At 47.1% G+C, this 60,948-nt stretch overlaps 3 protein-coding genes across 7 annotated transcripts; 2 read left to right on the forward strand and 1 right to left on the reverse strand.

Moving 5' to 3' along the window:
- Positions 1-21,902: 21,902 nt before the first annotated feature.
- On the reverse strand, positions 21,903-34,804 carry LOC134352696 (zinc finger protein 497-like). 5 transcript variants are annotated; one of them, XM_063060089.1, is made up of 3 exons: positions 34,590-34,804; positions 32,267-32,353; positions 21,903-23,468 (listed from the first exon to the last, which is right to left on the reverse strand). In XM_063060089.1, the coding sequence occupies exon 3, from the start codon at positions 23,322-23,324 to the stop codon at positions 22,047-22,049; it is 1,278 nt and encodes a 425-aa protein (XP_062916159.1). In that variant the 5' UTR covers positions 23,325-23,468; positions 32,267-32,353; positions 34,590-34,804; the 3' UTR covers positions 21,903-22,046. The 5 variants fall into 5 exon arrangements, with proteins under 5 accessions (XP_062916159.1, XP_062916160.1, XP_062916161.1 ...); XM_063060090.1 differs by lacking the exon at positions 34,590-34,804 and adding an exon at positions 34,070-34,564; XM_063060091.1 differs by lacking the exon at positions 32,267-32,353.
- Positions 34,805-36,816: 2,012 nt separating this feature from the next.
- On the forward strand, positions 36,817-59,937 carry LOC134352423 (uncharacterized). The gene is made up of 5 exons (XM_063059729.1): positions 36,817-36,978; positions 47,431-47,811; positions 51,401-51,502; positions 55,704-55,776; positions 58,835-59,937. Exons 1-5 carry the CDS (start codon positions 36,817-36,819, stop codon positions 59,233-59,235), a joined length of 1,119 nt encoding a protein of 372 aa, XP_062915799.1. The 3' UTR covers positions 59,236-59,937.
- LOC134352705 (zinc finger protein 135-like) lies at positions 56,063-58,481 on the forward strand. Its single transcript, XM_063060103.1, has one exon. The coding sequence runs from the start codon at positions 56,101-56,103 to the stop codon at positions 57,349-57,351; it is 1,251 nt and encodes a 416-aa protein (XP_062916173.1). The 5' UTR covers positions 56,063-56,100; the 3' UTR covers positions 57,352-58,481.
- Positions 59,938-60,948: the final 1,011 nt, after the last annotated feature.

Genomic DNA, 60,948 nt, shown 5'->3' on the forward strand with positions numbered 1-60,948 from the left:
GAATGATAGGAGAGAGATATTTGTAATCCAGAGTGAAACGTAGGGAAGAGGTAATTACGAAGTATTCCACAGATGGTAAAACAAGATAACAGTCGCTGTAGATCTTGTCCATCGTGTCGTACCAAATCCACATACCGAAAGTGATGTCACAGGGATATCGCCTTCGAGGGATTACCACAATATAATTCAATGTTTTTGCTTCTTTTATATATATATATATATATAGATGATTGTAAGACGTATTGCTCCAGGAGTTGGATCCTAATGATTTTTTTTCTTTTGTAGTTAGTGTTTTTTTTCTTTTTTTAGTCAGTTAGGATATCCCAAGCAAAATCCACTCCTTTGGATTATACGAAGTGAGTGTCCCACATTCATTGTGCACCGTGCGCCAATAGTTAACCCCATCTTTTGGTTTTAAAAGAGTTTCAAACCATCGCAGTGACCAGCTGAAGTTTCAGCAGCCGGTCGTCTTCTCTCTCTCTCGACTGTGACTGTCTGTGTCCTTGTTTTAAAGTTAAACAAGTTGCGAGTCAGTCAGTGAACAACATCACAGTCCCGCCTCATTTAGGCGCTCTTAAAGTGACAGTCCACAGTAAACGAAACCTGTGGGTTCGTAACAAATGGCATGCGACTTCCCGGCCACCCTCCTATCTGGGACCTTGTCAAACACCTTGCTGAAGTCCATTCAGACAATATCCACTGCCTTGCCTTCATCCCACTTTCCCAGTAACTTCCTGGAAAACTCTACAAGATTGGTTAGACATGACCTACCATGCTCAAAGCCATTCTGACTATCCCTAATCAGTCCGTGTCTATCTAAAAACTCATACATCCAGTCCCTTAGAATACCTCCCAATAACTTTCTCACTACAGGTGTCAGGCTCGTCAGCCTACAATTTCCTAGTTTATTTTTAGACCCTTTCTCGAACAGTGGGACAACATGATCTATCCCCCAGTCCTCTGGTACCTCACCTGTCGCTAAGGATGATTTGAATAGCTCTACTAGGGCCCAGCAAATTCTGCACTTGCCTCCCACAGGGAACACCTCATCGAGCCCTGGAGATTTATCCGCCCTAATTTGCCTCAAGACAGCAGACACCTCCTCCTATGTAATCTGTATAGTGTCCATGAAGTTGAAGCCTTAGTTCTAGAGACTCTGTGTCCATCTCCCGAGTAAATACAGATGCAAAAAAAGTCCATTTAAGATCTCCCCCATCAGTCTTGGCTCCACATATGGATTACCACTCTGATCTTCAGAGGACCAGATTTGTCCCTTGCAATCCTTTTGCTCTCAATATATCTGTAAAAGCCCTTAGGATGGTCCTTCCCTTGTCTGTTAGGGCAGCCTCGTGCCTTCTTTTAGCCCCCTAGATTTCTGTTTCCTTGCATTTCTTATACTCCCCAAGTACCTCACTTGTTCCTACCCGTTACGCACCTCCTTTTTTCTCATAACCGGGACCTCAGTATTTCTCAAAAACCTAGTTCAGTAAATCTGTTATCATTACCTTTTATTCTGACAGGCAGGTACAAGCTTTGTCCTCTCGAAATTTCACTTCTGAAGGCCTCCCACTTACCAAGTACACCTTGGCCAGAAAACAGCCTCTCCCAATCCACACCTGCCAGATCCTTTCTGATACGACCAAAACTGGCCTTTCTCCAATTCAGAATCTCAGCCTGAGGACCAGGCCTATCTTTTTCCAAGAATTGCCTTGAAACTAACGGCCATGTGGTCAATGGATGCAAAGTGGTCTAACAGATGAAAGCCGGAGTGGGACAGATGCCACTTGCCGCTGTGGTTGCACCGGTTTGCCGGCAGGAATGAAAAGTGGGTGAAAGCATCACCGCACCGTCATCAAGTGAAGGTCGTCTCCTCGGCGTGAACTTGCCGGTGCACCCGCAGGTTGTAATTGCGGGCGAAGGCCTTGCCGCAGACGGGGCAGGCGAAGGGCCTCTCCCCGGTGTGGGTCCGCCGGTGCGCCTGCAGGTGCCAGGACTGAGTGAAGGCCTTGCCGCAGTCGGGTCAGGAGAACGGCCGCTGCATCTGCAGGTTCGAAGCGTCGGGGAAGATCTCTCCACAGTCAAATCCCTTCTCCCCAGGGTGCAGCCGCAGGTGCACCTGTAGGCTGCTGTAGCGGACGAAGTCCTTTCCGCAGAAGACGCAGGAGAAGGGCCTCTCGCCAGCGTGGGTGGCGTAGTGGCTCTTCAGGTTCCCGGGGCTCTTGAAGGCCTTGCCGCAGTCGGGGCAGGGGAAGGGCCGCTCCTCGGTGTGGACCTGCCGGTGCTGGAAAAGGTTGGAGGCTGTCAAGAACCTCTTGCCGCAGTCGGGGCAGGCGAAGGGCCGCTCGCCGGTGTGGGTGCGCAGGTGGGCCTGCAGGGTGGAGGGGTGCAGGGAGGCCTTGCCGCACTCGGGGCAGGTGAGGGCCCTTTTCCCGTTGTGGATCCACTGGTGCCACGACAGGCTCTGGTCGCTCTTGAAGGCCTTCCCACAGACGCCGCAGGTGAAGGGCCGTGTCTCGGTATGCATCAGACAGTGGCAGCGAATCATGGACGGTTTGGCAAACACCTTCCTGCACAATGTGCAGGGCAATGGGCCCTTCAGGGCAGCTCTACTCCACTGCACACCCTCACCTCCCACGGAGGCATGTCTGTCCACAAGGGCGTTGCTGGGATTCCCTCCCATCAGGCCGTGGCTGCTGTCTGTTGTACCCCGGTGCTCTGGAGTCATTCTGCAAGATCTTGGTGAAAATTGTTTCACCTTAACTTTCTCTGTCCTGGTGTCCACTACGCTGGTGTAGAAAGGGACACACAAAGCAGGTCTTTCTGATACCTTAAAGCATAAACAGAAGCCTTCTCAATATAGGTTACTGGCAATAAATTTTAAAACCTTTCTCTGTAACTGTAGCACATACTTCTGCTTTACCACTTCAAGCCTGTCTGGATAGATTACATACAAAATCCTTTTTACATATTTCAGTGCAACTGACAAAAATAAGTCGACACCTGCCAAAGTTCGCATTCAATTCCACTTTTCTTAGATGGTTCTGAGTCCCAAACCCAGGTGCTTCAATCCCCAACTTCCTTACAGCAGCTCAGCAAATTAATATGTCTCTCTTCTGCTCAAAAGCAAGTCAGGTCGTAATATTCAAAAGTTGGGGGGGGGGGGGCTGGAAACATGATAATTTAAAATCAAGGTATTCTGGAAAAGTCGAAACTTGGTTTCACAAACACAAGAAAATTTGCGGATGCTGGAAATCCAAAGCAACACACACAAAATTGCTGGACTAACTCAGCAGGATCTGTGGAACAGTTTGAAGCGACACACGCAAAATGCTGGAGGAACTGTCCTGATGAAGGGTCTCGGCTCGAAACGTGGACAGTTTACTCTTTTCCATAGATGCAACCCGTCCAACCGAGTTCCTCCAGAATGTTGTGTGTGTTGCGAAGAACCAAGTTTCCAAAGCTTCCGAAGGCGGATGTCGGATAGTTAACCCAAGATGCCCCGCGCGCCAGAAACCGCTCTATTGATCAACCGCACCCCGTGATGTCCGACGAACCCACCGCACTGCGCCTGCTCGGAAGTCCGGGTCCCGCTCCGCCGCAGATTCCGCGCCCTGGCGCCTGAGCGGAGCACACAGCCGCGGGGCGGGGGTCGCCAGCGGGGACCGGTCGAGCTCAGCGGGGTCCATGGGGGAAACACCGGCGATTCGGGCCGCGCACTCGGGGAAACAGGGTCCGCCGCTCCCCGATTGGCGATCCGGGACCCCACGTGACCACAGCACCCGCCCCACTTTGTGACGTTGCGACAACGCTCCTTGATTTACAGGCACATTCACCAATCCGGGCGCTTGTAGGACTCAGCCCTCCCTCCGTCATCCAGCCAGCTTTTAATAAAAATAATAGAGATATTAGAAGTTTGTTTCAAAAATACATTATTTCAATTCCTACGGCTGTTAGTTTCTGGAATAGTCGCTTGGGGAATCTGAGGTGGAGGAGTATTTGGGGCTTATTTAATAACTTTTTATTGAGGAATAAAATTAAAGAAATTTATTTTAAAATTATACATAGATATCATCTAACCAATGTTTATTTGACAAGATTTAATTCTGATATTGAAACTGTTCTTTTTTGTGGTTTATATCCAGAGAGTTTATTTAATCTGTTTTGGGATTGTGAATATGTTAAAACTTATTAGGTTGATGTTTGTTAATTTATAGATCAATATATTAATGTGGATTTTACTTTTTGTTTTGAAAATGTTTTATTTGGGTTTACTAATAATACCAAATCTCACAGGGATCATTTCTTTATCATAAGCCTTTTGTTAATTTACAGCAAATTTTATATCCATAAATGCAAATATAGCAATAGGAAACCTTCATTTACATTTTTTTACGTCAGACTTCAAACTATACATTAATAGTCTGAAAACTTCTCATAACCAGAAAGCTGTAAAGATGGTACAAATTTGTCAACGTTTCGGGTTATTTCTGTAAATGTTTTGTCTTGTGACTCCCTTTAGATACAGTTTCTTCTGTCCAGCAATATTTAGAGTGGATTTTCCTTTTTGTTTGTATATTTAAAGTTAATAGTTATGTATTTGTTGTTGTGTGTTTTCCTGGCTTTGTTAGCATATGCTCAGTAATTTTTGTTTTTGTTTGTGTTCAATAAAAATTAAAATGTAAAAAAAAGCGTAACCCAAATCGGTCGACGGAGGTGGCAGACCCGGTGCTAGACGCCTATCAATGGGCCCAATTATCGAATTAGTACTGAAATTCATTTATTATTGTCATGCGTACCGAGTTACAGTACAAAGCCTGGAATGCATGCATTGCCTATGTACAAAGCTATGCGAGAGTTAAACACCTTCTCAAGACGGAAGCTTTCTTCAGGGTTTTTAAATGAGATCCTACTTGTCGAACCGTGGAAAGTTAAATTAAAATACGTATTGAATTCGCTGTTGTTCGCATGATTTGATTTTTTTTTCTCCTTCTCTTGCACGTCTGCCAACCGCCTTTAAACTTTACAAGATATCGGCAAAATATAGTCACAGCACTGGACACAGAACTAGACAGCAGTTATATATTTAATAGAGGTAGGAAATTCTATCTCCTAAGATCCAACATATCAGGCATTCAGCCCAGAAAAGCCGATGGAACTCTGTTCCTACTGATATCAACCCAGACGATCATGCCACAAGCGGGCCCCAAGGTAATCAGCTCACCCTCTCCTCATGGCTAACTACCCTGGCATTTCTTGCTGACACCACGCCCCCCCCCCAACCAGGAATCTCATCACAACCGGTATCTTTGAAGTGGGAGCAGTTAACTATGTAGAAAGAATATCTTCAAGACCAGTCTCTGAGACTGTCCTTTTTAAACCAAAGACTTAATGAAATGATCATTTAGTTTCAGTAGTTAAGTCTGACAACCTATGGGTGCCAGGCAAGGAGACCTCTGGCCTCTAGAGGCCCAATTCTTTTAGTATAGACATCACTTCCTGTACATAAGCTTTTATATTAATATAATTTCATTTACTGGTTAGTTTTGACTTGATTTGAAGCGCACGGTGGGAAGACGTTCATCTCCGTCCATTTTTTATTTGCCCTTGAAATAGCAATATCTGACAGTCTTAAGTTATTTTGGTAATGTTGATAAACATTGAGGAGATATATTTTGAAGAAAATATCATGTTTATCATTTATCTCTATTAAGATACCACTGTACCACGAGTTTACCCTTGCTTACACAGCAGAGTTATGGAGTGTGGCGTGTGTCTATTACCTTGGTTAACACCAGTTGTTAGAATAGTCGATAGTATATTCAGGTGGGCAACAATTCTGTATTGAAGTACATTTATTATCAAAGAACGTATAAATTGTACAAACTTGAGATTTGCTTGCTCACATGTAGCCGCAAAGCAAGAAACCTGAAAGAACCCAATTCAAGAGAAAAAAATTAAAATCTAAACTGAATTTACCCTTCCCCCCCAAAAAAAATCTCAAACAATATCAAAAAGTCTTAATGCTTTTCAGAAAGTCAAATCACACTCATACACATTACGATGGCAGGTATATCCTCATAAATGTTCCATGTTAGACTGTGTCTGTGCCAAAGATCTTAATTCAGCAACCAGATGTTTCCTTTGTGCCTGATAGGAAATGCATTCAAACAAGATATGTTGACAACTGCACTCCCTACAAATGCTGGTATTAATCCTGAACAAGGAATTATTTGAGCAACACACAGCAAAGTTGCTGGTGAACGCAGCAGGCCAGGCAGTGTCTCTAGGAAGAGGGAAGACGTTTTGGGCCGAGACCCTTCGTCAGGACTAACTGAAGGAAGAGCTAGTAAGAGATTTGAAAGTGGGAGGGGGAGGGGAGATCCGAGATGATAGGAGAAGACAGGAGGGGGAGGGATGGAGCCAAGAGCTGGACAGGTGATAGGCAAAGGGGATATGAGAGGATCATGGGACAGGAGGCCCAGGGAGAAGGAAAAGGGAGAGTGGGGGGAAACCCAGAGGATGGGCAAGGGGTATAGTCAGAGGGACAGAGGGAGAAAAAGGAGAGTGAAAGAAAAAATGTGTGTCTAAAAATAAATAACGGATGGGGTACCAGGGGGAGGTGGGGCACTAGTGGAAGTTAGAGAAGTCGATGTTCATGCCATCAGGTTGGAGGCTACCCAGACGGAATATAAGGTGTTGTTCCTCCAACCTGAGTGTGGCTTCATCTTTACAGTAGAGAAGGCCGTGGATAGACATGTCAGAATGGGAATGGGACGTGGAATTAAAATGTGTGGCCACTGGGAGATCCTGCTTTCTCTGGTGGACAGAGCGTAGGTGTCCGCCAGAGATAGAATTAATTATTTGACCTAGTATGTTCAATACGTCAATTTGTAAGTATAATTTCTTCCCCCTGTTTCACCCATCGTCCAGCTGAGTTCCCACCTTCCTGTGAATTTCATCTAAATGCCATCCTCCCTTTTCCTCATCAAGTCCAGTCAAGTCACTTTTTATTGTCATTTCGACCATAACTGCTGGTACAGTACACAGTAAAAATGAGACGATTTTCAGGACCATGGTGCTACACGAAACAATACAAAAACTACACTGAACTACGTAAAACAACACAAAACTACACTAGACTACAGACCTACCCAGGACTGCATAAAGTGCACAAAACAGTGCAGGCATTACAATAAATAATAAACAAGACAATAGGCACAGTAGAGGGCAGCAGGTCGGTGTCAGTCCGGGCTCTGGGTATTGAAGAGTCTGATGGCTTGGGGGAAGAAACTGTTACATAGTCTGGTCGTGAGAGCCCGAACGCTTAGGTGTCTTTTGCCAGATTACAGAAGGGAGAAGAGTTTGTATGAGGGGTGCGTGAGGTCCTTCATAATGCTGTTTGCTTTACGGATGCAGCGTGTGGTGTAAATGTCTGTAATGGTGGGAAGAGAGACCCCGATGATCTTCTCAGCTGACCTCACTATCTGCTGCAGGGTCTTGCGATCTGAGACGGTGCAATTTTCGAACCAGGCAGTGATGCAGCTGCTCAGGACGCTCTCAATACAACCTCTGTAGAATGTGGTGAGGATGAGGGTTGAGAGATGGACTTTTCTCAGCCTTCGCAGAAAGTAGAGACGCTGCTGGGCTTTCTTTGCTATGGAGCTGGTGTTGAGGGACCAGGTGAGATTCTCCGCCAGGTGAACAGCAAGAAATTTGGTGCTCTTAACGATCTCTACGGAGGAGCCGTCGATGTTCAGCGGAGAGTGGTCGCTCCGTGTCCTCCTGGAGTCAACAACCATCTCTTTTGTTTAGTTCACATTCAGAGACAGGTTGTTGGCTCCGCACCGGTCCGTTAGCCGCTGCACCTCCTCTCTGTATGCTGACTCATCCCAGCTTTGTTGCCGCCGTGATTGAACAGACTCTTAATTCTGGCTTTCACCTCCCACTCAGGCAAAGGCACCAATACATTTATATGATTGATTTTAAGTGGTTGCCTGGCTGAGGTGGTGGCCGTCTCGTTTTCTTCAACCGCAGCATCGACGGGGACCCATAAGTTGAAAGTTCACAGTTTGGTTGTCATTCAACCACACACGAATACAGCCAAACGGAAACAGCGTTACTCCGGGGCCAAGGTGCAAAACACAGAGCCAACAGTCACACACGGCACAAGGCACGTACAAGATATCAGCCAACTACAGTCACACAAAAATGAAAAGGACAAGACCCCGTGTCTATGTGTGTGGGAATGGTCGGCAGTCGAACACAGCACAGCCTGTCTTCTGCTGAATGAACACTGGGGGGCAGCATCGGCGCCAGCTTGGAATCCGTTCCGCACATCTCGGGCACTCCGGTGGGGCGCACTGACTCCGACCGCGGCCGCTGTCCGAACCCTCGCTACAACCGAGACCTATACACTTGGATATAGAAGCCTGGAGCCCGCAGCCCCGACAGGTGATGTCCATTCTCAAGAAGATGCACACATTATAGTACAATAGTCTCTGCTTTATTATTTTGTACATCATTATTCTGTTTATTATCAGTTAAGTCTGCACACTGCTAACTGTGTTTTTAAATGCTGTTGCTGTAATGAAAGAATTTCCCTCTCGGGATCAATAAAGTACTTTATTATTAGATTATAAACACACGCAGTCCTCTTTTATTGTCATTTAGTAATGCATGCATTAAGAAATGATACATTATTTCCTCCGGTGTGATATCACAAAACACAGGACAGACCAAGACTGAAAAAACTGACAAAAGCACATAATTATAACATATAGTTACAACAGTGCACAATACCATAACTTGATGAAGAAGTCCATGAGCACAGTAAAAAGTTCAAAGTCTCTCAAATGTCCCACATCTCACGCAGACGGGAGAAGGAAGAAAAATTCTCCCTGCCATGCCGACCACAGTCTGACTCTGAGTCGTCCGAAAACTTCGAGCCTCCAATCAGCTCTCCGACACCGAGTACTGAGCACCATCTCTGTTCCAACGATTCGACCTCAATCTCGGTGGCCAACAGCAGGCAAAGCCGGGGATTTTGAGGCCTACCCTCCAAAAGATTCCCGACCACGCAGTAAAGACAGCAGCGAACGAGCGTTACAGAAATTTCTCCAGATGTTCCTCTGTGCTTTTGCGTCCCTCTTCATCAAATCAGAATTGTCCACGGCCCCTATTTAACAGATACGATATCATTTTTCACCGGAGGGCTGCGCACGCACAGCGCGCTGCTCTCTCTCCTCCCGCCTAATAAATATTATTATTATTATTAAGAATGTCTGGCCTGCAATTTGAAGTACCTGTTTTAACTGACAACAAATCAGAGCACAGAAGTAACACAACCTTCAACCCATTCCAAGGCTAAAATGATAACAACCATCTCAGAGGTGAATATTGATATCTTGACTGATAAGCTTTTCTTAATAGTCACCTGAAACTTTGGAACAGAGACAGGAATGTCTGAACGAGCTGTCACTCGATCTTTTAAATCATCTGTGTAGATATGAAAGAAGCCATGATATCTGCCTTCAAAGGATTCAAGGGTTCGTTTATTATCAAAGTATACAAATCTGAAATTCTTCTTCTCCAGATAGCCATGGAACCAAGAAAAAAAAGAACATCAACACAACAATTGATCCCCAAAATTTCCCTCCTTCCCACACAAGACAAACAAACAAACAAAAATGGAACAGGCACATCAACCCCCAAATCACCCGCCCCCCTGCTGCACACACAAAAAAGAGAAAGATTGGGTCAAAGTAGTCTTGAGACTGAAAAAGAAGTTCCTATACACATCCAAGATGCAGAAAACTTTGATAACATCCTCCGGGCGAAGCCGCAGGCCACACAGTCTTCCCTCTCCGACAGCAGAGGATCCCACCAGCGGTCAAAAGGCAGGTGGCTGGTGCCCACCTTCCACATTTGCCTCGACGTTTCAATCTCCCTCATTGCCTTAATCAGCGAAATGGAGTCGAAGATTGGCTCGTGCTCGCTGCCTCCCAGAATCCCCTCGGAGACGGCAAAGTGCTGCCACTCCCAAACGATCGCCAAAGTGCAAGTCACATGCTCCAACAATTCCAGAAACACGTTCCAGATGATAAACAGACGTAAAACACCTAAAAGCAGCAAAATAAATAGTTTTGTGGTCTACCCAGAAGATGTCAACCGTGGGAGCAGGTGTCATCTTGACCGGAAGAACAAGATGCATATGTTGCTGGGCCACCTGTGAAAATCAATCTTCTTCTTGATCTTGAAAGCCTAAGTCTTCCGCAGATGAAAGGAAAAACCATGAAGGAGTGACGGAAAGGGGCCGTACCGTGTTAAAGAGTTTCAACCCCTACCATGTTAAAGAATTTCAACCCGTACAGTGTTAAAGAATTTCAACCCCTACCGTGTTAAAGAATTTCAACCCGTACAGTGTTAAAGAATTTTAACCCCTACCGTGTTAAAGAATTTCAACCCCTACCGTGTTAAAGAATTTTAACCCCTACCGTGTTAAAGAATTTCAACCCCTACCGTGTTAAAGAATTTCAACTCATATCGTATTAAAGAATTTCAACCCACACCATATTAAAGAATTTCAAAACCAATAATGCTTCAAATCCAATAACCATATAAACATACAATACCAAATATCATCTTTCCCCGGTGATGTCTGACCAGCACCATTCATAGTCCTTTTTAAGTCAGACAACATAAGTTTGACATCCAAGTAAGAACTGAAACATAAACAACAGGAATTCTGCAGATGCTGGAAATTCAAGCAACACACATAAAAGTTGCTGGTGAACGCAGCAGGCCAGGCAGCATCTCTTACTAACTCTTCCTTCAGTTAGTCCTGATGAAGGGTCTCGGCCTGAAACGTCGACTGCACCTCTTCCTAGAGATGCTGCCTGGCCTGCTGCGTTCACCAGCAACTTTGATGTGTGTTGCAAGAACTGAAACATTCTTTTTCTCAGCATTGCTTGCCAACCTTGTTTCTATATAAGAACTCTCTTCTTTACTTAAATTGCCCAAACTATATACACTGACATATGCTTTTGCTAATAATTCTGCTTTTTCAGAGTCAGTAACTGCAACTTTCTTCCCACCACACAAAACTGGTAACGCGTCAAGTTTTCTAACTCCCCCCATTTTCTGTGTCAAACCCCAAACTTCCCCGACCTGGATCTCTTTCCCAATTCTATCTCAGTATGTTCTCCAATATATTTTCTTTGCCCTACTCACGAACTTTCTGATCACAAGCAAGAGAAAATCTCCCCATGCTGAAATTCTGAGCAATACACAGTGTTACGTACCCCGTAACTGGGTTGCCAAACCAGCAGAAATGGACCACTTTAGTTGGAGTCTGGTTAACAGAAACTAATAAAGTTTTATTAAAGAAATAAGTAACACAGTACTCTAATCGTACGGATATAAATGCAACAGGTTAGCAATGATAAAACACACATGTACACAGAACTAGGGTAATAGGAATCAAGCAAGCTCTATCGCAGTCTAGGGGTAAAATGATCAGTCTCAAGTGACTCAGAGTTCAGTTCAGCTTAGTACAGTTCGCAGTAATCGCTGTTGTGCCATTGGAGAGAGAGAGATAATATGCAAATCTGATTCAGACAGTCCTTTGATGTTCTTCGCAGTTAGCTTTCGGGCAAACCCTTTTAATGTCTTCTGAGGTCACCGACTGTGACCCCTCCATTCCGGATACGACCGTTCTACCGCAGTGAACCCGGCACCCAGGCAAGGGCGGACACACACACCAGGTTCCCACAGATCGTACCCTTTTCACCCTGTGCGTCTATGGTCGGTTCCCGCGACCAGACCTCCAAACTCCCACCAACTTGTGGGGGCACACCACTCTTCCAGGGTCTCGTTATCTCCTGATCTCGTGGTGTGTGTCGTGCCTTAGCGAACCTGTTCTTTTTATCCCCCTGCTGGGGTATTGCCTGTCCATCAAACTTCAAACAGTTCAGGTTCAAAGCAACCGGTCTGTCAATATTCTGAAATGTGTTTCTTTCTCGTTAATCTCTCTCTTCTCTCTTATTAGCATTTTGAATGTTTCTCCATTGTCTCCCTTATCTCTCTCATCAGCATCAATCTTCTGATAACTTGGTTTGTCATCACAACAGAAACTGCTGGAGGAACTCAGCAGGCCAGGCAGCATCAGTGGAAAAGTCCTGCTGAAGGTTCTCGGCCTGAAACGTCGACTGTTTATTCCTTTACTGCTTTCTGTAGATGCTGCCTGGCCGGCTGAGTTCCTCCAGCATTTCGTGTGTGTTGTTCACCACATTTCTCACTGTAGCTTCAGCTCTTTTATATAGTGTGAAAGATGACTAGGAGTGACCCTGCCTAACTTCGCTAAAAGTTTAATTCTTCTCCTTCACAGCTCTTTTTCCTTCATCCATCTACCAGGGATAATCTCTCCCTTCGTCACCTCCCAACAATCTGGGAATTGATTCCTTAGCTAGTGAGCTGAGTGCAGAGCACAAAGTATTATTACTCAACTTGATATCCCCCAAAACCAAATCTACTTTCACGTAAATCATCGAATATGTCCCAATTTGCCTTTTCAACATTTCATCTAGGGATCTGAGACACAAGTATTCCCATTGTAGAGATAATGGGGGGAATGATTGCTCCCCACTGTTGTATCATTATACACCTCCCAGTTACACACCCTTGCAATATCCCCAGATACCAATGTGAGGTCTATTGCAGAAACAGTGTTAGTGAGTTGCTTTATTCTTTCCTTCTACCACCATTCCAGCTCACCATACTCTTTTCTTCCAGAAAGTCTTCCTGCACCACCCCATCACTACATCGTCTCAGCACTACGAGCATTATAAATCCCGAACCATATGACTCTACTTTCCCCACTTCTGCCCACACTTTCCAAATCTATCAGGGGTACACATATGTTTTGGTCTTGTTCTATATTGGAACAGTTCTGGAAGTCAGTTTTTTCAACAATTTCTAAAGCACTTTTAAAATTAATCTACAACCTCATAAATTAACTGTGCTTTTTGGAATAGTTCCTCAAAATATTCATGGTATTTCTGTGTCTGACCAACATGTTGTTGCATTTGTTACATTGATAGCCAGGAGGGCTATTTTGTTGAAGTGGAAGGATACATCAGCTCCCACTTTGTCACAATGGTTCTCTCAAGTGATGCTATGTCTTAGTTTGGAGAAAATTAGAAGTCGAACCTTTATTTGATTTTGAGAAAAGATGGGGCTCATTTGCTCGTTATTATCATTTGAGCTAATTTAATATAATTTTTCCACGATCTAATTGTAAATTTTTTAGTATATTTTCTGTTCTTGCTGGCGGTTTGATGTTTATTTTTAGAAGCTTTTTGTATGACGCATGGCTTTGGGGTTGTACAGCTAATGGGTTCTCTTTTTTCCTCACTTTTCTGCTTAGCAGGTTTTTTTTGTTATCACAAAATTTTTTTCAATCTTTAAGATAATGTCTTTTTTGAGACATTGTAAGTGTTGTTACTTCAATGTACTCATGTTATTTTTTTCTGTATAACATAACAATAAAAAGATTTGAAACGAAACAAATATATCAGGTGTTAACCCTTCCCCAGGGTTATAAAAATGTATGATCTGTACTTCACTATTTTCTCCAAAATTCCCACCACGAATGACTCATGAATGACTCTGATTTCCATAACTCTATGTGCTGTCCGGTTTTTGACAAAGGTAGCCACTCCACCCCCGTCACCCCATTTTCCGATCGTGTTTTGCATCAACGTAACCTTGTATTTGTCTACCGAAGCAACAGACCCACAGCAGAAGCATCTCGTTGGCTCCTCACTCAATCCTGGAGCATCTGGGACAGCAAAGATGCAGACATCAGGATGCTCTTTACCAACTACAGCTCGGCATTCAATACCATCATCTAATCAATAAGCTTCAAAAACCTTGGCCTCAGTACCTCTTCATGCAATTGGATCCTGGATTTCCTCACTGGCAGACCCCGGTCAGTTGCAATTGGCAACAACACCTCCACCACGATCTCCATCGGCACAGGTCCACCACCGGGCTGTGGGCTTAGCCACCTGCTCGACTCGCTTTATAACCATGACTGTGAGGCCAAGCACAGCTCCAGGGCCGTATCCAAGTTTGCTGATGACACCGCCGCTAGGCTGAACCAGTATATAAGAGGGAGATCGGAAATCCGGCCGAGTGGAGCCACAACGACAACCTCCCACTCAACGTCAGCAAGACCAAGGAGCTGATTACTGACTTTGGGAGAGGGAAACCGGAGGTTCAGGAGCCAGTTCTCGTCGGAGGATCAGAGGTGGAGAAGATCCACAACTTCTCCAATAATTCCTTGGTGTTATTACTTCGGAGGACCTGTCCTGGACCGAGAATGTAAGTGCAATTATGAAGAAAGCACTGCAGTGCCTCTACTGTCTTAGGAATTTGCGGAGATTTGACATGACATATAGAACTTTGACAAACCTCTATAGTTGTGTAGTGGAGAGTATATTGACTGGCTGCTTCACAGCCTGGTATGGAAACACCAATGCCCTTGGACAGAAGATCGTGCAATGGGTAGATGATACAGCCCAGTCCATCACGGATAAACCCTTCTGCAGTATTGCGATGCTGAGGATGGTCTACGAGCCTGCGGTGGCCAGTGTGATCATGTTTGCTGTTGTGTGCTGGGGCAGCAGGCTGAGGGTAGCAGACACCAACAGAATCAACAAACTCATTCGTAAGGCCAGTGATGTTGTGGGGATGGAACTGGACTCTCTCACGGTGGTGTCTGAAAAGAGGATGCTGTCCAAGTTGCATGCCATCTTGGACAATATCCCATCCACTACATAATGTACTGGGTGGGCACAGGAGTACATTCAGCCAGAGACTCATTCCTCTGAGATGCAACACTGAGCGTTGTAGGAAGTCATTCCTGCCTGTGGCCATCAAACTTTACAACTCCTCCCTTGGAGGGTCAGACACCCTGAGCCTATAGGCTGGTCCTGGACTTATTTCCATCTGGCATAATTTACGTATTACTATTTAATTATCTATGGTTTTATATTGCTATATTTATACTCCATTCTTGGTTGGTGCAACTGTAACGAAACCCAACTTCCCTCGGGATCAATAAAGTATGTCTATCTATCTATCTATCTATCATTAAGCTCATCTACATAGAGTGCTGTTGCAGGAAAGCAGCATCCATCATCAGGGACCCCCACCACCCAGGACATGCTCTCTTTTCACAGCTACAATCAGGAAGAAAGTACAGGAGCCTCAGGTCCCACACCAGCAGGTTCAGGAACAGTTATTATCCCTCAACCAACAGGTTCTTCAACCAAAGGGGTTAACTTCACTCAATTTCACTTGCCCCATCATTGAAATGTTCCCACAACCTACGGACTCACTTTCAAGGACTCTTCATCTCATGATCTTGATATTTATTGCTCATTTTTAATTTATTATTATTTCTTTCTTTTTGTATTTGCACAGTTTGCTCACTGGTTAACCACCCAAGTCGATATGATCTTTCATTGGTTCTATTAGAGTTATTATTCTATGCATTTATTCAGTATGCCCACAAGAAAAAGAACCTCACAGTTACATATGGAGACATATATATCCATATATATTTTGATAATAAACTTAACTTTGAACTTTAAACTCAGACAAGATTTCAATCAGGTTTCCTGTACACACAAAACATCCAGTTAATTGGGTAAATGTTCAACAAGTTTCTTAAATTCATGACCATTAGCTAACAAACTTCTAGTTTTCCATTGTAAGATTAGAAAAGTCATTAACAACCCTCACTTTGAAGTCTCAACATTATTTACTTCTCCCTGTGAGACATCCATAATAACTTCCAGAGTTAAGTCTTTTTTAGCTCTAGATATTTTTCTGCTGCTTTTAATACAATTCTATTGTTTCCATCCTGTTTTCAGTTGCTGTAGAGTTCACAGCACCTGCCATGAAAGTGACAAACTTTGTCAACAACCAGAGAATCCTTTATCATACAGTCATCCACTTTATAGACTGTCTTCAAGCTATTCATATTCTGGATACAAACAGGTCTCATTGACTTTCTGCAGGGCGTCTGCATATGGTATGCCCATTCTCAGCCGAACACGTTGCATTTCCACAGCTTTCTTACATACAGGACACTCCGCATGAGCAGAGGTAGGTTCTCCTCCTAATGCCTTCTCCACAATGGCCATAAACAGGTTCCCCACCTCATCTACCCACAGCTGCTACACGGCCAAACTTCTGGCACTGAAAACTTCTCAGAGGGGGCAAGTGGACTCAAATAACTCATATAACTGCTCCACAATCTCCTTCAGCGCAGGTGCACCACAAGACTCAGACCCCTGCCTCTACTCGCTTTACACTTGGCACAGCTCCAGTTTGCAGTAGGACAATCAAAGGTGGTGACGAATCAGCATATGGGAGGGGGACTGAAAATCTGGCTGAGTGGTGTCACAACAACCCCTCACTCGATGTCAGCAAGACCGAGGAGGTGGCTATTGATTTCAGATGGAGGAAACCTGGGATCCATGAGCTAATCCTCATGGGGAGGGGGTTGGAATCAGAGGTGGAGAGGGTCAGCCAACTTTAAATCCCTCAGTGTTATCATTTCAGTGGATCTCTGTCCTGGGTTCCGCACGTAAATGCCATTACACAGAAAGCACGCCAGTGCCTCCACTCAGAGGTTTACAGAGATTCTGCATGTCATCCAAAACTTCGACAAACTTCTAGAGTTGTGTGCTTTAGAGCACATTGACTGGTTAAATCACGGCCTGGTATGGAAACACCAATGCCCTTAGATGGAAAATCCTACGAAAAGTAGTGGACGCGGTCCTGTCTGTCACGGGTAAAGCCCTCCCCACCATTGAGCAAATCTGGATGGAACACAGTCGTAGGACAGCAGCATCTGTCATCAGGGACCCCCACCACCCAGGTCATGCTCTCTTCTCGCTGCTGCCACCAGGATGCAGGTACAGGAGCCTCAGGACTCAGACCACCAGGTTTAGGAAGATATTCCCCCTCAACCGTCTGATTCTTGAAGCAGATGGAATAACTTCACTCAACTTTACTTGCCCCATCACTGAACTATCCCCACAACCTCTGGACTCACTTTCAAGGACTCCATCTCACGTTCTCGATATTTATTGCTTATTTATTTATTATTATTATTATTATTTTATCTTTCTTTTTGCATTTGCAAAGTTGACTGTTTTTGTTTTGCACATTGATTGTTGTCCATCCTGTTGGGTGCGGTCTTTCATTGATTCTACTGAGCTTCTTGTATTTACTGTGAATGCCCACAAGAAAATGAACCTCAGGGTTGTACATAGTGACACACGTGTACTTTGATAATAAATTTACTTTGAACCCTATCCCATAACTTCTTTCCGTCAAATTTAATCAACGCCGATAAGCTCTGTTCTTTCTCCACAATGAAACACATTCAAACATTCAGCATTCACAGCTCCTCCTCTGACTGAATTATTTTTAACTTGGTCCATGGATACATCTGAAGGCACTCCAGAGAGTACTCCCCAAAGCCACTGTTGTTCCATATAATTTCTTGGTGTTACTTTCCTCCCTCCCAAGGCTTCTAACCCCAAACCTTTATCACTTTGCTAACTATCTTTGCAAAATACTCAATCAAATTTATCATCACCGGCATGTGCCGTGAAATTTGTTAACATAGCAGCAGCAGTTCAAAGCAATGCATAACACAGAAGAAAAAAAACAAAATAATACTAATAATAAATAAGTAAATCAATTACAGTATACGTATATTGAATATATTAAAAATTGTGCAAAACACAGAAATACTCTATATTAAAAAAGTGAGGTAGTGTCCAAGGGTTCAATATCCATTTAGGAATCAGATGGCCGAGGGGAAGAAGCTGTTCCTGAATCACCGAGTGTGTGCCTTCAGGTTTCTGTACCTCCTACCTGATGGTAACAGTGAGAAAAGGGCATGCCCTGGGTGCTGGAGGTCCTTAATAATGAACGCTGCCTTTCTGAGACATCACTCCCTGAAGACGTCCTGGGTACTTTGTAGGTTAGTACCCAAGATGGAGCCTACTAAATTTATAACCTTCTGCAGCTTCTTTCAGTCCTGTGCAGTAGCCCCTCCAAACCAGACAGTGATGCAGCCTGTCAGAATGCTCTCCACGGTGCAACTATAGAAGTTTTTGAGTGTACTTGTTCACATACCAAATCTCTTCAAACTCCGAATGAAGTATAGTCACTGCCTTGCCTTCTTATAACTGCATTGATATGTTGGGACCAGGTTAGATCCTCAGAGATCTTGACACCCAGGAACTTGAAACTGCTCACTCTCTCCACTTTTGATCCCTTTATGAGGATTGGTATGTGTTACTTCATCTTACCCCTCTTGAAGTCCACAATCAGCTCTTTCGTCTTACTGACGTTGAGTGCCAGGTTGTTGCTGTGATACCACTCCACTAGTTGGCATATCTTGCTCCTGTATGTCCTCTCATTTCCATCTGAGATTCTACCAATAATGGTTGTATCATCAGAAATTTATAGATGGTATTTGAGCTGTGCCTAGCCACACAGTCATGTGTATGCAGAGAGTAGAGCAGTGGGCTAAGCACACACCCCTGAGGTGCGCCAGTGTTGATAGTCGGTGAAGAGGATATTTTATCACCAATCCGCACAGACTGTGGTCCTCTGGTCAGGAAGTCGAGGATCTAATTACAGAGGGAGATACAGAGGCCCAGGTTCTGCAACTTCTCAATCAGGATTGTGGGAATGATGGTATTAAATGCTGAGCTAAGAGCATGCTATCTCTTCAAAGTTTTTGCACTCACAATATTTCCCAATTTTTTTTCCCTGAAACTCTTCGTCTAATTGGATTGATATCATAAACAGGTCCTCATTCAAAACTCAACAAAATCTTAAACTCTTCCTTCCTTCTTTTATTTTGGGCCTGTTTACCGTTTTCACCACCGGACAATAAGCCACTACAACCCTCAATTCACGGCTTCTATTTCCATTTCCCAGAAACCTGCCATACAACTTTACCACCCTTTCCTGTTCACAGCCTCCATCGCTCCAGTTAGAGTAACTCCTAACAGCAGGCTCGGGCCTTTGTTCCAACCCCAACTCTCCAACAAACTCCGCCGGATCTCGACCGTGTATGTAGTTTCGGGACCTGCTCCATGTCCCACTCACCCCCAACCCAACCGGGAAGCGGGTGCCGCCGTTGCCCGTTGGCCGGAGTGAGCCCCCGCGATCGCAGCACCTGCCCGGCCCTGTGACATCGCAGCTCCCTACAAAGGATTGTGAGGATATCGGGACCTCTTCCACCCATTGGAGATATCGGTCAAGAGCGCTGTGTACGCAGGGACTTCAGCATGATTAGAGATCCCTCCCATCCATCCAACGATCTCTTTGACCCTCTACCATCAGGCAGGAGGTGCTGTGGCATTAGGACGGGGACTGTTAGGACGGGAGACAGGGGACAAGACTACTGATCTCCCTGCCACCACCCGGGTCTCATCACGGTTGAAGTGCCCCTGCTTACTTTTTAAACTTGCATTGTCTGTGGATGCGGAAGCAGTCGAGGGTGCCGAGATTTACTCAGATGCTGCCTGGATTAGAGAGCACGTCCTATGAACTTGGGCTTTTCTCTTAACAGAAGGAAAAGGTGCTGGCTGTGTGATAAACTATATATGTTGTAACTGGGTTAACAGTCTGGAAACGCCCCTCTGCTGACTGCCCCTGTGGCTCCTCCCGCAGACCCCTGAATAAAGGTGATTGCGCCTTGCCCCTGCCCCTCAGTCTGGGGGCAGACACTCAGCATGGAAGTCGTATTGTACAGCGAATAAAAGCCTTTCAGTATTTACCCTACTTCAGTCTTTTGGAGTTATTGAAGGTGCTTCAAGCTCCACTCTCTCTGTGCCTCTTATCATCTTACACACGTTGACAGACACGCTTGAAATGATAAGACCCGTAGATGGGCCGGTCGGCCGGCGCATTTTCCCTGGGGTGGAACTGGCCAACACGAAAAGGCATCATTTCTAGGTGGTTGGAGTTCAGGGGAATGTCAGAAGTGGTGTTTTTTTTTTAAAATGACACAGCTTGGTGGGCACGCGGACTGCAGGTACATTGGGGAGATTGAAGGCACTCTTAGATAGGCACATGGATGATTGAAAAATGAAGGGCCATGTGGGAGGGAAGGGTTAGTTTGATCTTAGAAGTTGGACGACGTTGTGGGCCGAAGGTCTGTCCTGTTCGATGCACTGATGTTTCGAATGAACAGACTGCATATCTGAAATAACACTGATTTTAATTTTTACCATGGCATTCAAATACAGCTCAAAATTTCATCACTTCCCATATCTACAGTAACAAATGGACACAGCAGATACAGTCCTGGTCGAATCCAGCTTCAACCTCCACAACCACAACCCCTCTCCCAGAGTATCCCAGCCTGGAACATCCCGGCTAAGGAGGACGTGTCCCAAAACTCTGTCTGAAGACCTCACCTCATGGTGGGGTGTGGAGATTCACCATGATGCTGCCTGGATTAATGGCCGTGAGGAATAAGGGGAGGTTGGCCAGGGCCAAGGGGAGAACTGATAAAAGTTTTATGAGAAGCATTGATGGCTCAGGGTGAAACGTCTGGAGTTAAGGTGAGAGGGGGCAAGTTCAAAGGTGTGTGGGGGATTTTTTTTATGTACATATGCACAGAGTGGCGGGCGCCTGGGACGTGATGTGGGGGGGGGGGTGGTGGATTCAGATATGACAGAGGAGTAGAAGAGGTCTGTAAATAGACACTTGGACGTACATTGCCTTGAAAGGTATTCAGCCCCCAACCCTTTGTTCACATAAATGTGTATTACAACCAGGGATTTTGATCAATTTAACTGATAATTTTTTTATCTGTGAATCCCCACAGTGGAGCCCAAAACATGGGGAAAATTGTAAAGCATGAAAAACTACAAATTCAAAACCTGAAAGGTCAGCAGTTCAAAAGTATTCAGTGTTCGGCTGAACCACCTCCTGCAGCTGTTACCGCCGGCAGTCTTTCTGGACGAGTCTCTGTTGGTTTTGCACAACGGAATGGAGCGAGACTTGCCCATTCCTCCTTCCAAAACTGCCCAGGTTGTGCCAGGGTTATTCGTGGAGCAACATCGGGCATGAACTTCATCTCCAGTTGCAGCCACGGACTTCTGCGTGACTGTTGGATCTGTTAGGAGTGCCAGTTTTCTCAGTTTAGAGGGGCGGCCTGACCTACGCATACCTTTTTGTCCACATTTTCACGATGGACTGCACTGAGCTCTGAGGTACGTTCAGCGCCTTTGAGACGGCCTTTGTAGCCTTCCCCAGATGTGCGCTTCTCTGTTATCATTTCCCTGACTTGCCTTGAATGCTCTTTTGTCTTCATTTTGGTTTGCTCTGTTGAAAAACTACCACGCTGTTACATCTTTAAGAGAGAGGGGTACTTATTCTTGTGAATTCATTGAAAACAGCCGATCTTCCAATTTTCCACATCAACAAATTGGATGAGTTGGTAAGGTAATACACGGTATTGCACCTCAGAAAACTAGCGCAGTAAGTACAAATGGGATGAATACTCTTTCAGCCTCAGAATTTTTGGTTTTTAAGTTTCAGTAAATAGCTGGCAGGTTCTGGACGAAGTTTTGGAGATCAGCTCAAAAATCCTGCTTCAATACATTTTAAGTTTAGAAAATGAGACAGTAAAATGTGAAAATGGCTGTGGGGGGATGAATACTTTTCCAAGACACAGCACAGGAGATAATGTAGACAGACGGGTTTGGACGTGGAAGTGTCCCGCGACAGCCGCGTCTCACGCTCCTCACAAAGTCCACGTCTGGGCGACTGGCACGGGCAACCGACTTGCAAATGCATCACGCCCTCTTCCACTCCACCCCTGCCCTCGGGCAAAGGGCTTCTCCCCGGTAGCCCAGGAGCTGACGAGGGCCGTGCCACGTCGAGGCAGCGGAAAACGGGTACGAGGAGCGGGCGAAGGCCTTGCCACGCCAGCGTCAGGCGAAGCTGGCCTCCTCGGCGTGAACCCGCCGGTGCGTCCGCAGGTTGTAGGAGCGGGCGAAGGCCTTGCCGCAGTCGGAGCAGACGTAGCGCCTCTCCCCCGTGTGAGAGCGGCGGTGGGCCTGCAGGTGCGAGGACTGGGTGAAGCTCTTGCCGCAGACGGGGCAGGCGAAGGGCCGCTCGCCGGTGTGGATCCTGCGGTGGGCCAGCAGGTGCGAGGAGTGGGTGAAGGCCTTGCCGCACTCGAGGCAGGAGAAAGGCCGCTCGCCGGTGTGGGTGCGCCGGTGCACCACCAGCTGGGAGGGGAAGATGAAGGCCTTGTCACACTCGGGGCAGGAGAAAGGCCGTTCCCTGGTGTGGGTACGCCGGTGGGCCTGCAGGTTGGAAGTGTGGGGGAAGATCTTGCCACACTCGGGGCAGGCGATCCTCTTCTGCTTCATGTGCAGGCGCCGGTGGGCCTGCAGGTTGGAGTACCGGGCGAAGGCCTTGCCGCAGACGGCGCAGGAGAAGGGCCTCTCCCCGGCATGGATGACCAGGTGCTGCTTCAGGTACAGGGTGCACTTGAAGGCCTTGCCGCAGACAGGGCAGTGGAAGGGCCGCTCCTCGGTGTGGACCTGCCGGTGCTGCAACAAGATGGAAGCCCTGCTGAAGCTCTTCCCGCAGTCGGGGCAGGCGTAGGGCCTCTCCGCCGTGTGGGTCCGCCGGTGGGCCTGCAGCTGCGAGGACCGGGCGAACCTCTTCCGGCAGACGGGGCAGGAGAAGGGCTTCTCCCCGGTGTGGACCCTGCGGTGCTCCAGCAGGTAGTAGGCCCTGAAGAAGGCCTTGCCGCAGTCGGGGCAGGAGAAGGGCCGCTCGGCGGTGTGGGTGCGCCGGTGCATCTGCAGGTGGGAGGAGTGGCGGAAGGCCTTGTCGCAGTCGGGGCAGGGGAAGGGCCGCTCGCCGGTGTGGGTGCGCCGGTGGGCCTGCATGTGCGAGGAGTGGGTGAAGGCCTTACCGCACTCGGGGCAGGTGACGCTCTTGCCCCCGGTGTGGATGCGCTGGTGCCGCGAGCAGTCCTGGTTGCTCTTGAAGGCCTTGCCGCAGACGCCGCAGATGAAGGGCCGGGCCTCGGTGTGGGACAGCCAGTGGCGCCGCAGCCTGGACTGGTAGGCGAACACCTTCCCGCACAGCGTGCAGGGCAACGGGCCTTTGCGGGCCGGTCTGCTCCTCGGCAAGCCCTCGCCTCCCGCCGGGGAGTGCCAGTTCGCAAAGGAGTCAGCGGGATTTCCTGCCATTGCGCGCTGGCCGCAGTCGGTTGGGTCCTGGCGCTCCCGAGCCACTCCGCGAGACCTCGGCGTGACTGTTTGGCTTCAACCTTCCCTGCACGACACTGGTGTGGAGACGGACAAACAAGGCGAGTCTTACACAGCACCCGAAACCTGAAAGGGCAAGACACAAGGCGTCTCAGTACAGGTTCACAGCAGTAAATTTTACAGCTTTTCTCTGTAACTGCAACAAATAATTCTGTTTTAGTACTTTATTACACTAATTCAGGATCAGACTTAACATCACCAGCACGTCGTGAAATTTGTTACCTTCGCAGCAGCAGTACAATCCGACACATAATAGACAAAAAAACTGAATTACATTCAGTTTATATATATCTATATACATCTATTATATATACATCTATTATATACATCATTATATACATCTATTAAATAGTTAGGTTAAAATATGTAGTGCAGAAACAGAAATTTAAAAAAAACATGATGTAGTGTTCACGGGTTGAATGTCCATTTAGGAATCGGATGGCAGAGGGGAAGAAGCTGTTCCTGAATCGTTGAGTGTGTGCCTTCAGGCTCCTGTACCTCCTCCCTGATGGTAACAGTGAGAAAGGGGCATGCCCTGGGTGCTGGGGTCCTTAATAACGAATGCCACCTATCTGAGACATCGCTCCTTGAAGATGTCTTGGATACTACGGAGGCCAGCGCTCATGATGGTTTTTTTTGGGGGGGGGGGGCTTCAATCCTGTGTAGTAGCCCCCGCCCCACCAAAACCAGACGGTGATGCAGCCTGTCAGAATCCGCTCCATGGGACATGTGTAGAATTGAGTGTTTCAGGCGACAAAACAAATCCCCTCAAACTCCTTCTTTTTTGTAATTTATTTGTTACTGAATTTCATCCTCAAACATTTCCATAACATGTATTTCAGATACTGTACATATAATCATATTTGTCACAAATCTCCACATAATATTTATCTGAGGTATACACTTATAGAAAGGAGAGGAAAGAAAGAACAATCGAAAGAAGAAAACTATGTACAGAGTAGGGAGTGATCTTTTTTTTACAATATATTCATTGACTTGTGAGAATAAAATCAGGCCTATGAGGTGTTATGTAGTTAAACCATTTTTCCCAGTATGAATCAAATTGTTCCAACAGATGCTGTTATCTTCTCCATTTTGTAAATGTCCATTGTAATTTCCATCCATACATTTAAAGTTGGGCTCTCCTGTGATAACCATTTCCTGGTAAGGGTCTTTTTACCAGCCCTTAAATATTCATGAATTATTTTTCTCTTTTCAACCATTCTTGAGGTATATACCCAAAATATATAAGCTCTCTAAGGGTATTTCACATTTAAAGATGTCTTGTAGGGCATTATATATCCCACTCCAATAGTCTGTGATAAGGGGGCATTCCCAGAAAATATGATAATGGTTTGCATTCCAATTTCCACAATTTCTCCAGCAAACAGGGAGGTTACTATCATAATGGGATTTCTGAGAGGGTGTAATAAAATATCTTATCAAGTTTTTCCACCTGAACTCCCTCCATTTCTGTGAACTGGTACATTTCCATTGATCCCTCCATATTATTGTCCAGTCTTCCTCAGATATTATTATTCCACCTTCCTTCTCCCAAATTGTTTTAATGTATGAAGTCGAATGTGTTTTAAAATTTGACAAACCCTTATACACTCTTGAAATTATTCTACTACCGTTGTCTGAATTATATGCTTTTCTAAACAGCTCTATCAGATATGTACTTGCCTTGGTTACATTTTTAACTGTCCTATTAACATACTGTCACATCCGTAAATACCGGTAAAAGTCTTGTTTCTACTAATAAGTGTTTCTCTTTGAGCATTTCAAAACTGAACAGTGTTCCTTCTTTCATTATATTGCAAATAGCTGTTATTCCTTTAGCTGTCCAGTCCTTAAATCTAGCATCCGGTTTATTCAGCGTAAAATCCGAGTCTTATGCACACCATTTAAGAATTGCAATGTCTCTCTCTAGTTTATATTCTTTTATAATAGTTTTCCATATTTTAAGAGTCCACTTCACCCATGGGTTGTCAATATTATTTATGTAACTTTGTAGGTTGTTATCAGCCAAAATTGCCTGTATGGGGATGGAAAGTATCCTCTCCTCAATGTTTTCCCATTAAGCGTCATATGATGGATTGCACCAGCATATCACAGCTCTCAACTGTGCTGCAAAATAATAATCTCTAAGAGAAGGTAGGCCCCATCCCCCCTTTTCCTTGGCTAATTGCAAAGTTTTGAGATGAACCCTAAGCCTTTTACCTTGCCATATATATCTTGATAGCATCTTGTTCCATTCATTGAATTGATTTTGGTTACTCTCTATTGGTAGGGTCTGAAAGAGATATAGTAGTCTGGGCAGTATATTCATTTTAATAGATTCAGTCTTTGAACTGAGACCAAGAAAAGGAATTAGGTTCCATCTTGTTATATCTTCCTTAATTTTTTATATATAGGCTGATAATTGCATTCTGATAATTTTGCCAAATCTTTTGGCATAGTGATGCCCAAATATTTGACCAACTCTGTTTGCCATGCCCAAGGATATCTACTTTCAATTTCTCTTGGTGGGCTATAGTTATATGAAAGTAGTTGGGCTTTATCTGTGTTGATCTTGTATCCTGAAAATTGGCCATATTGTTCAAAGGATTGCATCAATTTAGGTAAAGAGTATGTTGGTTGCCCTAGATAAATCAAAATGTCATCTGCGTAACAGGCCAATTTACGCTCTGTCCCTTTAATAGTAATTCCCCTGATATTTTCATTTTGTCTGGTGTATTGAGCTAATGGTTCCAGATATAATGCGAAGAGTAGCGATGACCATGCACAACCCTGTCTCCTGCCCCTTTCTAGGGTAAAACTATTAGATCCATTGATTTTAATCCTGGCAGTGGGATTGTCGTATAGTGCCTGTATAGTTTTAATAATTGTGTCACGTAGACCAAATCTATGTAAAACTCTGTAAAGAAAATTCCAATTAACCGAATCAAATGCCTTTTCAGCGTCCACACTCATTACTATTGCCTCAATTTCATTTTTTTAATATATGATCCATAATGTGAAGTGTCCTTCATATATTGTCTTGTGTTTGGCGTTGTTGTATAAAACCTGTCTGATCATTATGTATCAGTGTGGGTAGAAACTCTTCTAATTGTTTGGCCGTGATGGAGGTAAATATTCTATAATCCACATTAAGAACAGATATTGGTCTAAATGACCCACATTCCATTTTGTCCTTGCCTGCTTTCGGTATAGCTGAGATTATCGCCTCCTTCCAGCTGGGTGGCATTTGCATCTTTCTTAGGGCCCAGTTCAGTGTGGGGAGTAAAACAGGAATTAACTCACTTCTGAACTCTTTATACCACTCTGCCATATATCCATCTGATCCTGGTGACTTGCTTAATTTAAGCCTACTAATTGCAGTTTTTAGTTCAGCTTCAGTTATGTCAGCAGTCATCGTTCTATTTTGTTCTTTGCTTAAAGTGGGTAACTCTAAAGAATTCAGGAAGGTGTCAGTTTGGGTTATGCTTTCCCCTGGAACTTTGGAATATAGAGTTTTGTAAAACATTTCAAAAGCTTCCTGAATTTCACTTAGCTTATTTTTTTCATCACTTTTGTTCTTGGATCCCTAATTCTATGAATTGTATTTTCTGCTGTCTTTTTTTCTCCATTTCCACCCCAGTATTTTCATAGATTTAGATCCACTTTCATAGCATTTGTTTCAGAAACATTAAATTTTTTCTAATTTCTTGTGTAGCCAAACTCAATTTGTGTTGTTTTTTCTAATTCCTTCAGCTTATATTGTAATTCCTCTAATGTTTTATTCTTTATTTTTTTCTTATATGAAGATATCGCTATAATTTTCACTCTTAAAACGGCCTTCAGAGTATCCCATAGAATGGGACGTGAAACCTCTCCATTATCATTGAATTCTTGGTAAAGACCAATTTCTTTTTTAAGTTGTTCCTTAACTTAGGGATCATTGAGTAGACTTGAATTTAGTTTCCAAATAGTATTCTTCGTTTGTAGGTCAAAATCAACAGATAAATATATAGGGGCATGGCCCAATTCCACAGGTGATTGATTACCTTGTCTCTATCTTTTCCAAATGTTATGAAATAGTCTATTCTTGTATATATGGACTGGGGTGCAGAATAATGAGTGTAATCCCTTCTGTGGGGAAAAGGTCCCTCCATATATCAACTAGACCAACATCCTCAAAAAGAGTGTTAACTTTCTTACATAAGAACTTAGCTTCATAAGTTTTTCTATTGGATGAGTCTAACTTTGGTTGTAATTGCAAATTTAAGTCTCTCTCACATATCAAGAGACCTTCTGTTTCCGTGACCATAATATTAGTAATTTTCTGGAAGAAACTAATATCACTTCCTGGGGTACGCATATATTCAATAAAGTAACTGGATTTCCATCTAAACTCCCCCTTACCAGAATATATCTGCCCTCCTTATTTCCCATTTCGAATACTTTTGCAAAATTTAGCTTGCTTGAGATGAGGATAGCAACTCCTCTTCTATGTCCTGATTTATATGAGGAGAAAAACAAATTTATCACTTAAGTGAGTTTCCTGTAAATATACGACATGGGCTTGTTCTTTTTTCATTTTTGATAGAATTTTACTGCGCTTGACTGGATTCAACAGCCCATTGACATTAAAAGAAATGAATTTTACTTTGTCCTTAGCCATGTGTATTTATCTGTTAGTATATCATTGAGATTTGCAGAATATAACTTAATCGATCTACTCCCTGACCAAATAAGAGCCAGGAAATGTGAATATTAAAAAAAAAGGTAACGAAGGTGTGATTCCAAGGCTGGGGTCTCTAGATGACCCTGGGTTGACCTGGAAGAAACGTCTAGCCGTGGGCGATAGCCCATCCTACCTGTGGGTTGAGGGCCCCTGCTGCAGTATCTATAAAAGTAAGTAAAAAAATCTATGTCCATTACACAGAAATGATTTCCCTGTGTATTCCTCCCATGTATATATTCTCATTTAGGTGGGGAAAAAAGAATGAATGAATGAGTTTAAAAAAATTGAGTAATTTAAAATCCACATTACAATATGTATTTCTCGAGACAGGTATATCACCGTCTATTTTTGCTTCCGTTTAGTTTATCAGCACTTTTAAAGTTAGCCAAACTTTTTGCTTCTTCTGGAGGAGGTGAGGGCTGCCCTTGGAGAACTGACAGTCTCTTTCTAATATCCTTCTCTCATCCTGTTCCCGTCCCCTGTTTTCTCGGTTCCCAAGCGGATCGGGATAACTGCTCAGCCAGACTTTCCCTTGGTTTGACCACGCTAATGGACAGTCCTCTGTTGTTCATGTCTGTAGTCGCCTCTCCCACTGTCTGATATAGTCGTATCCCTTCTTGGTAAAATACCCTCAGTTTAGCAGGGTACGGGGTTTGGAATTTAATCTTTACTTGCTTTAATATTCGTTTTGCTTCAGAACATTACTTCCGTTTCTGTAGGACCGCTGGGGGGGGGGGTAATCATGATCAAAGTACATTAACTCCCTGTTCCAAAAAACCCTCTTCTTACCCCAGGCACTTCGTAGAATCTCCGCCTTGCTCGTGAATCGAAGGAATTTAAGTACTATTGAGCGTGGCTTACTTTCCCTGTCTCCAGGAGGCCTTGAAACGAGCGAACGATGTGCCCTCTCAGTTACAGTCTCCATAGTCGGGGGAATCTCCAGCGTGTCCCGCAGCAGCTTTTCTCCAAAGTCCATCACCGACAATCCCTCTGCTCCTTCGGGAACATTATAAATCCTGATATTTTTCCGTCGCGATCTTCCCTCCTGGTCAAGCAATTTACTTTCCTCTTACTTAGTATCTGTTCCACGTTTTTCACGCGATCTTCCACCTTCTTAATTCGAGTCTCTGCCACTGTTTTCTGATTGACGTTGGTGAGCTCTGACTTTATATCATTTAGTTGCTGTTTTATATCTTTTTGGACTTCCCGTATCTCTTCCAGAATCCTCATCATATTTGCTGCTTCGCCTGCACGAGGCCCCGCGTCAGCTTCGCCGCCACGCGCACGTGCAGGAGAGCCACCTCAAACTCCTAATGAAATATAGTCACTGTCTCGCCTTCTTTATAGCTGCATCGATATGTTGGGACCAGGTTAGATCCTCAGAGATCTTGGCACTCAGGAACTTGAAACTACTCACTCTCTCCATTTCTGATCCCTCTGTGAGAACTGGTTTGTGTTCCCTCGTCCTACCCTTTTCAAATATCACATCTTAAAACGGTTCCAGGTTCCAAGCCCCAAACCCAGTTAGTTCCTTCTCCAATTTCCTCACAGCAGATCAGCAAATTTATAGTCAAAAGTAAATTTATTATAAGAGGTACGTCACCAAATACCACCCTGAGATTTATTTTCTTGCAGGCATTCACTCTGGAACAAACAAATACGATAGAATCAATGGAAAAACCACACACACACACACACACACACACACACACAATGCTGAAAAGACAAACTGTGCAAATTCAAAAATGAAATAAATAATTATGATAATAATAGGAGTCAGAGAGAAGTACAGCACAGAAACAGGCCAGTCGGCCCCTTTAGTCCATGCCAAACCAATTATACTGCCTACTCCCATCAACCTGCACTGGGACCATACCGCTACCAGCCACGTACATATCCAAATTTCTCTTCAACGTTGAGATCAAGCTCACATGCCCCAGTTACGCTGGCAGCTCGTTCCACAATCTCACCACCCTCTGAGTGAAGAAGTTTCCCCTCAAACTTTTCACCTTTCACCCTTAACCCATGACCTCTGATTGTAACCCTACACAACCTCAGTGGAAAAAGCCTGCTTGCATTTACCCTCGATAATTTTGTATACCTCTATCAAAACTCCTCTTAATCTTCGACAGTCCAAACCTATCTTTCCTCATAACTCAGGTCCTCTCCACCCAGCGATATTCTTGTGAAGTTTCTCTGCACTCTTTCATTCTTATTGACATCTTTCCTGTAGATTGGTGACCAAAACTGCACACAATACTCCAAATTAGGCCTCACCAACGTCTTTATACAACTTCAACATAACATCCCATCTCCTGTACTCAGTACATTGATTTCTGAAGGCCAATGTGCCAAAAGCTTTCTTTAAGATCCTATCTACCTGTGACGCCACTTTCAGTGAATTATGGACCTGTATTCCCAGACCCCTTTGTTCTACCGTGTTCCTCACTGGCCTACCACTCACCATGTGAGGCCTACCCCGTTTGGTCCTACTGATAACACGAGTTACAGAGTCCTGGAAACTGAGGCCAGAGATTGTGCAAAATGATCGTTTCAGTGTCGTGGAGAGTGAGGACGACTACGCTGGTTCAGGAGCCTGATGATTTAATGGTCATACCTGTCCCTGCACCTAGTGGTGTGGGACCCAGGGCTCCTGTACCTCTCTCCTGGTGGTGGCAGCGGGAAGAGAGCCGTGGATGGTGGGGGCTCTTGGTGATAGGTGCCGATATCTTGTGGCAGCACTCCTCGCAGATGTGCTCAGTTGTGAAGAGGGTTTTCTCTGGGATAAACAGGGCTGTATCCACTACTGTTAGCAAACAGAACAGTACAGCACAGGAACTGGCCATTCAGCCCACAATGTTGTGCTGAACCAGCTAAAAGGCAATTCAAAAGCACCCTAACACTAAGCCCTCCTACCACACAATGTCCAAATCCCTCCACCTGCCTATCCAAATGTCTCTTAAAAGCCTCTGATGTATTTGCCTCCACCACTCCAGGCAGTGCATTCCAGGCATTCACCGTTCTCGGAGTATGAAACCGGCCCCCCACACCTTCAATGCACGCCCTCTGGTAAGAGATATTTCAACCCTGGGAAACAGATACTCTCTGTCCACTCTGTCTGTGCCTCTCATCATCTTGTAAACCTTCATCAGATCCTCCTCTGACGCTCCAGAGAAAACAGCCCAAGTTTATCCAGCCTCTCATGACAGCACATGCCCTCTAAACCAGGCAGCATCCTGGTAAACCTCTTCTTCACCCTCTCCAAAGCCTCAGCATATTTCCTATAGTGGGCCAACCTGAACTCTACTCAATACTCTAGATGTAGTTGAACCAGAGTTTTATAAATTTGCAACATAAACTTTTGACTTTTGAACTCAGTGCCTCGACTAGTCAAAACAAGTATTCCTTCAACCTTGTTAACCATCTTATTGACCTGTGTAGCCACTTTCAAGGAGTATGAACTTGGACCCCAAGATTTCTCTGCTCAACAACACCGTAAAAGGTCTTGCCTTTAACAGTGTACAGTCTCCTTGCATACGCCCTACCAAGATGCAACACATCACATTTATCTGGATTAAACTCCATCTGCCATTTCTCAGTCCATATCTGCAGGTGATCAATGTTGTGCTGTATTCTTTGCCAGTCTTCTACACTGTCAACAACTCCACCATTCTGGTACCATTCACAAATTTACTAACTCACCCATCCGCAGTTTCATCCAGATCATTTATATACATTACAGACAGCAGAAGTCCCAGCACAGATACCTACGAAACTCCACTAATTACAGACCTCCAGCTTGAACAAGTCCCCAAAATCATTACCATCTGTCTTTTATGTGCAAGCCAGTTCTGAATCCAAACAGCTAGTTTGCCACGGACCCCATGCATCTTAATCTTCTGGATTAGCCTCCTACGGGGGACTTTGTCAAACGCCATCCTAAAATCCATGTAGACAACATCCACTGCCCTGCCCTCATCAATCTCTCATCACCTTGTCAAGAAACTCAATCAAGTTGGTAAGGCATGACCTGCCACATACAAAGGTATGTTAGGCTATGGGGTTCCAAATGCTCATACATCCTATCCCCAAGAATTTTCGCCAGCAATTTCCCTACAACTGGCGTGAGACTCACCGGTCTATAGTTCCCAGGATTTTCTCTTGTTCCCTTTTTAAAATCGAGGTTCAGCATTAGCCACTCGGCATTCCTCTGGGACCTCACCTGTGGCGACAGAGGACACAAAGATACTGGTCAAGGGCTCAGCAAGCTCGCCTCCTGCCTCCTTCAATAACCTGGAGTAAATCACATCAGGCCCTGGGGAACTATCAACCTTAATATTCATAAGGGGATCCAACACTTCCTTCTCCTTAAACTCTAAATGCCAGAACAAATCTATACACTCGGCTCTGATCTCCTGCTCCTCCGTGTCATTTTCCTTGGGAAATACTGAAGCAAAGTATTCATTCAGTACCTCACTCACCTTCTCCGCATCCAAGCAAATGTTCCCCTCTTTATCCATGAGTAGCCCTACCTTCTCCCTAGTTATCCTCGTGTTCTTGATGTATGTGTAGAATACCTTGGCATTCAGCTTAATCCTACTTCCCAAGGGATTATCATGGCCCCTCCTGGCTTTCCCAATTCCTTTCTTTAGTTTATTTCTGGTTTCTTTATACTCCTCATGTGCTTCGTTTGATTCTAACTCCCAAAACTTTACATGCTTTTCCCTTTCCTTCTTGATAGAATTCATCACCTCTGTGTTCATCCAAAGTTCTCTAAACTATCCATCTCTGTCTTTCCTTCTGGCAGGAACATACATTTACTGCACTCTGTGCAATTGCTCTTTAAACACCCTCCACATATCTGATGTGGACTTGCCAGAGGAAAGGTGTTTCCAATGAACACTTCTTAGTTCCTGCTGAATGCCCTTGTAAATTGCCCTATGCCAATTTAAAATTGTTCCGCAAGGATAATACCTATCCTTGTCGATAGTTATCCTGAAAGTTAATGAGTTGTCGCTGTTCCCTTACTGTTTACCCATTGAAAGGTCAGTCACCTGGCCAGGCTCATTCCCCAACACCAGGTCCTCTTGTTGGACTGTCTGTATAATGATTTAAGGAAACCTTCCTGAGCTTAATTAAATTCAGCCCCATCTGAACCCTTTACACATAAAAAGGTCCCAGTTCATATTCGGGAAGCTGAAATCCCCCGACACCAACCTTATTATTTATTTATTTTACACATTACCTGAATCTGATTACCTATCTGTTCCTCAATGTCCCAGTGGCTATTAGGGGATCCGTAGTACAATCCCATCAGTGTGATTCACCCTGCCTGTTCCTGAGTTTCACTCAAATGGACTCAGTTTCTGACCTCTCCATTATGTCTCCTCTGAATGCAGCTGTGATATTGTCCCTGATCTGGAGTGCAACTGCCCCCACCTCCTCCTTTTACCTCCTCCTCTACCTTTTCTACTCAGGAGTACTTTGAAAAACTGGGTACATTAATCACCCAATCCTGCCCCTCTCTCAACCAAGTTTCAGTAATGGCTACAACATCATAGTTCATGCTCTGAGTTCATCACCTTTGCCCATAATACTCCCAGCAATAAAATATACACAGTTCAAACTACCCAACCCATCACACCTGTTATTATTTTGATTTTGCCTTTCAATACCTTCTCTGACATCTACCATCTGGTCCTATCCTTCCCTTACTGACCTCGGCCTCCGGTTCCCAGCCCCCTGTAAAACTTGTTTAAACTCTCCCGAGTAGCATCAGCAAACCTCACGGCCAGGGTATTGGTTCCCCTCCAGCTCAGGTGCAACCATCTTGGACAGGTCACCCCCTTCCCCACAAAGGGTTCTTTTGATCAAGAACTTGAAACCCTGGATCATCTCCTCAGCCACTCATTCATCCGTGCTATCACCCCATTCCTACCTGCACTAGCCCGTTTTTCCGTTCTTGCTCCCGTTCCTCTGTTCAAAAGCTCCACCGAGATGCAACGCAGAGCGTCATAGGAAGTCATTCCTGCCTGTGGCCATCAAACTTTACAACTCCTCCCTTGGAGGGTCAGACGCTGGTCCTGGACTTATTACATAATTTACCGGCATAATTTACATATTACTATTTAACTATTTATGGTTCTATTACTATTTATTATTTATGGTGCAACTGTAACGAAAACCAATTTCCCCCGGGATCAATAAAGTATGACTATGACTATATCAGACGGAATATTAAAAAAATTGCAGGCGTTTAAATCCTCATGATCTAAAACTCAAAGTATTTCGTATTAGTTGTGTGAAGAATCAGCGGAGAGCGTAATAAAGAACCTTGGTTTCAGCGGTTCTAAAAAAGGTTGATGACGGACAGTTATCCCACAATGCTCCACTAGCTAGAAACCGCCCTATCTCATCGGCCAGCGCCCACCACTCTACGTAACGTTGAATGAACCCACCGGACTGCGCCTGCTCGGAAGTCCGGGCCCTGTCCGTCGTAAATCATCCGCACCCACGCCTGCGCGGTTGGCACCCTCCGGTTGCAGGCTCTCACCCAGTCGCGGGGCGAGAGTGCCCAGCGAGGGCCAGCCGAGAGCGGGGGGAACACCGGCCAGATCGGCCGCGAAACCGGGAGGCTGGCAGGCGCCGCCGGGGCCCGTTGGCCGAGCCGAGCTCCCACGTGATTACAGTGCCCGCCCCGCTTTGTGACGTCGCTGCAACTCTCGCTGAGCGGTCCGTGATTTACAGGCGCTTCCACCAATCGGAGCGCACGTAGCCCTCAGCCCGCCCAGCTGACTGGACGGTCGAGGGGCGTAACCAGGACCGGTTGATTGATGAGTCGACCCGGTGCCGGATGTCCGTCCAGTTATCGAATTAATATTGGAATTGGTTTATTATTATTACCGAGAAACGGCGAGAAGCTTGCCTCTCATACTAATCAAACAGATTAACTCATTACACAGTGCATTAACAGAATGCAGAAGTTGCAGTGCTTGCATCTTACAGGCAAACTCTGGGGTGCAAGGTCATATCGAGGTGGACTGTGAGGTCAGGAGCCCATTCTTGCCCAACTAGGGAGCTGTTCAATAACGGTGTGAATAGCTGAACGAATAAACTCTTCTCGGGCTTCCAGCCGGGTACAAACATTGATTATAACCGATGTTTCGATGACAAACACCAGGGATCATGCCTGGGCAAGTCTCGTCCGGTGGTATTTACACCCCATCGTCCGTCCCCCCTGACTGGTCAGTCCTCATTCAATCAGGTTTCCGCTCTCCCACCTTATTTACAGTCGAATTCAAGTTCTTACTTAGAACGAGACCTTTGTCTTTGTTAAAATTCTTTTCCTCTAGTTTTATTTCAATGTTTTCCTTTACCAGGCGGTCCCAAAAGCCACTGGCATGGCACAGTAGCTTTGTGCCGTTGAAGTAAATCCTATGGCTATTGCGGACGCGATGTTCTGCTAACGCCAATTTCTCCAGATAAGCTGCTCTTGAGACTAATGGTACGTGCTTTGAAGCTTTAGTACCTTCTGCCCCGGGGGGGGGGGGAGAATGTTCAGTGGGTGACATCTTTCATTGGATGGAGTGGGCTGTGTCCACAACCCTTTGTTGGAATTCATCAACAGTACATCCATAGAGGTTTTTGAGAATCTCCTTAAGTGAGAAGATTGAAGGGAGATTTGATAGAGGTATACAAAATTATGAAGGGTATAGATAGTGGAGATGTAAGCAGGCTTCTTCCACTGAGGTTGGGTGAGACTACACCCATAGATCATGGGTTAAGGGTGAAAGGTGAAATATTTAAGGGGAAAGTGAGGGAAAACTTCACATGAGGGTGTGGAGCACTTGAGATGGATGTGGCACTCACAACACGCTGGAGGAACTCAGCAGGTCGGGCAGCATCCGTGGAAAAGATGAGAACCCTTCGTCAGGACTGTTCTGATGAAGGGTTCCGGCCCGAAACGTCGACTCATCTTTTCCACGGATGCTGGCCGACCTGCTGAGTTCCTCCAGCGTGTTGTGAGTGTTCCTTTGACCCCAGCATCTGTAGATTATGTTGTGTCAGAGATGGATGCGGAGTTGATTTCAACAATTAAGAGAAATTTGGATGGGAAGGGTATAGAGGGTTATGGGCTGGGTGTAGATTGACGTGCTGAGACAGATTAATGCTTCAGCACAGATTGATGGGTGGAGGTAACACCACATAAAATGCCGGAGGAACTCAGCAGGCCAAGCAACATCTTGGAAGAAAGTACAGTCAACGTTTTGGGCTGAAACACTTAAGCAGGACTGGAGAAAAAAACTGAGATTTAAAAGGTGGGGGGAGGGGGGAGATGAAGTAAAGAGCGGGGATGAAACAGATACGGGGCTGGAGAAGGAGATGTCCGACAGGAGAGGAGAGAAGGCCATGGAAGAAAGAAAAGGGGAGAGGAGCACCGGAGGGAGGCGACGGCCAGGCAATTGCCCGAAGCGGAGACTGTACTATTCTCTACGGACGCTGCCTGGCCTGCTGAATTCCTCCAGCATTTTGTGTGTGTCCCTCGGACATCCAGCGGCTGCAGACTTGCCCTCGTTTGAGACGGGCAGACTGCCCTGTAGTGTGCTGAACCTCTCCGGTCCTTTCGAAAGTCTAGAGGCACTAGAGCGCCTTCTCCCTGAGCCCCAATGAGGCACCTGAGATGCTATGGCCCAGAGCTTGAAAGTGCCGATGCTCCGGTGGTCTTCCCGACTGCCCGTTCTGAAGTTGACGCTGAGCGAGGGGGGCGACCGGCCTCCCATTGTGTCCGAAACGTTGCCACGCGATTCGGCTGGCCATCGTGCTGCCGGCGCCGAGCCCGTTGATGGCGTGGGTGCAAAGGGGGTGGGGGGGGCGGTGGTTAAGTTGCTCTGCTAATGCCGCTCGGTCCGGTGAGTTCCTCGTCTCAAAGTGCGTGCACAGGTGCAGTGAATAACTTCATGGTGGGTACAAAATGTCATATAAGTCGAATCAACCTTAAATTACACACAATTCCTCAGACAGAAGAGCATAATTAGAGTCAGCAGAACACAACCTGACCCCTTAACCTCAGCAGAATGAAAGCGCTGGTTTTTGAACTAAGGGAGGGAGAGCAGTGGTTGGCAGCGTCACTCTGGTGAAGCCTCCTCGGGCCCCTTCAACACGCAGGGTTACGCGAGGCTGTGGAGGGCCCGCATCGGTACCTCCTTTAGAGGCTCCAGGGCACGAGGCCACACAAAGATACGGAGAGCTGCGGAGTCAGCCAACTCCATCACGGGCGCACTCGTCCCTACCGTCGGGACACCCTCGAGTGATGATGGGTCAGGAAGAGGAATCTGCCACCGTCCAGGGCATGCCCTCTCCTCATTACAACCATCAGGGAGGCGTTCCAGGGGCCTGAGGAGCCACATTTCTTCCCTTCCGCCGCCCGGTTTCTGAACGGTTCGTGAACCACGAATGTTTGCCTTGTCGTTCATCCTTGTTTTATCTACGAGCCGAACCACAACCCTAACCCGAACGCGGCACAAAATGGTCTTAACACACCTCTAGGGTTGTACTGTCGGCTGGTCTGGAACGGCAATTCCAATATGTTCAGATGGCGCCAAGAAGTGCGAATCTTACTGTGCAGGTCCGATGGGAATCATTCCCGTTTAGGACGGCTACCGCCGAAATCCACAGTCTCCGCCATGGGTGCTTCAGTAAGCAGCATTGTTTTAAGATGTTTAGATGATCTACCAGTCCTCAAAATCATTAGAACCCTGATGACAATCTCGGGTCGCGAGTGTGGTTCCCCATGAAGAAACTGTTGTGTAGCGGAGAGTGTGCTGACTGGCTGCATCACAGCCTGGTATGGGAACACCAATGCCTTTGAATGGAAAGTCCTGCAAAAGGAAAGGGATTTGGCGCAGCAGATCACGAGTAGAACCCTCCCAACCGTTGAGCACATCTACATGAAACCCTGTCGTAGGAAAGCAGCATCCGTCATCAGAGACCCCCACCACCCAGGCTGTGCTCTCTTGTCACTGCTGCCATCAGGTAGGAGATACAAGAGCCTCAGGACTCGCACCACCAGGTTCAAGTACAGTTACTTTATACTTTATTATCGTCAAACAATTGATACTAGAACGTACAATCATCACAGCGATATTTGATTCTGCGCTTCACATTCCCTGGAGTACAAATCGATAGTAAATATTAAAAAATTAAATTATAAATCATAAATAGAAGATACAGAATGGAAAGTAATGTAGTGCAAAAAAAAACCGAGAAGCAGGTCCGGATATTTGGAGGGTACGGCCCAGATCCGGGTCAGGATCTTACTGATGTTACTACCCCACATCAAGCTGTCAAACAAAAGGGGATGACTACACTCGCTTGCCCATCTATTGAGATGTTCCCACAACCAATGATCTTATTTTAAGGGCTCTTTAATCTAGTTATTTCATGCTCTCATTATTTTTTGCTATTTATTTATATTTGCATTTGCACAGTTTGTTCTTCCGCACTCTGGTTGATCTTTCATTCATCCTGTTGGGATTATTATACTTATGATTTTCTGAGTGTTCCCGCAGGAAAATGAATCTCAGGGTCCTATGTGATGACAGATATGTACTTTGATAATAAAATTTACTTTGAACTTTGGAAGTGTGGAACCTGGGGCGATCTGCAGGTACAATTGAAACAGATTCCTTTGACTCCCCCCCCCCACACACACACACACACTCCTGACGATCCTGCTGCTGAATGTACTCTCTCTGGAAAATTAAACTGAAGACATCAGAGCAAGATTGCAATACCAGAGGGACATCAGAGACTGCTGCAACCTTTGCTTCCAGGAAACGTGGCTAAGCCCACCATTTCAGACACAGCGCTGCAGCCCAAAGGCTTTGCTGTCCACTGAAAAGACAGGACAGTTGACTCTTTTAAAGGTAGGGGAGGTGGTGGTAGCAATGAGAACAAGACCTCTCCTACGTGATGAAGGTCCTTAATGATGGACACTACCTTTATGAGTCATCGCTCCTTGATGGTGTCCGTGATGGCTAGTCCCCTAATGGCCTACCTGATTTGATTTGTTTCAATGCTATGTAAAACAAGCTTTTCACTGTATCTTGCTACATGTGACAATAATTAACGAATTCCAATATCATTTCGATAACTGGGTTCTTTGATGGACATCTGGCACCGCTGCTCTGCTGTCAATCAATGGGTCCTGGTTATGCCCCTTGATCCTCCAGGCGACACGATTGGCGAAAGTGCCAATCAATCATGGTCACATGGTAACACACATCAAACCATCAAACTGGTGAACGCAGCAGGCCAGGCAGCATCTCTGGGAAGAGGTACAGTCGATGTTTCGGGCCGAGACCCTTCGTCAGGACTGACTGAAAGAAGAGCTAGTAAGAGATTTGAAAGTGGGAGGGGGAGGGGGAGATCCAAAATGATAGGAGAAGACAGGAGGGGGAGGGATGGAGCCAAGAGCTGGACAGGTGATTGGCAAAGGGGATATGAGAGGATCATGGGACAGGAGGCCTAGGGAGAAAGAAAAGGCGGAGGGGGGAAGACCCAGAGGATGGGCAAGGGGTACAGTCAGAGGGACAGAGGGAGAAAAAGGAGAGAGAGAAAAAGAATGTGTGTATATAGATAAATAACGGATGGGGTACGAGGGGGAGGCGGGGCATTAGCAGAAGTTTGAGAGTCAATGTTCATGCCATCAGGTTGGAGGCTACCCAGATGGAATATAAGGTGTTGTTCCTCCAGCCTGGCTTCATCTTGACAGTAGAGGAGGCCGTGGATAGACATATCAGAATGGGAATGGGATGTGGAATTGAAATATGTAGTCCAGGACAAAGATGAGGGAGTGAGCAAGTTGTAGGAAAGATACGAATGCGTGGGGCAGTTACAGTCAGATGAAACCGTCGCAGAATCCTCTGTTTACCACAGACGAGATTGAATTGCATTGACTTTATATTTTATATCCTTCACACCCATGAGGAGTAAAAATCTCTATGCTGTCTCCGTCTAAATGTGCAATGTGCAAATTATAATGAATATTAAGTATCTCTACTACCTCCTCTGACTCCATGCACACATTTCCACTATCGCACCTGAGTGGTCCTATTCTTACACGACTCGTCTGCTTGCTCTTCACATACTTGTAGAATGCTTTGGGGTTTTCCTTAATCCTGTCCGCCAAGGCCTTCTCATGGCCCCTTTGGCTCTCCTAATTTCCTTCTTAAACTCCTTCCAGTTAGCCTTATAATCTTCTAGATCTCTATCATTACCTGGTTTTTCGAACCTTTTGTAAACTTTTCTTTTCCTCTTGACTAGATTTACAACAGCCTTTGTACACCACAGTTCCTTTCCCTGTCTCATTGGAACATACCTATGCAGAACACCACGCAAATATCCCCTGAACATTTGCCACATTTCTGCTGTACATTTCCCTGAGAACATTTGTTCCCAATTTATGCTTCCAAGTTCCTGCCTGATAGCCTCATATTTCCCCTTACTCCAATTAAACGCTTTCCTAACTTGTCTGTTCCTCTCCCTCTCCAATGCTATGGTAAAGGAGATAGAATTGTGATCACTATCTCCAAAATGCTCTCCCACTGAGAGATCTGACACCTGACCAGGTTCATTTCCCAATACCAGATCAAGTACAGCTTCTCCTCTTGTAGGTTTATTAGATTAGATTAGATTATGAGGACACTTAGTCCTCGTTTATTGTCATTTAGAAATGCATGAATTAAAAAATGATACAACATTCCTCCAGAATGATATCACAAGAAAACACAGGACAAACCACGACTAAAACTGACAAAACCACATAATTATAACATATAGTTACAACAGTGCAAAGCAATCCCATGATTTCATAAAGAGCAGACCATGGGCATGGTAAAAAAAAGTCTCAAAGTCCCGATAGACTCATCATTTCACGCAGGCGGCAGAAGGGAGGAACTCCCCCCGCCATGAACCTCCAAGTGCTGCCAACTTGTTGATGCAGCACCATTGGAAGCACCCGACCGCAGTGGACTCTGAGTCTGTCCGAAAACTTCGAGCCTCCGACCAGCCCCTCCGACGCAGCCTCACTGAGCATCATCCTCTGCCGAGCGTTTCGAACCTGCCCCGGCCACCAAGCAACAAGCGAAGCCGAGGACTCGGGGGCTTCTCCTCCAGAGATTCTGGACCACACAGTAGCAGCAGCAGCAGCGAAGCAGGCATTTCAGAAGTTTCACCAGATGTTCTTCTGTGCTCTCACGTCCGTCTCCATCAAATCAGGATTGTGCACGGCACCCTACTTGACAGATAACAGACATCACCACCGGAGTGGCCGCTGCGAGCTGTGTCGTGCTGTCATCTTCTCTTTTCTCCTTCCACATATTGTTCTGCCTGATCTCACCTCGTAATGTTCTGATCACAAATGATCATGGTGCACGCTGCCGGACTGTTGTTCCTTTGCTGAATTGGTCTGAAACCCAAGCAGCTTCGCCTGTCCTGAGCAGTGTCAAAGATCTTGCTCTGTGTCCGAGATCATGAATGCTCTCCGTTTTCTCACGCTGTGTTATCTCAAAATCTCTCACTTTGTCTAAATCCAGTCGGTGAGGTTGGAGGAGGGAAGGAAGAAGAGGCAGCTTGTTCTCAGTCTCCAGCCCATTGATGGCTCTGATGGGCTGGGAGAGGCATGGAGCAATAGGCTGGTAGTGCTTTGCAGGGGTCTCTCGCCTTCAGTAGGAGACTCTCCACAGTGTGCACTGCTCTTTCCGCTTCTCCATTTATCTGTGGGTACTGTGGACCGGTTGTCTGGTATTTGTCTGGTACACAGTGTGGACATGGTGGAGGATTACAAATACCTGGGGATATGAATTGACAATAAACTGGACTGGTCAAAGAACACTGAGGCTGTCTACAAGAAGGGTCAGAGCTGTCTCTATTTCCTGAGGAGACTGAGGTCCTTTAACATCTGCCTGACGATGCTGAGGATGTTGAATGGCGAAGGCGTCTCTTTCAAGCCAGTGAAGTCTGAGCTCGTGAGCTCCTTTTGGAACAGCTGGCCACCCACGATCACAGTGTTGCATGACCTTGCTGCAGATTTGGTCCGTTTTCAACTCAGCGCAAATTTCATCCACCTTACTTTGTGACGCAGGAAAGCTTTCATGTACCCAAGTGAAAAGGATAACAGTGTCTTCCATGAGGAAAACGTAAACTTCCTTCCACTCACTTTTGCATGGCATCCTCGACAGAGGGTCTGGTGTTGTGAAGGATTTGCCAGGGACATGTTCAATGTCATAACAGTATCACATAAGCCTCATTCTGAATCTTTGCAGATGTGGAGGTAAGTCATCCAAGTGTTTTGAACTGAGGATGCTGATAAATGGCTTGTGGTCTGTTTGAAGTAGGAATTTAGGGCCAGTCAAGTAGCAGCTGAAGTGTTCACAAGCCCATAGGAAAGCCAGTGACTCCTTTTCAATTTGGGCCTAACACTGTTCAGTAGGAGTCAGTGCTCTTGATGCATATGCCACCGGTTTTCATACACCACTGCAGCTTTGCATGAGCACCCCCCCCCCAGGCCAAAGGAAGAAACGTCTGCTGAGACCCTGGTTGCTTTGTTTGGACCAAAGAATGTCAATGTTGGCGGAGTGATAAGCTCTGCTTTAAGTGATGAGAATGACTTCTCCTGTGGTGCGTCCCAGCTCCAAACATTTCTGAGGGAGGAGGTCGGGTGGTGGCTTTATTTTCTCTGCCAAATCTGGAATGACCTTTCCCAGCTGGTTTACCGTGCCAAGGAAATAGTGGATCTCTGATACATTCATCAGTTGTTCTCGCCGAACTCCTTCCAGTTTGTTCTGAATCTGGTTGCACTCCTTCTGAAGACAGTTGGTGGCATAAGAACTTCACCTTCTACTTCACAAATTCACATTTTTTTTTGTTCGGGGTGATTCTAGCCTGTTTCAGCTTCTCCAAGGCAGCTTCCATTCTTTTGTCATGTTCCTCACTTGAGCTTCTGAAGATAAGTATATCATCCAGTCCCCCTGAAATTTGGTTCACCCTCATCTGAAAGAGTTCAGGGGCTGATGAGATGCCAAAATAGAGTCTCTAAAAGGCATAGCATCCACATGGTGTGATAAGGGTTGTGAGCTTCTGTGACGCAGGAGCTAAATGGACCTGCCAGAACCCTCAGTTTGCATCTAGTCTGGTGAAGAACTTTTCTCCATGTAGCATACTCAATGTGGGTTCAACAGAGGGCAGAATAAACTTCTCCCCTCTCACTGCATTATTCAATTTTGTTAGATCAACACAGATCCTCACTGTGCCAGCTGGCCTGGGAGCAAGAACAATACCCACACACCTCCACTCACTCAGGTTATTATGTCAAGCGCCTTCATTCTCTCAGGTTCAGCTTTGACTTGGTTCATCAAAGCGATCGGAGAGTAGGACATCACTCCTAACCTCAGCTGGATAAGGTACTCTTTCGATGCCCCCAGGCCTGTGAACAATTCCAGATACTTCTCCTGCCACTGAACATTGTGTAGTGATTCCAACCTTGCCATGAGGTTCAGCTCCTCGATGGCACGTCATCCAGAAGTGTAGATTCTGAACAACACAGGCATCCTCTTTTCACTGAGGTTAAGCTTCCCTGGCCCTATGAGCACTGTCTTTGTTGGGTTTAGTGCAATGCCTGCTCTCTCCTCCAGTTCTGTGAACAGACGGTTGGGGATGGCTGTGACATCTGCCCCAGTGTCTGTATTGAATGTCACTTCCTCATTTTGCTACTGAATAGTAGTACACCAGCCTTGTCTATCTGGATCTGAAGCCCCAAGGAAAGCTCTCTCTCTCTCTCTGTCTGAATCATGGTCTTCTTTGACCTGCTGAAGAACTTTGAACTTCTATAATGGCCAACTCTATTGCATTGGTGGCAATCACTTCTTTTGTGACAGAGCTCTTTGACGTGAAATGGAGACTTGCCGCATCTCTTTCAGTTGGACATTTTACTTGCTTTTTGTTTTGCTTGTCTGTTTTGTTTCAGCTGAGCTCCACTCTCACCTCTTTCTGGATACACTTTGTACCCTTCTTTTTGTACAGTTTCTAGCTTTACCTCAGCATCGTCTTCTTGCCTGAGTTCTGCTGTTGCTGATGAACAATCTCACACTGCCTGACCATAGTAAAAGCTTCCTTTATTGTGAGATTTGCCTGCAACCGAAGTCTCGCGGACAATTTGGTGTCTGGTATCCTGACAGCAATCCTGCCTCTAATGAGCTCTTCTCTCAGATTTCCATGTGCACAGTTGTCTGACAGGGGATTAAATCATTTACACTTCCATCTGGGTCCTGTTTTCGGGAGTTGAATTTTGCCCTGTTATATACATTTCATTTCACTTTTCAGAGAAATATTCTTTGAATTTGTCCTGCACTGTTTTATACTCCTTTTTTTCTGAGCATCTGTCAGTCCTAATCCATCCACGATGTCACTGGCTTTGTCACCCATGCAGTATATCAGTGTGCTTACTTGATGCTCTTCTGAAGCCTGAGTGAGATTGTTTCAACCCTAAATCTCTCAAAGCGTCTGAGACACCTCTCAAAGTCCCCTAGCTGAGAGAAATCAAATGTCTCGGGGGCTTTATCATGTAAGTAGATGTATGTTATTGTTGCTCTTCTCCATGCCTTCTTGAGCTGCTGGGGTGGCATTTTCCTGACTTCTCTTTAGCATTTGTCTGTTTTTTTTTATGAGGCCAGGTTGCTAGTTCGATGCTCAATCCAGTATGGATGGAAAATATGCAAAGAGCCTGCTCGAGTCGAACAACTTGAAGTTGAGTGCAGATGACACCATACCACTGGCTGGCTATAGGTAGATTTAGGCAATGTTGCCTCTAATTTATAATGACCAGTGTGCAAAAAGATCTTGCGCTGTGCAATTTTTTTGCCCAGTGACAACAACATGTGCGCACTGAATAATTTCTTCAATAAAAACAGTATGAATAAGCCAGTTCTAAAATCTGCAGACAAATCGATGCAAACTCCACATTGTCAAGACCATCCACATCAGATAATTGTGTACGATCATGAAATATGCTTAACATGTCAACGAGGTAGAGGGTGACAACCTGTTGTGCACAGTTTAAATTCCTTTGCGCACTGGTAGCGAATGATGTGTGCGTGCGCACACCTTAGAGGGAACATTGGATGTGGGTGCTGGAGGTATTTGCTCCATTTTCCTGTTTGCTTGTTTCTTCGTTTATTATTTTATTTATTTGGACTACAAAGGTCTTCTTTTCTCTTCCTGAGAGTTTGACTGACTTCTCTGCTGTGTCTATGGCTCTCTGCGTTTTCCCTGGCCAGTGGTTCACAGATTATTACAATGTATTCACTTTTGGGTATAGCTTGAAGGCATTGCCTAGCAACCCTGGCTCTTTCTCAACTCACGCTTAATACAGTTATCAAACTAGCATAGGCAATTTAGGTTGATAAGTGTCAGGATATTTTTCATCGATATATGAAACAAGAACAATCTTACGGTAATTTCCTTCTTGGTTTGGGTCATTTCGTCGATGATCAGCCACTTCCGACACTATGTTGTGTTCATTAATGAGGGAAAGTGCAGAGCACACCAGGAGGCCAGCATGCAGGATATCCAACTGAACTTTATTGATAACCCTGCTTGTACAGTATGTGAACTCCTCCCATGTGGGAGTGGCATAGGAATGACACTATTAACTACCACTATAGTGCCCGTTCTGAAGTCCACATCCAATTTTTTGGTCTTACTGATGCTGCAACACCACTCAGCCAGCTGATCTGTCTCAGTCCGCTACGCCTTCTCATCACCATCTGAAATTCTGTCAACAATAGTTGTATCATTGGCAAATTCATAGATGGCAATTGAGCTGTGCCCGGTCACAGAGTCAAGGATATGGAAAGAGTAGAGCAATGGGCTAAGCACACACCTGTGAGTGTGCCAGTGTTGATCAGTGAGCTGGAGATGTTATTTCTGATCTGCACGGACTGTGCTCTGCCAGGAGGCAGTCAAAGCTCTAGTTGCAGATGAGGCACAGAGGCCCAGGTTTGATTTTTGATCAGAGCTGTATTAATGATTGTGTTAAATGCTGAGCTATTATCAATAAACAGCAGCCTGAAGAGTCAATGAGATCGCATCCACTGTAGACCTATTGTGGTGATAGGCAGATCACTTGCTAAGTCCTTGCTAAGGCAGGAATTGATTCTAGCCATAACCAACCCATCAAAGCACTTCATCACCATAGATATGAATGCGACTGGACGATAAGTCAGTAAGACAAGTCACCCCGCTCTTCTTGGGCACTGGTATGATTGTTGCCCTTTTGAAGCAGGTGGGAACTTCCAATTGTAGCAAATAGCATGAGAAACGCAACATTCACAAGAAAGAAAACATAAATTGTACTAAGTTCTACAAGGAAAAAAACACAGATCAGAAACATAGTCCATTTTTAGAGCATAGTGGTCAAAGCAGCCATGATTTTGCAATGCATGTTGGTGATCATGGTCGTGCTGGTTGGTTCGAGAACCGAAAGGTTGAAGGGAAGTAGCTGTTTCTGCAACTTCAGGCTGTCCAATGATAGCACGGTCTAGATGGTGGGGATCTTTGATGATGGATGTTGCTTTCCTGAGGCAACACTTCCTGTGGTGAAAAGGGACATGTCCCAGGTGTATTAGGCAGGGTGCACTACCTCTCCGCAGCTTCTTTGGTTCCTGTGCATTCGAATTGCTGTACCAGACTCTCATTGTTAGATATGTCACCGAAGATTCTTGCAAATTTCTACAGATGTAGAGCAGAGGGCATTCTGACTCGTTGCGGTTCGAATGTGCACGATTGCAAGAGGCTGTGGAGAGTTTTCGAATCAGCCGGCTTCGTCACGGTCACAACCCTCCCACCATGGAGGATATCTTCAAGAGGCAGTACCTGAAGGACCCTCACCTTTCAGGGCACATCCTCTTCTCACTACTACCCTCGGTGAGGAGGTACAGGAACCTTAAGACCCAGCCTCCACGATTCAGGAACAGCTTCCTCCCCTCTGCCGTCAGTTTACTCAATGGTCAATGAACAATGCCTCATTATTTGTCTTTTGTGTTATTTATTTAACTTTTCTTTGCACTTACTGCTACCACAGTACGGCAAATTTCAGGTATTATGTCAATGATAATAAATATGATTCTGAAACGGGTTAAGTAAGACCCTGGTTTTCTTTCACTGCTTTGGGTATCAGCAGCGAAGAGAAGTCAGACTGCTCCTGGATCTGATCCGTCACGCAAACAATTTGTACCCTGACAGCAACGTAGGTTGGGAATATTTATCTTTTGTTCGCACGGAGCTGTTAAGAATGTTATTTTTAAAGAGGAAAAGCGTTTTCAGGATCTCTCCCGCCACTCCCAGTGGGAAGCCGCCCTCTGCCGCCCTTCTCCGCCACAGGGGCGGGGGGAGGGGTGGGGTTGGTCGCCGAGTCCCGCCCTCTCCACCGATTGGTTGGAGGACCGAGCGCTGCCGCACCGTTCCTCCCGGTGCTCCGGTTGGCGATTGGTCGCGCACCCGTCACTCCATGGCACGCCGCCCGTCACGTGGTCCGCAACAGGGGGTTGGGGGGGCTGCTCTCTCCGTGCTCGAAGGAGCCGCTCAGTCCGCCGCCATTCAGGAGGCGCTCCTGCGCCCGCTCGGGTTGGTATTTTACCGGTCGATCCAGCCCGCCCGATGCGCGAGCATGCGGTTTATCCCCGTGGAACGGAAAATAGCGCGACGGATGGAAATTGCCAAGGCCGTCTCCGCTCGCCTTTCCTCACCCTCCCCCCCCTCCTCCCGGCGCTCCGTCGACCGTTAGCGAAATCGCCCGGCAGGCCGCGCGCGCGGAGCCCAGTGCGCAGGCGCGCCGGACCACTCTCGGCCCCCTCCCGCCCCCCTGCGCTGTGAGCATGCGCGGGAGTGGTCGGGTGCTGGCGAGGGGGCGCTCCCGCGCCCAGCTGCAGGGGCGGGTTGGCGCGCGCAGGGTGGGCGCCGGCCCCGGGTTGGGCGCTTTCCCTGCGCGCGGGGAGTTCTGGGAACCGGGCGACGCCATTAAGGGAGACACGGGGAGGCGGTGGCCACAGATTCTTGAGAAGTGGTCTCTGAATCCGTGGGAGCAATTCTGAGTCATTTTACACCTCTGCTCTTTCTCTGAAGGACCCCATGAACACTACCTCGTTATTCCTCGTTTGCACTAATTTGTTTTTGTAATTTACTGTGTCTTTTACGTCTTGCACTGACTGCTGCTGTAAAACAACAAATTCCACGGCATGAGAGGCTGCCCCAGAAGGTTAAGATATCTGGCTTTAAGGATGGAGTTGTCAGTTTGATTTAACATTGTATTAGGGGGAGAAGTGAGAGACAGGTAGTAGATGGTTGTCTCTCTGACTGTGACTACTGGTGTGTCGCAGGGATCATTACTAATTCTGTCCATTGTAGTTTATCAACAATATTAATGGTTTGGATCATAATGTGAATCAGTAGGGTGAATGTAGGTAGGCATTTTCCTCTCATGTTGGGTGAGAGTAGAGCTAGAGGCCAAAGGTTTAGAGTGAAAAGTGAAGTATTTAAGGGGGATCTGAGGTGGAACTTCTTCACTCAGAAGGTGATGCGAGTGAAACAAGCACTCAAGGTGGTGTGTGGTAGATGTGGATTCAAAGTGTAATGTTTGAGAGAAGTTTGGATAGGGTATATGCATGGGGGTTGTAGATGGGACTCAGCATCTTGTTGGTGCTGGTCTGGGATTTTCACACGGAGTTTAGAGAGGATGGTGTGAAAACAGCAGTCCTGTGGGTGAAAACACTTCGTTAACGGGAGAGGCCAGCAGAGAATGGCCAGACTGGTTCAAGCGGACAGGAAGACAACAGTAACTAATAACCATACATTACAACAGCGATATGCAGAAGAGCATCTATGAATGCACAACTAGTTGAAAGTTGAAGTGGATGAGCCACAGCAGCAGAAAACCACCCCGAGCTCCATTCCTGTGGCCGCTTTATTAGGGACTTAACTGTACCTAACGAAGTGGTCACTGTGTACAATAAGCCTGATTTTGATCTAGTCAAGAGTTGGTACAAACCGTCTACCAAGCCCAGATTTATTCTCCTTCCAACTCCCACTACAGGCCACAAGTTGCACCTCATTGTTTGTCATTCTCACTTCTAAAATTAAACATGAACTGTTTTCTATCAATCTATTCTCCGTCTCTTAAACCTGGAGTTACAATTAAAAAATTAAAATCTCATTAAACACAATGAAATCCTTTTGCCCCCCCCCCCCCCATTTCCTCCCAAAGTCAGGAGGTAAGTTCAAAGTCAACCACATTAGTGGTCTGGGCCGGGAAATTTACTTTTCCAAAGGTTGTCAGTGAATAGACTGCACTTTCTTGGTTACAACTGGACGAGAAACTCCCCTCATGAATTGTTACAAACTCTGTTTGTCCCCTTAGTAACTTCTGCCCCCTTTCAGAGTACTAGGAAGGTGTGCTTGATGTAGACTGATAGAGATTTACAGCACAAAGACAATCCCTTCAGCCCTCGGTCTGTGCAGCCATTAAAGCCAATCTACATTAATCCCATCAACTCCCCATATTCCACCCTCAGCCACACATCAGGGGCGTTTTGAGACCAGTTAACTGTCTGACCCGTGCAGCTTTAGGATGTGGGAGGAAACTGGAGCACCCAGGGGTGGTGAGGGGTGTGCTCCCACATGGTCACAGTGAGAACATGCAAGCTACACACACACACACACACACACACACACACACAACACACAGGTCAGGGCTGAACTGGTGTCTCTGGAGCTGGGATTTGTACCATCACCCACACTGCACGCCTAGTTAAACAGGAATACTCTAGCACTGGACATAGTCCAGGAGAAATTCACTGGGCTAATTGTTTAAGAGGGTCATCCTACCACCGAGTGGATAAATAGTTAAATCTGTGTTTCCTGGAGTTTAGAAAGATGGGGGCTGATTTCATCAAAACATAACAGATCCTGAGGGGGTTTCTCAGGTAGGTGATGGAAGTGTTTCTGCTGTTGACGTGGTTACGGGGCAAAGATCCAGTCGATTAAAACCACAGTGTGTAGGGGTGTCTTCTCTTGTTGGGAAAAGAATCTCTGGCTGCTCGGGGGTGAATGTTATGCTGTAGGATAAAAATCAGCTTTATATGAAATCTGTTGTTATTTATTCTTCTAACTATCTATTTATTGGGATACAGCACAGAACAGGCCCTTCGAGCTGCGCCACCCAGCAACCCCCGATTTAATCCCAGTTTAAACACGGGACAATTTACAATGACCAATTGACCTACCGACTGCTACGTCTTTGGACTGTGGGAGGAAACCGGAGCACCCAGAGGAAACCCACGCAGTCACGGGGAGAACGTACAAACTCCTTAGAGGCATTGGTGGGAATCGAACCCAGGTCGCCTGTACCGTAAAGCGCTGTGCTCACCACTACGCTACCGTCCCGCTGTTGTGCAGTACGAGGACGTAAAGTTACTATAAATAGGTAGTGCTGGAGTTCCCAGTCTCTCTTATGCCATGGACCCCTATCGTTAACTGAGGGGTCTGTGGGAACCTCTGATTTCGTGCAACGAGAAAGAAAAATGAAGTCGTCTTCCTGGACTGTTCAGGAATCTGCTGGCAGGGGGATAAAGCTGTCCTGAACCATTGAGTGTGGGTCTTCCAGCAGGGGGATAAAGCTGTCCTGAACCATTGAGTGAGATCAGCTGCGGTCACACTGGGCGCCGGGGCCTCTGGCTCCTGTTGACTTGTTTGTGTGAGTACCTCTGCATTCCAACCCTCCGACCGCCGCGGCACGCTGGAGAAAGCCTCTCCGTTCTTTGGTACCACAGTGGTTAGCGCGATACTGACAGCTCGGGGCGTTGGGAGTTCGGAGTTCAGCAACCTCTGCAAAGCGTCTCTTTACGTCCACCCCATGGAACGGGTGGGTTTCCTCCGGGTGCTCCGGTTTCCTCCCACAGTCCAGAGACGTACCGGGTAGGTCAAGTGGTCATTGTAAATTGTCCCAGGATTAGGTTAGGGTTAAATTGGGTTAATCAGCAGTTGCTGGAGCAGTGCAGCGCCAAGGTCAGAAAGGCCCACTGCACGCTGTATCTCTAAATAGGTAGATGGAAAAATTCCTTGCTGGCTGGGGAGGAGGGACCTTGGCTTTGCATGCTGGTTTCAGAGCCACAGTGTGCCCTGTCCCACGCCTCAATGCCGTCTGTCTCTTCCTCGCCAGGAGACCACTCAACCTGTCGCACTGGTCCACCCCACCCCCCCTCTCCCAGGCGGGGTTCATCAAACCGTGACTGAGCTCCGGGACTCCGTAACATTCCTTCAGGTACGTGTCAGAACCGTTCTGTTATGGTTTCGGAATACTGAAGCAGGCTGCTCGAAGCACCTGGCTCCTGCGGCCCGGGTGCCAGTCTACGTTCAGCTCGCCTGCCCTGAACCTTCCTGTTCAATCACCCTTTAAATGTTGTAATTGTACATCACTTGTTCCACACGCCCACCCCCGCTGCCCGCCAGATCCCCTTTAAGCCTTTCCCCTTCTCCTTGGAACTGTGCCCTTTGGCTGTTACCCCGCCACGCTCAAGGACCACTAGCTATTGAGCAGATCTCTAGTACAATAACGTCTACTTGTGACTTCACAATCTACCTCGTCATGGCCTTGCAGTTCACCGTCTGCCCACACTGCACTTTCTCTGGGAGTTGTACGTTCTCTTCTTCCTTTTCCACCGAGCTACCTCAGAATGCAAGACAAGCTTTTCACTACTCGACAGGGTCGACCATTATCTTCAGGCCTCCCCTCCACGAACTCTGTCCACAATTCCTGCATCACCGTCTGGTTTGCCGGGGGGAGGGTGGAGGCCACTGCACAGGATCAAAATAAATTCTCGAGAGTTGTAAAATCAGTCAGTTTCATCATGGGTGCTAGCCTCCATAGTATCCAAGGTACCTTCAGGGAGCGGTCCTCACAAAGGCGGCCTTCATCATTTAAGGACCCCCACCACTCAGGTCATGCTGTCTTGTCATTGCTACCGTCGGGAAGGAGGTATGGGAGCCTGAAGGCACACACTCAGTGATTCAGGAACAGCTTCTTCCCCTCTGCCATCTGATTTCTGAATGGACGTTGAACCCATGAACACTACCTCCCTACTTTTGTTTTTATTTCTGGTTTTTTTGCACTATTTTATTTTAATTATTTAATATACATATATACTTACTGTAAGTCAGTTTTTTTCTATAGTTATCATGTTTTTCTTTGTACTGCTACCGCAAAATTAACAAATTTCAGGACACATGCCGGTGATATTAAACCTGATTCTGATTCTGCTGTTAGCTTAATCAAAGACGCCGCCTCTCCCCCTCCCATACAAAAGCCTGACAGCACCTATCACCGGGCCCAAGGACAGCTTCTACCCAGCTGCTATACGACTATTGAACAGTCCCCGAGTAGTCTCTTGACCTCACAATCTAACTCATCACGACCATGCACCCTATTAAACAGATAAATTGGTTTACCCACTCTGGGACTCTGTCCCTCCCTTTGTAACTGGATCCTTGACTTCCTGACCACCACACGGCCCCCAGTAAGAAAAGTCAGCAGCACCTGTGCCTGCGATTGTCCTCACAAGGTTGTGTCCTCGGGGCCCGGCTCTACTCCCTGTACGTTCACGACTGCGTGACCACCTCTCTGCACTGCCCTTTCTCTGTAAGTGTAACATTTTGTTCTGCATTCTGTTGCCGTTTTCCCTGTGCCACCTCAGTGTACTGATGTGATAAAATGGATAGCATGCAAAACAGACTCTTTCCATGTACCAGTAGAGCCTGTCAGCCTCCCGCATTCCACGGAGAAAAAGAACCCTGTCCAATCCCTCCTTATAATCACAGCCCTCTCTAATCCAGGCAGCACCCTGATGGTTCCCTTTTGTCCCTTCTTTATCTCGACTACGATAGCGTGGTGAGGAGAACTGTGGACGATACAACCTAGTGTTGTACAGTCCTTGATGCCTTGTTTGTTACCTAGCTCCCAATTGGTTCATAAGAACTCAAGAAACAGGAGCAGCAATAGGCCATCTGGCCTGTCATTCAGATCATGGACTCAGCTCCACCTCCCCCATCACTCTTAATACCCTTGCTGTGCAAACCTCGATCTTACTGTGTATTAAATATATTTTGTGAGGTAGCCCCTCCTGCTTCCCAGTGGAGAGACTTCCACAGATTCACTACTCTCTCAGGAAAGCAGTTTCTTCTCATCTCTGTCCCAAATCTACTTCTGCCGATCTTGAGGCTACGTCCCCTAATTCTAGTTTCACAACTTTCCTGTCCTGATCTTCTGTACCCCTTTCACAACTTTACATTTCTATAAGATCCCCTCTCATTGTTTTGAATTCCAATGAGTATAGTGTCTGGTGATTCAATCTCTTATCACAGGCTGACCCCCTCATCCAGAATCAACCTGATGAACCACCTCTACACCCCTCCAAAGCCAGTATATCTTTCCTCAAGAAACCTACTGTTAATGCCAATGGCATTTAGTGCAGCAGCCATCTCCGGTGATGTTCATCGTGTCAGTAGCTTCCCCTTGGTTTTCACCACTGTCAGTCATGCAAGTCCCGGGTGAAGACCCAGCAATTTTGTTTTACCAGTCAGGGTTATTAGCCCTGAGATGAACCCCCGAGCCTGGAGGTCTGTCCTCTCCCCTTTGACCTGTTTGGCATGGGTGATCCTGCCAAGAGCCAAAGCATAAAGCCCTGACTCCAGCCCAACATAGTTCCCCTGGATGATGGAGGCACGCAAGCCTCCAAACCCAATCACAAGGTTGTGATCGTCTTGGAGGCTCCTCAAATCAGGAGGCCGGAAATACGTGCATTATTTCAGGTACAGTCTCAGTTAAAAAAAGGTTGCATGAAAAACAGGTTTGCATGTCTTCCATACTTGGGTACTTGGTAAGGGCACCAGGGGTTACAGGTTAAAGCAGGAGAGTAGAGCTGAGAGGGATAATAAATCTACAAGTCCCTTTTCAATGATGTTAATGTACCCTTCTTCAACCACTTCCCCTTGCAGCTCATTCCATATGCAGACCACCCTCTGGGTGAAAAAACTTGCCCCTCAATTTCCTACAGAACTTTCCCTTCTCACCTCAAATCTGGGCTTTCTGGTTCTTAATTCTCCAGTCTGGGGAAACACACTTTGCCGTTCATAGCTATAGAGTAATAGAGAAGTACAGCATAGAAACAGGCCCTTCGGCCCATCAGATTCATGCTGAAATCATTTAAACTGCCTACTCCCATCGACCTTAGCCCTTACTATCCATGTACTTATCCAAACTTCACTTAACCATTGAAATCGAGTTTCCATGTACCCTACTCTGGCAGCTCGTTCCACCCTCCGAATGAAGTTTCCCCTTGTGTTCCTCTTAAACTTTTCACCTTTCACCCTTAACCCATGACCTCCAGTTGGAGCCCCACCCAACCTCAGTGGAAAAAGCCTGCTTGCATTTACCCTATCTATAGCCCTCATGGTTTTGTATACTTCTAATAAATCTCCTCTCGATCTTCTGTGTTCCAAGAGTAAAGTCCCAACCTATTCAATCTCTCCTTATAACTCTGGTCCTCCAGTACTAGCAACCAGGTCATCCCTCAGCCTTCTTTGCTGCAGGGAAAACCATCCTAATCCTATCCAGTCTCTCAAACCCTCCACTCCCGATAAAAGCTTTCCCTGCACTCTTCAATTTAGCAACATCTCTCCTGCAGCAGACCAGTCAAAACTGAACTCAGTACTCCAAGTGCGGCCTCACCAACGTCTTGTACGACCTCAACATAATGTGCTGTACTTAGTGCTCTGACTGATAAAGACCAGTGTGGCAGACATCTTCTTTTCCACCCTGTGTACCTGTGACTCCATTTTCAGGGAACCGTGTACCTGTACTTCTGGATCACCCTGTTCCTCAGCACCCTACACGTCCCTGAGTTTGGACTCGGAGCCATCGATGAGGGCCATTGTGCCTTTGCCGCCCTGCCTGCCCTGTGCTGCCATTTTCAGGAACCCATGCACCTGCACCCTTCGCTCTCCCTGGTCTACAATACCTTTAAACTCCAGTACCAAGCGCTACTGGTCTCAATGGGGGCAAATCAGCGCAGAGCGAGGTAGCAGGGCCCTGGAGGGCGGAAGGGTCTGTTCGGTAACCTGGGACTGACCCTCGCTCTGCTCATGGGGTGGTAATTGTTCCTCACCCCATTCCTCCCTCCCTCCTCTCCTCCTCCCCTCCATTGGATTTGGTTTATGATTTCTTTGCATACTGTTCAAACAGATCAAACTTCGCTCACGTGATTGTTCCTAACCTCCTCACTCTCCTCCTCTCCCTTCCCTCACCTTCCTCTTCTCCTCGTGCCCCCCCCTCCTTCCTTCCTCCCTCCCCCCACATCTCCTCCTTCCTCTCCCCACATCTCCTTCCTCTCCCCACCTCTTCTCCTCCCTGCTCACCTCATCTCTCCTCCTTCCTCCCTCCCCCTCACTTCTCCTCCAGGTGCTTCCAGGATGGATCTGCCAGAGGCTCCCACCACAGAGGGGAAGGAGCGGGAGGAGGAGAACCCCACCACAGCAGAGGGGGTGGGTGGGGTTGGGCCTGACACGGCAGAGGGGGTAAATGGAGACAGGCCTGACACGGCAGAGGGGGTAAATGGAGACGGGCCTGACAAGGCAGAGGGGGTAAATGGAGACGGGCCTGACAAGGCAGAGGGGGTAAATGGAAATGGGCCTGACTCGGCAGATGGGGTGGGTGGAGATGAGCCTGACAAGGAAGGGGGGGTGGGTGCAGAGCGGCCTGACACAGCAGACGGGGTGGGTGGGGATGGGCCTGACATGACGGAGGGGGTGAGTGGAGATGGGCCGGACATGGCAGAGGGGGAGGAAGAGGAGGAGGGGGCAGTGCAGATGGTGGTGGTGGGAGGGTCACCCAGCTCTGGTGGAGTTGGGGCAGGGGCCATTCCTGGTCCCAGGGGTGGGTCGGACAAGCCCTTCTCCTGCCCGGGCTGCGGCTTGGGCTTCCGGCGCTCCTCCAACTTGTCACGGCACCGCTGCCGGCCGGCCGGCGAGCGTCCCTACAAGTGCGGGGACTGTGGCCGGGGCTTCAACTACCCCTCAGAGCTGGCCATCCATCGTCGCAGCCACACTCGTGAGCGCCCCTTCGTCTGCCCGGTCTGCGGCAAGGGCTTCATCTACTCGTCCAACCTGCTGACCCACCAGAGGGGTCACACCGGCGAGCGGCCCTTCGCCTGCCCCCTCTGTGGCAAGGCCTTCGCACGCTCCTCCAGCCTGGCCGCCCATCAACGGGTCCACTCCGATGAGCGTCCCTTCCCCTGCCCCGAGTGCGGCCGTCCCTTCAAGAGCGCCAAGGAGCTGAAGATCCACCGGCGCCTGCACGCCGGCGAGCGCCCCTTCCCCTGCACCGAGTGTGGCAAGGGCTTCACCCAGCTTTCCGTCCTGCTGGACCATCGGCGTACCCACACTGGCGAGCGCCCCTTCGCCTGCACCCTCTGCGGCAAGGCCTTCGCCCGCTCCTCCAGCCTGGCTGCTCATGGGGGCGTCCACTCCGATGAGCGCCCCTTCCCCTGCGGGCTCTGCGGCAAGCGCTTCAAGAGCTCCCGGGAGCTCAAGACCCACGGGCAGGTCCACTCGGAGGAACGCCCTTTCCCCTGTGAGATCTGCGGGGAGCATTTCCGGCAGGCCCGTAACCTCCTAGCCCACCGGCGCATTCACACCGGTGAGCGCCCCTTTGCCTGTCCTCTCTGCGGCAAGGCCTTTGCCCGCTCGTCCAGCCTGCTGGCCCACCAGCGGGTCCACTCTGAGGAGCGCCCCTTCCCCTGCCCTGCCTGCCCCAAGCGCTTCAAGAGTGCCCGGGAGCTGGCCACTCACCGACGGGTCCACACGGGGGAGCGCCCCTACGCCTGCCCCCTCTGCCCCCGCCGCTTCGCCCAGCCCTCCATCCTACAAACCCACCGTCGCACCCACACGGGGGAGCGCCCTTACGCCTGCGCCATCTGCCCCCGCCGCTTTATCTGCTCCTCGAGTCTCCTTAACCACCGCCGCACTCACACGCTGGAGCGCCCCTTCACCTGCTCCGTCTGTGGCAAGGCGTTCCGCCAGGCTGCCAACCTGCAGAGCCACCGCCGGCTCCACCTGTGACAGGCCGTGACAAGGGGTGGGGAGGGACATGACAAATCCAAGCCCTGCAGCTTTTGCAGACTGTTCCTTGTCTTCCTGGTAATGCTCTGGGCTTTGGGAGGGGAGAGTTGAGGGTTTGTGGGGGGAGGGTTAGACAATGATTGTTCCCCATCCCGTGTATCCCTGCAACTATCGGAGATCCCCCTTCAGGACGGGAGGGGATTTCAGACAATGAATAATCCCCTTCTCCCATATCCCTGCAGCTCTTGAGGTCCCTTCTGTAATGCTGGTGATGCTCTGGGCTGGAGGGGGGAGGAGTTGGGAATTCAGATGAAGATTTGTCCCACCCTGCACATCCCGGTGGTCCTTGGGGACCTTCTCCTCTGAATCTGGGGGGACTGTGGGCTTCAGGAGCAGAGTGGGGGTGGGTTTAGATGGTGTCATCATTCGACTCACCTCTGCAGCTCTCGAGCACCCTCTGATATTCAGGAGGGGCGAGGAGACGGGATGGGGGTGCTTAGACAACAATTCATCCCATCCCTGCAGCCCTCGGGGGCTTCTCTGATCTTCAGGAGGGCAGAGGGTAGGGATGTGGATCAAAGTTGGTCCCTGCAGGGTCTCCTGGGCTTGGATGGCGGAGTGTTCAGCAGTACGGAATAAGGGAGAGTTTTGGGGGTGTTGGGGCAAGAATGCATGTCACTCCCTGTGACACTCGGGGACCCCTTTATGTAAACCTCGCTGTGATTCGGGGAGAGGAGCTGGAAGGGTCACCTATCCCCTCACATCACTGCAAAACCCAGACCCCTCCCTCTAGGCCTGGTGGGGCTCTGAGGGTAAGTGGAGAGAGAGGGCTGGGGGCCGCTAAGACAACATTGTATATCCCTGCTACACTTGAATCCCTTCTCTACTTGTTAAAGGAGCTTGGTCTTCCGCATGTTTTTCTTCTGGGGTAGTAGAGGGGCTGTGAGTACAGAGGAATCAGTCAGAATCACTGGGCCCATCCAGCCTGTTGGTGCCAATTCCACACCTCCCATCAAGCATCTGCCGGTGAGCACCTCGCATTCGAGGTGGGAGGGAGAGTGAAACCGTCAATGTGAGAGGGTGGGGTGGATCCAGGAATGGCGCAGGAGGTCGGCTAGCAGGGGTGGGTGTCCACCGAGTCGTGGGGGGGGGGCGCGAGGGAGAGGTTGGGTGGGTTACCCTACTCATCACCCAGGCTGAAAGGGGTTGTACCTGCCTGGGCCTGTAAGATGTAGGAACGGAGCAGAACTGGGCGTTCTGGCCCATTGAGTGTTCTCCGCCCTTCCCAGCCGGGATCTCGATAAGGTGCAAGACCTCGTCCGTGTTGAGTGGACCACCATCATCATCGTATAACATTGGTGATTGTGGTCTTTGACCGTGATGGTTCTTGGCAAAGTTTTCTACGGAAGTGGTTTGTTATTGTTGCCTCCTGGGCAGTGTCTTTACAAGACGGGTCACCCCAGCCATTATCAATCCTCCTCAGAGATTGTCTGCCTGGCGTCAGTGGTCGCACAACCAGGACTTGTGATCTGCACCAGCTGCTCGTACGACCATCCACCACCTGCTCCCATGGCTTCACATGACCCTGATCGGGGGCTAAGCAGGTGCTCCACCTTGCCCAAGGGTGACCTGCAGACTAGTGGAGGGAAAGAACATCTTACCTACCCGTTGGCAGAGATACACCTCCACCGCGACACCGGCATTGAGCAAACTGGGGAGCTGGATCAGTACTGCATCTGGAATTGGGGGAGACGCGGAACTGATATCTGGAGAATACTCAGAGCTGGAGCACACCCAGAAGCTGAAATGGAGTCAGCTGTTTCCAGGAGACGGAGAGAGGGCTGGGGTTCTCGACAACCACCACCTCTGGTTAGCACAGCTTGACCTGGGGGTGGTGTGGGGGTTTCAGAAGTCAGATATTGACCACGACGCCCCAGTCATCGGCAACGTCTCTCAGTCCCCGAGTCAGTTCATGTCTCGGGCATGAAGGTTGAACTATTGGGTGGGTGCCCCCCACACTACCCCTTCCCCCAATCACCTGGGGTCATGGGGCTGGACGCAGCAGGGGCCTGCTGGTGCTCAACCCTTCAGACTGTTATATGGGTGGGGGACACGAGGTGCACAACACAATGCCAATCATGGTGGTTGTTTACTGATCGGGATGGAGTCCTGACATGCAGAGGCATCAACTTCTCTTCATTGTTGCTGGGTCAAAATTGTGGGTTTGCCACACCCCACACAACACAGGGGACGAATCCTGTGGTGGGACAACCAGCTTTACTACAGGCAGCCCAGGACTACTGCCAGCTTTGAATCAACAGTTTATACGGATTTAAAAGATAAAGTGTTGGATTTCACGGGGATGTGTGTTACGAGGGAAGGGGAGAGGTTTAAAGGGCACCAATGGAGAACACGGTGGCGACTTTGAGGACCACCAAGCCATTTTAGCCTAACCTCCCCCAACCCATGATATTCTGACCTTGTGTAGCATTACGATACACTGATTCATTGTGAGAATTTGTTAACCTCGACTCGCTATTAAATCAATCATGTGTACTCTCATCTCTGTGGTGAGCCACCATTCTTCCCGTTCCATGCTCTCATTTTTGGTTCAAGACTTCATAGAGAAAGATGGGGACAGTAATAGAAATGGTGAGGTTTGAAGGGGTGGAGGGGTTACAGAGATGGGGAAGGATGTAGAGGCTTAGGTAGAGAATGATTGGGTGGGGTGGTAGATGAAGGGGGTTTGGAGACAGAAAAACACTTGTGGCATAGCCCAGCAGCCATGATCCTTTGTGTGTGTGTCCACTGTATTAGGTACACCTCGTTAATGCAAACTTCTAATCAGCCAATTGTGTGGCAGCAACAAAAGCACGCAGTCATGGTCAAGAGGCTCAGTTGTTCAGACCAAAGATCAGAATGAAGAAGAAATGTGATCTAAGTGACTTTGACTGGTGAATGATAATTAGTGCCAGATGGGTGGTTTGAGTATCTCAGAAACTGCTGCTCTCTGGGAATTATCACACACAACAGCCTGTAGAGTTTGTGGAGAATGATGTGAAAATCAGCCATCCATTGAACGGCAGTTCTGTGGGTGCAAACGTCTTGTCAATGAGAGGTCAGAGGAGAGTGACTTGGCTGGTTCAAGCTGACAAAAAGGCGAGAATTACTTAAATGACTATGTTTTACAACAGTGGTGTGCAGTCGAGCCATCTCTGAATGCACAATATGTCAAATTTTGAAGTGGATGGGCTATGACAGCAGAAAACCATGAACATACCGCCTGTACCTAATAAAGTGGCCACTGAGTGTCTACTGTATATATACAAATACAGATCCTGCCAACACCTGTTTAGTAAATCTTCCTCCCAGCTCCAAGCAATGCCCTCCAGTATTTGACATTTTTACCCTGGGAAAATGACTGGCCATCTATGTACCTCAGAATTTTATATGCTTCTGTCAGGTTGCCTGCCTCCCACACCAGTGAAAAACACCTTACAGCCAGGAGAGCGTGTCGTCTCCACGCAGACAGCATCAGAGGTCTGGATTGCTGCTCCACGAACCAATCCCTGAGGGTTAGCTTCTCAGGCTTACTTC

The sequence above is a fragment of the Mobula hypostoma genome, chromosome 10 (genome assembly GCF_963921235.1).
Source record: "Mobula hypostoma chromosome 10, sMobHyp1.1, whole genome shotgun sequence".
NCBI classification, from domain to species: Eukaryota; Metazoa; Chordata; class Chondrichthyes; order Myliobatiformes; family Myliobatidae; genus Mobula; species Mobula hypostoma.

What these genes read in the sequence shown, in the direction of transcription:
- LOC134352696 (XM_063060091.1), bottom strand. Translation starts at nt 23,324, where the DNA reads ATGGCAGGAAATCCCGCTGACTCCTTTGCGAACTGGCACTCCCCGGCG.
- LOC134352423 (XM_063059729.1), top strand. Translation starts at nt 36,817, where the DNA reads ATGGCCCAGAGCTTGAAAGTGCCGATGCTCCGGTGGTCTTCCCGACTG. An exon ending in ACTCCGTAACATTCCTTCAG is followed by an intron (nt 51,503 to 55,703) that starts GTACGTGTCAGA and finishes AGGTGCTTCCAG; the next exon opens with GATGGATCTGCCAGAGGCTC. An exon ending in ACCCCACCACAGCAGAGGGG is followed by an intron (nt 55,777 to 58,834) that starts GTGGGTGGGGTT and finishes AATCCTCCTCAG; the next exon opens with AGATTGTCTGCCTGGCGTCA.
- LOC134352705 (XM_063060103.1), top strand. Translation starts at nt 56,101, where the DNA reads ATGGTGGTGGTGGGAGGGTCACCCAGCTCTGGTGGAGTTGGGGCAGGG.